The following is a 72,089-nucleotide window of genomic DNA, read 5'->3' as shown; positions in this document are numbered from 1 at the left end:
CAGAGTTTAACATTTAAAATACTGTTGGAATCCCAGGGCTTCAGGCAGAGGGTGGGGAACTGGAAACATTTTGAATTACACCAAAGTATGCATTTCTTCTTAACAAGGTCCGGCCTCAAGGGAAACAAATTAAGCAGATGTAACCAGCTGGGGTGTTAACAGAGCCTACCTGATCCAGAAAAGGGCAACATCCAACTTCAGCACCCAACTCCAGCCATCTCCAGCCTACCATGTGGGAGAAGGGAAATACCCAACTCCAGGCCACTCTACCCATCCTCTTCTGCCTAAGGGAGGATAATGGAGAAACTCTTGTGAAGTTCATAGTTCAGAGGCATAGGCTCAGTGAAAATTGAGACATAATCATAGGACTATAGCACACTTCCCCTGTCCCACACTTCACCACCACATTACTAAGGCCTATTTACAGCACTTCCTTGTTTTCTCTGTACATCATGCCCGACTATCAAGAGAAAATTAAAGAAATACCAAAACACACTAAACAAACAAAAAGCATTGTAACAGAAAAAAAGAATGCCTTTTATGGGCTTATTAGTAGACTGGACATAGGTGAGGAAAGAGTCTGTGACTTAGAGGATATATCAATAGAATTCTTGAAAACTGAAAAACAAAGAGAACAAAGACTGAAAAAACAGAACAGAATATTCAAGGACTGTGGGGCAACTACAAAGGTGTAACATACATATAATAGGAGTATCAGAGGGTAGAGAAATGAGCAGAAGAAATATTTGAATCAATAAAGACTAAGAATTTCCCTGAATTAATGTCAGACTCCAAACCACACATCCAGGAAGCTTAAAGAACAACAAGCAGAATAAATGCCAATACAAACCTAGGTATATTATTTTCAAGCTACAGAAAATGAAAGACAGAGAAAAAATTCTGGAAAAAAATCTGAAAGAAGTGAGGTGGGGGTGAAAACACCTTACCTATACTGGAACAAAGATAAGAATTACATCCAACTTCTTCTCAGAAATCATGCAAGAAAGAAAAGAGTGAAGTGATTATTTAAAGTGTTCAGAGCAAAAGCCACTAACCTGGAAATCTGTACCCTGAAAAATTATCCTCCAAAAGTGAAGGAGAAATAAAGACCTTCTCTAACAAACAAAAATTTAGGGAATTTGTTGCCAGTAGAGTTACCTTGCAAGAAATGTTAAGAAAAAATTATTTAGAGAGAAGGAAAATAATATTGGTCAGAAACACTGATCTATATAAATTAAGGGAGAGCATTGAAGGAATAAGAAAAGGTAAAATAAAAACTTTTATTTTTCTTATTCATAATTAATCTAACACACAATAATTTGTTCATATTCAAAATAATAATACCAACACTGTAGTAAATTATGTATGCTATGTACAAACCATACATTTATATATTTAGTATATATATATATATATATATATATATATATATATATATATATATATATATATATATATATATATATATATTCTTATGCATGTTTCTATGTAAGAGAAATGAATGAAAGCAATGATACAGGGATGCAAAAGAGGAATTAAGATTATTTATTATTTATTTATGTATTACTTATTATCTGTGAAGTGGTATAGTGTTATTTGAAAGTGGACTTGAATTAGCTGTAAATGTATACTGCAAACTTCAGGGCCACTACTAAAAGAATTAAAAAAAAATATTTGTTAAGAAAGGAGAGAAAATGGAATCGTATAAAACCACAAGAGATAGGAAAAAAACACATAAGGCAGAAAAAAGTGGAAAACAAAAATAGGAACAAGGAACAAAAGCAACAAATAGAAAACTGTAAGGAACATAGTAAATATTAATCCAACTATATCAATAATCATGTTGAACATCAATGGTCTAAATACACCACTTGAAAGACAGAGAGTGTTATAGCAGATAAAAAACAAGACCCAGCTATATGATGTCTACAGAAATCTGAAAGAGAAATTAAGGAAACAATCCCATTTACCGTTGCACCAAAAATAATAAAATTCCTAGGAATAAACCTACCTAGGGAGAAAAAAGACCTGTATGCAGAAAACTATATGACACTGATGAAAGAAATTAAGGATGATACCGACAGATGGAGAGATATACCATGTTCTTGGATTGGAAGAATCAATATTGTGAAAATGACTATACTACCCAAAGCAATCTACAGAGTCAATGCAATCCCTATCAAATTATCAATGGCAATTTTTACAGAATTAGGACAAAAAATCTTAAAATTTGTATGGACACAAAAAAGACCCTGAATAGCCAAAGCAGTCTTGAGGGAAAAAAAATGGAGCTGGAGGAATCAGACTCCCTGACTTCAGACTATACTACAAAGCTACAGTAATCAAAACAATACGATACTGGCACAAAAATGGAAACATAGATCAATCGAACAAGATAGAAAGGCCAGAGATAAACCCATGCACCTATGGTCAACTAATCTATGACAAAGGAGGCAAGGATATACAATGGAGAAAAGACAGTCTCTTCAATAAGTGGTACTGGGATAACTGGACAGCTACATGTAAAAGAATGAAATTAGAACACTCCATAACACCATACACAAAAATAAACTCAAAATGGATTAGAGACGTAAATGTAAGACCAGACATTATAAAACTCTTAGAGCAAAACATAGGAAGAACACTCTGACATAAATCACAGCAAGAACTTTTTTGAACCACCTCCTAGAGTAATGGAAATAAAAACAAAAATAACCAAATGGGACCTAATGTAACTTCAAAGCTTTTGCACAGCAAAGGAAACCATAAACAAGATGAAAAGACAACCCTCAGAATGGGAGAAAGTATTTGCCAACGAATCAACAGACAAAGGATTAATCTCCAAAATATATAAACAACTCATGCAGCTCAATATTAAAAAATAAATCAACCCAATCCAAAAATGGGCAGAAGACCTAAATAGACATTTCTCCAAAGAAGACATACAGATGACCAAGAAGCACATGAAAAGCTGCTCAACATCGCTAATTATTAGAGAAATGCAAATTAAAACTACAATTAGGTATCACCTCACACCAGTTAGAATGGGCATCATCAGAAAATCTACAAACAACAAATGCTGGAGAGGGTGTGGAGAAAAGGGAACCCTCTTGCACTGTTGGTGGGAATGTAAATTGATACAACCATTATGGAGAACAGTATGGAGGTTCCTTAGAAAACTAAAAATAGAATTACCATATGATCCAGCAATCCCACTGCTGGGCATATACCCAGAGAAAACCATAATTCAAAAAGACACATGCACCCCAATGTTCATTGCAGCACTATATACTATTGCCAGGTCATGGAAGCAACCTAAATGCCCATCAGCAGACAAATGGATAAAGAAGAGGTGGTACATATATACAATGGAATATTACTCAGCCATAAAAAGGAATGAAATTGGGTCATTTGTTGAGACGTGGATGGATCTAGAGACTGTCATACAGAGTGAAGTAAGTCAGAAAGAGAAAAACAAATATCATATATTATCACATATATGTGGAACCTAGAAAAATGGTACAGATGACCCGGTTTGCAGGGCAGAACTTGAGACACAGATGTAGAGAACAAACGTATGGAAACCAAGGGGGGAAAGTGACGGGGGGATGGGGGTGGGGGTGTGATGAATTGGGCGATTGGGATTGACATGTATACACTGATGTGTATAAAATGGATGACTTATAAGAACCTGCTGTGTAAAAAAAAATAAATTAAATAATTTTAAAAAAGAAACACACTTTAAATATAAAATCACATATAGATTAAAAGTAAATGGATAGAGGAAAATATACCATGCTATCCCTAATCTAAAGAAAGCAGGATTAGCTACAGTAATAACAAACAGAGCCAATGCCAAAGCAAGGAAAGTTACTAGCAATAAAGAAGGTCATTGCCTAAAAATAAAGAGGCCAATTTTCCAAGAAGAAATAACCCTTAACATATATGCATCTAACAACAAATGTCAAACTATGTGAGGTAAAAACTAATAGAATTGCAAAGAGAAATAGATAAATTCATTAGCCAAGCTGGAGACTTCAAGACCCCTCTCTTAGCAATAAACAGATTCAGTAAGGAAATAACTGAATTCAACAAAACCATTAGTCAATTGGATACAATTGACATCTAGAGACTGCTTCATCCAACAGCAGCAGAAGGATACATATTTTTCTCAACCCTGCATGCAACATTCACCAAGACAGACCATATTCTGAGCCATAAAACACACCTTAAATTTAAAAGAATGGAAACCATACAATATCTGCCTTCAGACTATACTAAAATTTTACTAGAAATCAATAACAGAAAGATAAGTGAAAAGTCCCCAAATATGTGAAAATTAAACAACATACTTCTAAATAATATATGGGTCAATGAAGAAATCTCAAGAGAAAATTTAAGATATTTTAAATAAACAAACATGAAAACAAAATTCATTAAAATGGATGAAATCCAGCTGAATGCAATAACATCATATTTGCATTGAAAGCTACATGGAAGAAAAAGTTGATATCGTAGAAAAATTATGACTGAAAATTACAGGTTTTGTTATTAATTGTTTGTTAGACTGGGCTAAATATAGTATAAATACTAAATTCACACATTTTTTACATATTAAATGTTTTCCTGGGAGATACATTTTAAAACTTCAATTCACTTCTTTTGACTACTGTTCTAAAATTGGAATTCTATTCATATGGGAAACCAATGGTCCGAACATGCAAAAAATATATATAATTGAGAACACAATAATTATTTTAAAATGAGATAGTTAAATATAACATTTTTTATGATTTTTATATTTTAGTACGATAAAAGCACAAATACTGTAAATAAATATACAAAATTGTGTCTAAAATGTGGTTGTCTTAGGGGCAATCTTGCAGCAGAAGGATCTCCATCCTAGATACTATTGGTCCATCCAGTTATTCGAACTCTTTTTTCTCCCTTACTTCACACATCACAAACTTATTCACTTATTAGTGTCAGGTTCAAAGTAGTAGTATCTCCTCTATAAAAACTGCTTAATCCCTTCAAAGAATTGCTCTTTCATCTGCAGTTACCATATTTAAAACATATAGTTTAAATATAGGACATATTATTGCATTTAACATAAAATGTCTTGCATTAAAGTGGGATATTTTAGAAAACATGTATTAATCTTTGTAATAGTAGGTCTAGCATAAAACTGTGAATTTAATAGTTACTTAAAATATATTTGGTGAATTAAATTGAATTCATTCTCTTCACTGAAAAATGTTAGGACCTAAACTTATAGTTAAATACATTTATCTTATCTAGCTTATCACATTTTTCTTAAAATGTTAGTTATTTAATGTAATTTAACCTTATTAGAAACATTAGCTAATATGATTTCTTCAAAAAGACTTCCCCCTCCTCCATAGGAAGAGTGTTGCTCTGTGCTACTGCAGGAAGACTTGAATTGCAGAACACTAGCTTGTGGAAGAGATGAAGCTGTTTAGAAAGTTTTGTGGGGATTAAGTATATACAGACTACTTAATTATGTTGGAGGGAGCTTCCTTCTTGAATTATGAGAATTTCCATAAACAGGAAAAAATTGGAACAGGGAGACATTCAAAGGTAAGATGTAGAAGTAAGATTATTTTCCTGGAGAAAATGGCCAGTTCACTGCAGCAGAGGTTATAGGATTTGAATCGAAGATGAGACGGGAAATGTTCATTGAGATCAGATTTTGATGACCATATACCTTGAGCACATACTTGGTTTTCTTGCTAACATTCCTACATAAATGCAATCAACTGATTTCTTTCATCCTTCTTATCTAGGAATTATTATTTACTTCTAAATGTTTTCAATATTTTCTGATGAAGATAGCCCGAACGTTGCTGTTCAAGTTTTCTCTTAGTTAAACTCAAATATATGTCTTCTTTTTTCCACATCTCTGATTCCTTTTGGTGTATAAATTCCTCAATATATGTCCACCTTCTGGTGTGAATAGAAATAGTAGTAACAAAATGTTTCTGGTTTTGTAAAAAACACATGAGGTACCACATAACACAAGGTAGCCACAAAACATTTTAGAAACAAACAAGCCTGGTTTACATTCTCTTTGTTTTTTGTTCAAAAGTATTATTTCAAGATTTTGTGGAAAGATTTATAGGCAAAAATCCTGCTGTTGTCAACTGCCTAAGAATGATAGTCCCTGCTTCCTTTTTATAGTTCTCTGTGCACCTCTATATAGGTAATAAGATGACAAACACTGGGGTTTAAGAAGAGGTTTAAATACGGTTACTTCTGGATCAGGCCAGATCAGGATCTGGATCAGGGACAAAATATTAAACCACCATTTGCAATACAATACTGGCAACATTTTTACATGCAAATATTAAAACAGAAAAATCTTTGCATACAGAGAGGGAGCTAGTTTACTGTCTCACTGACTTTAAAATGATATATTTTATTTGGAATGCATAGTTTGTCTTTCTTAATGCTGAACTTGGTACTACATATCTTATTTTTAACTAATACTGTCACTTTTCATTTACTGACTTATCCATTTTACCTATAATGTTTCTGTGTATCCATTCATTTGTAGCGAACCAAACCAGATCTTAAAGTTATAGGATACTTAAGTCAGGTACTTATCGTGTTCATAGTATAAGAGAGCTGAACTCAAATACTAAGGAACTAGGTTAGATGATCTTTCATTATTCAAACATCACAAATAAACTGCATATTTTTGAATCACATGAATTATGTTAAATATATGTATATAAATATGGTGCATTTGTAATAAGTCACTTAGGATACAATTAACTTTTCTTGAACACTCTGAACCCATATACTCCTTTTTCTTCTTCTTTTTCATTTTTACCATTTGGCCCAGTAATCATGCATTTGGGTATATATTTTAAAATTTCAAGAGTTGAAAAAAGCTATATGTGTTTAAATATTTATTTCAGTGTTAACATAGTGAAGAATGAGAGTCATTCCAAATATCCATCTTTAATTCAAAGATGAATTAAAGTAGGGAACAGTCCCAATTTAATTTACACTCTCAAACTACAATTACATGGGTTGGATGGCAATACAGAAATAAATCCAAACTGGGTAAAATTTTGATATAGATTCTGAATGCAATTATATGTATATATATATATATATTCTGCTGTAGAAAAATGGTTAGAATGTTAGTTTGAAAAATGGATATTCATACACAATCGTAAAGAAATATAAAGACAGAAAAAGAAAACAAAGATATACAACAGCTGTGTGTAAAATGGTAAGATGGGAGGCAATTCTATTTTTCAAAATTTCTATGACGTTGTTGAAATAACTTTATGTTAAAGTAGTTAAAATTATAGCTATTGTTACAGTTATTTATTGTTCTTCATTGGGCACTTTTTGTAGTTGATGATATTAGTCTTAAGGGTTTGGTAAATAAGATGATATACCTAGGCAAGTTGCCAAAAAAATAGAATAATTTTCAAAATATGACACACTGATTTTTTAAAATAATTTTTGATACAGTAGTAGTGTTAACATTTGGATATCATTTATGTTGTTGTTGAGTGTCATCTGTGTTGAGGTTGGTATGGAGTGTCTTCATAACTTAAAGGCAACAAACCACTTATATTTGTGATTATTAGGATTGGTTAATTGGGGACACACAAAGTGAACTGGCTGAGAAATGGGTAAGATTTCAAAAGAAATAACTCTTAATATAGGGCCAAGGGAACAACATTTCATCTTAAACAAAGCTATTTTTTGGAAAGATGCCATAGTAAGGTATTCCCACTTGCCTAGAACATACCAAATTAACACTATTTTTGAGTTGTAGTTATTAATAAAGCCATTATTCCTCTCAAAATGTGCAAATTTAAATGTTAAATTATGTGGTCAAATTATTCTGTTCAGGAGATTAAAGATAGCTTATAGATCTCACGAAGCACACTTAGATTTCATCTGTGGAATGGAACAGAAAGTGATCTTGAAAGTAACTGTGAAAAATTATGAGGAATAGAAACTTGGCAGATTGCTGTAGATGTTCTTAGGTCCATTTCAGATCCAAGTCTTGTTTACCTGAGTTCTTACAACCATCTAATGGGGGGTGATATTATGAGGACCATGCTTTTTCAGCCCTGAGCTCTCTCTCTGTCTTTGAAGTTGCTATGTTTTGCTTTGATCTTGAAATCATTTTTCACAGTGTTTTGATGATTACTAACAGTGAGAGTCACAAAGTCAGAGCATGACTTTACTTATTATTTTTTGTAAGCTTAATGGGAATGTCATAATGTCATAGCTAAATTCCTAAATTTCTCGTTGATAATATACCTGAAGTTGTTTTTTTTCAAACTCATTTTCCCATCTTACTGGAAATAACAGAAAGAGATACACACATTTGTGTGTGTGTGGGGGGGGAACCCCAAACATGCGTTGGAAGTTTTCCTTTACTCAGGTGAAGCTTGAGTTATCATAAAAACATGAGCATGCCCAGAGTGAGGCCATATACTTTGGTTATTTTAAATATATGAAGAGATTAAACTATGTTTGCTAGAGGTTTAGTTGCTGGTTCTAGAGCCAGATTACAGAAGAATCCAGAATGATTTCAAATAGAAGGCTGGGCATTTAAATTTAAGATTCAAATATCCTAGAAGATTTTTCACAAACTAACCTCTCTTAGATTGAAGTTTCTAGATGGCCTGACAAAATAGTCCATTTTTCTGTGCCCTGCTTTTATTAGGCAATTTTAAGAGCTTTCTTATATAAAAATCATGGGTCATCATCATTATCAAATGGAACATAAGTTCTTGTAAAATGTTTCATGAAAATGTTCTATGTTCTGAGAAGTAGATTAAATGGACGTAGTCACTGCCCTGTTTGTATTTTCGCTCCATGAAGCAATTATTGGCAAGCAATGGAGACCAAGCGATGACTTTTCACTGAGGGGAAAACAAGAATGTAAGCAAATGCCCACTTAATTTTGTTTTCTATGTTTCTGGAAATGCCAAAGAAGTTTCTTGAAGTTAGAAATTCTTTCAGTGGCTAAACAGTCACTTGATTGAGAAATCTGTATGGGAGAAATGAAATTTAAGGGAAGAGGCATTCTAAGCACACAAAGCAGCAGGTGCATGGATTAAACATCAAGTTAACAGCATACAATGTAGAGAAAATTTGTGAAAATCAGTGATACAGGGTGACTTTCAATAAGAAAGGCTTTTGTGACACCCAGTTCATGGTTTCCAAACAGAAATGTGAGTTAAAGATAATGGGGTGCAAAACAACTCATAGCTATTATCTGTCCCTGCTTCTGTCTAAAGCCAATTATTCCACTTGTGGCATTGATCTCATCCTCTACTACCTTCTCTGGAGTTTACTTCCCTTTTCTTCCTGTTTACTCTTGCTCCTGTGTCTTTCCATTCGTCTATAAACATTCTCAAGTCTATCCCATATGTCAACCCAATAAAACAGGATAATCTTTTTTTCACCCTGCATTCCATTTTTCTGTCACTATCTCTGTAACTCCATGACTTTCTGTTGTCAGTACTTATTGGTAGTCTGTCCAAAACTTTCAAGCTGGACTAAGTGCCCTATTTATTTGTGTTTTATTTTACTATATTTAATGGAAATGTTTGGAGTTTCAATTAGTTTCATATTAGTAAGCTTGGGAAAAGACCAGATACGGTTCTGACCACTTTCCAGTTAATTTGTTTAATTTTCATAATGATACATTGAGGAAGGTACTATTATTAGCTCCATTTTAAAGATGAGAAAAATGAGGCACAATGAGGATAAGAAACTTATATAGTCAGTATATGTAGAAAGAGAGTTCTCACTGCAGCACTCTGACATCAGGTTTCCTGCTTTTAACTGCTATGCCATGCTGCCTCTCAGATAATTCTCTATCAGGTTCCTTAGAAAGAGCCAGGCTGCAGAAACACTGGTTAAGAGCTCCATCAGTTGATGCTAGAGAATTAGACAAGGCCCAGACAGTTACTGAGTCCAAGCTCATACAGCTGGCTGCACGACAGGCCAATATATGGAGAGATGAGTTGTTGGGGCAAGGAATAGTGATTTTATTCAGAAGGCCAGCAGACCAAGAAGGTGGTGGACTAGTGTCCCAAAGAACCATCTTACCCAGGTTTAGATGCTAGTTTCTTTTATGGAATAAAGAAGGGGAAGTAAGGAGGTAAAGTAAAAAAGGTGATAAGTTGTTGCCAACATTTCCTGGTTCAGGCCAAATTTGTTAATTTCTTCTTTCCTGTAGCCATTCACCAGTGAGCCTGGTCAGGATGTTTCCTCTGAGCTTAAACAAAGGTATTTTAGCTTAACATTCAGGCATGGAAGACAGGGTCCTGGGAAATGGGCCATTATATATACTCTAAGCTACAGGTAATATCCCTTTAGTAAATAATTTGTAGCAAAAGCAATAGAATACAAAGGTTAAAGTGAAAGAAACAGATCCAATATGGAGTCAGATTTGTTCTTCTCTATTACAAGACCTTTGTGGGTTACATTGACTATTCAAAGATTTATTTTTAAGACAGTGAGAAGGATGAGCAGGCTTCAAGGTCTAATTGTCTGCATTTAGTGAATAATCAACAAAATATTTGAATGATCCACATTTTGATGCCACTCTATACAGAGGGCCAGGCACTGTATGAACATACAATGGTATCTCTCTGGATGTATGTTTCCTCCACTAAGTAAGCTCTCAGTAAATTCAAGGAAGGACAGGAAACTATGATGCTGCAGCCCTTTTTGAACAATGGAATTCACTAGCTATTCGTTTATTCATTCTTTCTTTTTTATCCTTTATCTATTGAATGTGTAATTACTAAGTACCTAATAAGAACCAGTAACATGAGATTCACCCAGATTCATATAGGAGAACATCCTGATATTCTGACATCTAATTTAAAGGAAGAAAATGACCAAGCTACACATTCCATCCATAACCTCCCATAACATACCAATACATTCCTCACCAATGACATGGAGAAACAACCCTAGCAATGTTCCCTTCTCTGGTTCTAACTCTAGTGTCCCACTCTGAAGTTCTTGGTTGTTTTTTTTTTTTTTTTATTTTGGTTTGTTTTCGGTTTTTTTTCGTTTTCCCTTTACTTGCCAATACTTCCACATTTCAATCAAGGTTCTGTGATGACTTAGTCTATTGAACTTGGATGTTGATTCCACTTCCCTTAGGATGATTTCCATTTTTCCCCAGTCTCTTGCTGAAGTCTCCTTGATGATAACTGGTATTTCCTTCTTGATTGTTCCTGTTATCTACCACCAAAGTCTGAGGTATTTTTCATGCCTTTGGAAGTATTCCATAGCTGCTACAGTATCTCAGAGAACCTAATAAAAAAAGGACAAGGGAAAACTGAGTATTTTAATTGCCCTAAGTCTTTGGTTTGCTAACCCAGTTACACAAGTGTTTATACACTACCCTTTATCTCATTGAGACTACAACCATTTAATTCTAGGAAAATGCAAAAATTATGAAAACAAATGCCTTATCTTAGTGGAAATGGTTTCAGTTTTTCACCATTAAGGACAATGATGGCTGTGGGTTTGTCATATATGCCCTTTATTATGTTGAGGAAAGTTCCCTCTATGCCTACTTTCTGCAGGGTTTTTATGATAAATGGGTGTTGAATTTTGTCGAAAGCTTTCTCTGCATCTATTGAGATGATCATATGGTTTTTCTCCTTCAACTTGTTAATATGGTGTATCACATTGATTGATTTGCGTATATTGAAGAATCCTTGCATTCCTGGAATAAACACCACTTGATCATGGTGTATGATCCTTTTAATGTGTTGTTGGATTCTGTTTGCTAGTATTTTGTTGAGGATTTTTGCATCTATGTTCATCAGTGATATTGGCCTGTAGTTTTCTTTCTTTGTGACATCCTTGCCTGGTTTTGGTATCAAGGTGATGGTGGCCTCGTAGAATGAGTTTGGGAGTGTTCCTTGCTCTGATATTGTTTGGAAGAGTTTGAGAAGGATGGATGTTAGCTCTTCTCTAAATGTTTGATAGAATTCGCCTGTGAAGCCATCTGGTCCTGGGCTTTTGTTTGTTGGAAGATTTTTAATCACAGTTTCAATTTCAGTGCTTGTGATTGGTCTGTTCATATTTTCTATTTCTTCCTGAGTCAGTCTTGGCAGGTTGTGCATTTCTAAGAATTTGTCCATTTCTTCCAGGTTGTTCAATTTATTGGCATAGAGTTGCTTGTAGTAATCTCCCATGATCTTTTGTATTTCTGCAGTGTCAGTTGTTACTTCTCCTTTTTCATTTCTAATTCTATTGATTTGAGACTTCTCCCTTCTTTTCTTGATGAGTCTGGCTAATGGTTTATCAATTTTGTTTATCTTCTCAAAGAACCAGCTTTTAGTTTGGTTGATCTTTGCTATCGTTTCCTTCATTTCTTTTTCATTTATTTCTGATCTGATCTTTATGATTTCTTTCCTTCTGCTAACTTTGGGTTTTTTTTGTTCTTCTTTCTCTAATTGCTTTAGGTGCAGGGTCAGGTTGTTTACTCGAAATGTTTCCTGTTTCTTAAGGTAGGATTGTATTGCTATAAACTTCCCCCTTAGAACTGGTTTTGCTGTGTCCCATAGGTTTTGGGTCGTCGTGTCTCCATTGTCATTTGTTTCTAGGTATTTTTTAATTTCCTCTTTGATTTCTTTAGCGATCACTAAGATCAGGAACAAGACAAGGCTGCCCACTCTCACCACTCTTATTCAACATAGTTTTGGAAGTTTTAGCCACAGCAATCAGAGAAGAAAAGGAAATAAAAGGAATCCAAATCGGAAAAGAAGAAGTAAAGCTGTCACTGTTTGCAGATGACATGATACTATACATAGAGAATCCTAAAGATGCTACCGAAAAACTACTAGAGCTAATTAATGAATTTGGTAAAGTAGCAGGATACAAAATTAATGTACAGAAATCTCTAGCATTCCTGTACACTAATGATGAAAAATCTGAAAATGAAATCGAGAAAACACTCCCATTTACCATTGCAACAAAAAGAATAAAATATCTAGGAATAAACCTTCCTAAGGAGACAAAAGACCTGTATGCAGAAAATTATAAGACACTGATGAAAGAAATTAAAGATGATACAAATAGCTGGAGAGGTATACCATGCTCCTGGATTGGAAGAAACAATATTGTGAAAATGACTCTACTACCCAAAGCAATCTACAGATTCAATGCAATCCCTATCAAACTACCACTGGCATTTTTCACAGAACTAGAACAAAAAATTTCAAAATTTGTTTGGAAAAACAAAAGACCCCGAATAGCCAAAGCAATCTTGAGAACAAAAAACGGAGCTGGAGGAATCAGGCTCCCTGACTTCAGACTATACTACAAAGCTACAGTAATCAAGACAGTGTGGTACTGGCACAAAAACTGAAAGATAGATCAGTGGATCAGGATAGAAAGCCCAGAGATAAACCCACGCACATATGGCCAACTTATCTTTGATAAAGGAGCCAGGAATGTACAGTGGAGAAAGGACAGCCTCTTCAATAAGTGGTGCTGGGAAAACTGGACAGGGACATGTAAAAGTATAAGATTAGATCATTCCCTAACACCATACACAAAAATAAGCTCAAAATGGATTAAAGACTTAAATGTAAGGCCAGAAACTATCAAACTCTTAGAGGAAAACATAGGTAGAACACTCTATGACATAAATCACAGCAAGATCCTTTTGGACCCACCTCCTAGAGGAATGGAAATAAAAAAAAGATAAACACATGGGACCTAATGAAACTTCAAAGCTTTTGCACAGCAAAGGAAACCATAAACAAGACCAAAAGACAACCCTCAGAATGGGAGAAAATATTTGCAAATGAAGCAACAGACAAAGGATTAATCTCCAAAATTTATAAACAGCTCATGCAGCTCAATAGCAAAAAAACAAACAACCCAATCCAAAAATGGGCAGAAGACTTAAATAGGCATTTCTCCAAAGAAGATATACAGACTGCCAACAAACACATGAAAGAATGCTCAACATCATTAATCATTAGAGAAATGCAAATCAAAACTACAATGAGATATCATCTCACACCAGTCCAAATGGCCATCATCAAGAAATCTAGAAACAAGAAATGCTGGAGAGGGTGTGGATAAAAGGGAACACTCTTGCACTGCTGGTGGGAATGTGAATTGGTACAGCCACTATTGAGAACAGTATGGAGGTTCCTTAAAAAACTAAAAATAGAACTACCATATGACCCAGCAATCCCACTACTGGGCATATACCCTGAGAAAACCATAATTCAAAAAGAGACATGTACCAAAATGTTCATTGCAGCTCTATTCACAATAGCCCGGAGCTGGAAACAACCTAAGTGTCCATCATCGGATGAATGGATAAAGAAGATGTGGCACATATATACAATGGAATATTACTCAGCCATAAAAAGAAACGAAACTGAGCTATTTGTAATGAGGTGGATAGACCTAGAGTCTGTCATACAGAGTGAAGTAAGTCAGAAAGAGAAAGACAAATACCATATGCTAACACATATATACGTAATTTTAAAAAAGAAATGTCATGAAGAACCTAGGGGTAAAACAGGAATAAAGACACAGACCTACTTGAGAATGGACTTGAGGATATGGGGAGTGGGAAGGTAAGCTGTGACAAAGCGAAAGAGAGGCATGGACATATATACACTACCAAACGTAAGGTAGATAGATAGTGGGAAGCGGCCGCAGAGTACAGGGAGATCAGCTCGGTGCTTTGTGACCACCTGGATGAGCGGGATGGAGAGGGTGGGAGGGAGGGAGATGCATGAGGGAAGGGATGTGGGAACAGATGTATATGTATGACTGATTTACTTTCTTATAAAGCAGAAACTAATAAAAAAAAGAAAAAAAAACAAATGCCTTATGAAATCAACATATTTTCTTTTTATTCCTATCATAAATTTCCCAAATCTGATAAAAATGGCATGTGACCCCATAAAATCTCAAACTTAATAGATGTTCATGTCTCATGATAATAGAAATATTTCCAACTTATCTAGATTACTTTCCTGTTGATAGTAACAAAAGTCATACTTTATTGGTAACAATGTTGATCACATGCAAGTGTTATATATCTAGTCCTTTGAAAGAAACAAAAAATTATCTACCTCAGTAAGGATGACTACTAATTTATTAATAAATACAATTTGCTCAACAGAGGGCCAGAAATATGTGGCCCTCTTCACTTAGTATGATGCAGTAGAAAGAACTTGAATTTTAGTGTCAAAGTGGATTAAAATCCCTGTTTCAGGGTGCATACTATTATTGTAAATAAAGTAACCCAACACTCTTGGAATTCTTTTCTGACATCTCTAAAGCAAGGATAGGATTGTCTAACTTTCAGTGTTCATGTTATCATGAAATTAGATATTTTGTTTAAAGTGCCTGATATATTACCCTGCACATAATGTGTACATAATACATGGTAATCATGAGTCACAGTTTCTTAACCACCAGTCACTGAAAAATTACATTATTTGTTCAAAAACACCATTTTCAATGAGGCATAGCTTTTCACTCAGAATTTTGATTTAGCTTCTCATTATACATAAAAGAAAATTCAAAATACTCTTCAAAACAAACATTTTATCCCAGATAAGGTCACCTTCTCAACGCATGAACAAACCTTGCTCCTCCCCTTCTCCTATTTATGATGTTAAACCTGCTGAGAATCCAATTCTCTTCTCTTTTATGCTTAAGTTCTATCATTTTTTCAAGGCTGAGCTCAAATCCTTCTTGCCTATGAATACTTTCAGTCCACTCCAGTTCACAATGATCTTGTTCTTGAACACTTTACTGATTTTTTCACTCATATTGCCACATAGCTCTACAGACACAATAGCTGTATACATTGTTTCTTAAACTGTGCGGTTGGCAATATATTCTCACAAATGGCCATGACTTGTTGATACAATTTTATTTTGAATTCTTATTTTGATGACAATAAAAAAATTCTCATTCTGAATCATCTCATTGACCACCTTCTAACCAATTATAATCTAAGGGTTCATGGCTTACACTTATGTTTGTATTTACAACTCTGTTGGGGCCAAGAGAGCACCTATACAAATGGTATTTATTATTTAACTTTCAATATATTGAGAAGCCCATCTTACTGTTTATAGTTCTAATGTAAAAATGATAACAATCATCTATGTCTACTCTTGCATTTATGTTTAATAATTTACCAGTAATGTTACTAAACTTGTTTTTTTTGTGCATGGTAACTGTAAAAATGTAATAAACAGAAACCTCAATTAAATAGACTTTAATTAAATAGACAAGGATGACCTCTCTTGACCTTTGAGGATAGAAGAGCCCAACAGGAAGAAGACTCCTCTTATACATGGCAAGAACTCAACAAATGAAAGCCATGAGCTCTTCTAACTTCCTTTTTCCCTCTATAAAAGCTATTTCTTTCCCTTGATACTTGGACATTTGCACGTGGCTCATCATGGTTACAGACTACAGATTGTAATTCTCTGCTGATCCCAAATAAACCCATCTTGATGGTGAAAGATTTGGCAGTCTGTGTTTTAGGTCAACATAACTCATAACTTGAAATCATTTTTGGAGCACAAGAGTTCAGTTTTGGAATTGTGATAGTCATTATTTGTGTTCAGCAATATTGTAATGTTGTTCTTGGATACATAATAACCCACAATTCCCAGCCCTCTTACAGTTACAGGGAGCCACATGACTAGTTGTAATCAATATTAAAGCTTAGGCAGTAAAAATCATTCTGTATATCACTCCAATTATTTCTCTACCTTGGTACCAAGCATGGAAATCCTAAATTTAAATGGTGATATCTACCCTAGTGAGTCACCTGACATATAGCATATAATAGAACTTTATTTGTTAAGCCACTGAGATTCGGGGTTTGTTGTCATTGAAGCAAATTTAACATATGAAGATTAATACAGAGCCTGGAATATAGCCATTAATACAGAATTCACATTTTATTAATTTTATTTTATAAACAAAAATGTGTCACAATAATAATGAATTTGAATTTTTGTTTTATTTGATTTGCAAAATTTGTAAAACCAAATATTGTTTTATTTTTGCAGTTCTAGAAATCTACAAGTAAAAGAATTTCATATTTATATGCTTAAGGAATTTTGTCATGATGCTAATTTAATTCTATACAAAATTTCAGAAATATTTTGATTTTTTAATGAGTCCACATATTACTGAAATTTGACAAAAACTGGTTTTAAGCATGAATTCTTTGATTTTAAGCACTTGAAATATATTCTGAACAGTGTCACTTTCTAGCTGTGTGGACTAGGATATAATTCATAACATTTTGAAGCCTCAATTTTCTTTGTTCTAAGATCAATATATGAATATCTTTCTTCTATCAGATTTATGAGCATTGAGATATTTTGAAGATTTATTAGAATGCATATGCATAGTAAACGCTCTATGAAAATCAAATAAAAATAATGTTTATTAGCTTATTTCTGTCTTATTTCCAATATGTTTTAATAAGTTTCTCAGATTTATAAGACAGAGGTTTTATTTGTTTTTTACATTTTTATTATATTTCTACTGTTCAGTACAGAGCTTATATAGATAAAGCCCTGTTATCTTTTTAAAACTGTATATTACATTAAATTGAGTTATTACTTACTTCCCTGCAAACACATGCTATAACCACTACCATTTTCACAGCAGCTGCCAAAGTGCTCTAAGGACACTTGCCCATGTTCAGGATCCCCCAGCTTTTTCTCTAGTCCATTTCCTCAAAGCTTCACTTTTGGTACCAAGACAAAAAAAATTTATAAAATCCATACTCATGTGACAGCCAGTGAATGACTTCTCTAGGTAACATAAACCATTCATTCAACACCACATAGGTGCTAGGAATAAAATGTTAAACCAAAGGAGAGAATATCCCTATCCTCATGAAGCTTATTATGGATTTGGCAGAGACAGGTAAATCAGAGACTCTCATATAAATGTGAAATTATAACTGTGATAAATGGTACTAAGGAATACTTCTAAGGAGAGGTGTATGGGACTAAATGAGCTTACATCTGGAGGAAACTCATTGTCAGAGCAGTCAATTCGGGGAGAGTTTTTCTGAGGAAGTAACCTATGGAGTAGTGAGCATGAGCTGCTAGAAGGGTAGATGGACAAAGGTAGAAGGTTTCAAGAGGAGAGGATTACGCTATCCAAAGCCCTGTGGTGGGAAGAAACATTTGAATGCAGAAATGAATGGAGACCAGTGTGTCTCAAGTGATGACAAGGGAAAGAGGAGTGTGTAGTGAGACTGAAGAAATAGGCAGTGTTCTTTCTACAGGCAACATTGCAGGGTCTTGCATTTATCCCAAGAGCATTGGGACATGATTGGAATCCTTTAAATAAGACAGAAAAAAACAGCACAACTGGATTGCTGTTGTTGTTGTTTTTAACTGAGGCTATAACAGAGAATATGGAGACTAATATGAATGCAAATACAGAGGCTACAGCCATAGTTCAGGAAAGATATGATGGTATCCTGGACTAAGGTGGTGGTGAAGGAGATGGAGAGAATAGAACATTCAAAATAGGTTTAATGGGAAAAATGACAGAACTTCGTGATGGGGAGAAAGAAGATGTCAAAGATGACACGTAGATTTCTGGTTTGCATGTGTGTTTGTGTGTGACTGAATGATTAATGGTATACTTGCCAACGTAGAGAATGCTAGAACAGAAAAGAATGAAAGGAAAGATCACAGATAAAATTTTAGACACGTTGAGTTTGAAATGCCTTTAAGATAGCCAAAGAAAAACATTATGTAGGCAAGTGGACATACACTGTGGTGTAAGAGATATATTTGTCATGATAACTAAAAGCATGGATTTGGACAAATATTGTCTGGTATGAGATTTTCCAGGAAGATTCTAGTGGACCAAAGTCTAAGATGTGAAAAACCAATATTTAACATCCAGGGAGAGGGTGTGAAACTGCAAAAATCAGTAAATAAAGCTATTGAAGTGAAAGAGGGTTTCATCAAGAAAGTAATGGTCAACAGAAGTCAGGTAAGATGAGTGATGAAAAGTAAGCATTTGGACTTACGGGCACAGATATATCTATCAGTAATCTAAGAGAAACCTTTTTATTTAAATGATGGGAAAGGAAGGCAGATTGAGGTGGGTGAAGTGGGAACAGGAAGTGAAGAAGTGAAAGGCAAGTATAAGCAATTCTTTATTGAAATTTAATGGAAAATATAATATCTAAAGGACAAACATTTGAGTATATAAAGGATCAGGATTTGAGTATCTAACCTTTAAATATAGGTTCTGAGACAGCTGTGTGTGTGTGTGTTTTCTAAAATAAAAACTGTCTATTTCTAAATTAATTGCATCTCATCTTACATAATAGGTATATTCTTCAAAAGTGAATGTGTATATAAATTTTGTTAAAATGTTTTAGATACAACAGGAAAATCAGGAATAATATTTTAATGAACCACTGATTACTTTTGAGCAATGTACCACTTACATCTATGACTGTTGGAGAACTCTGTATTTTTGCCTGTTCAGCTCCTTTAAATCAACCACACCCTTCCAAGTTCATGTACACAGGACATGTAGCCTCACTAGATGCTCATAACTTTTAGTGCTATCTCCCAAATTCCACTGTTATCTGAATTTATTTGCTATTAAATTTGAACCCAATTCTATTATTGATTAGTGTAATGTTTTCACATCCCAGATAATGTCTAATCAAATAATATTTTTAAGCTAAGAAAAAGAATACTTGGATTTTGGAAAACTCTAGAGATATAATTGAACTTCTCTGATGAACGTAGTGTAAAAGTATTAACTATTATTAATATACTTATACTTAATCTTCCTACACACATTTTCTTAATGGTTTTTAATATTGAAACAAAAGGAATCCAATTTCTCACCCTAGAAACAGGCATGTAATCATGAACTACAACAGGGAAATATGCTCAACCCTTAATAATGAAAAAGAATTTAATGGCTAAATAAATCAAACCTTACATGTAGAATTTTGAAGACAGGCCTAAAAGAAAGCCACAAATTCATGTGATTGTGGTAAAATACTACCCACCAATAGAAACTGATACATGGGTGCAAATTAGTTCTTGCTTATGAAAATCTGAAATCTGTAACTGCTACTTATCATCCTCAGGGTAACAGAATGAGTCTGCCTATATCTCACTTATTGATTGTTTTTTTGAATATTTTAAGACAGTGTTTATTTTGCCCTGTGCCTAGTATTCTCTTTCTCTCAGCTAAATACCCATGCCTTCTTTAAACAGATCTTCCAGTCTTCTACATCTCTTGAGCACTAATCTTCTGATATGTTCCAAGTTACTTTTATTCCAACTGAAATGTGATGCTCAGAATCTAAGACAGTATTCTATTAATTGATTAATAATCATTTCCATAAACATTTATTGAGCACTTTCTAGCAAATATTCAGGCACTGGGGATAATAAACAAAGTAGAGGGTAAACCTCTGCCACATCAGCTTACATATCACAGGGTATTTTTAAATTTAATTCATAAAAGGACCTCACCATCTTCAGCTCCTTTTCTCATCATTTCTCAAAGTAGTTCCTTAGACGTAGGTAGGTTTACTTGGGCTCCTTTTAATATATTTTTGCCCCATTCCCCAGTTTTCCCCTCATGTAGTAATAGAGAATGGACAAGGGAAGATGATGGTAGAGCTAGCTCTTATTTCCACTTAAGCTACTTCTGTGAGAATATAGCTCACAATTGCTTGTGGGTATAGGCTAAGTATGAGGTTGACAGTGAAGTGTTCCCACTACCCCACCCCAAGAAATTAGCAACAGGCAAGTAAGATTACGTTCTGAAAATCAAACCATGCAATCAACATATAGTATGTGGAGTGGACAAATACTCAGTCATGGAAAGACTGGGCCTGAGGTTAGCAAACTTGTTTTCTGTATGAACATATTAACAATTTAAAGAAAAACTATATCAATCAGAAGGGGCACATAAGGAGTATTGTCCATCTTAAAAGCAAAGCAAGAATCACATATTTTCCTCAAGCATTACTCTAGACAGAGAGCATCTTCTAAGGTTTCTACAAATTCTTTGTACAGATCTCTTTACAGGTTCATCATTAGGGAGAGGAATAACTCAGCTTTTAGAACTGCAAGAATTGTACATTCAAATCTCATAGCTAATTCACTTTGTAGTTCTGAGTTTGCTAAGATCCAATCTGTTAAGCTGTTCCTGATTATTTTGCAATAAATAATCATTCCTCTTTCTAATCATTAGTCAGCATCTTGAGTCCAATCAACTCTGCGAAACTAAAGAGCTCACCTCTCTGAAACTTCAAGGCCAAGGAAGAGCCAAATCAGGTCTGGAGACCTAGTAGCATCCCTTATGGTTGGCCAGTATTTCAACAGATTGCAACCCTCTACTTTACTATGTGAAAGACCCAGGTCCTCCATCTCTGTCCAGGCCCTCACCAATGACCATCGCCATCCTCACAGTTTTTGTGTCCCAGCAAAAAGAACTTTGCTCAAGAATTCTATTCAGTTCCTGCAGGTTCTTCCTTCTTGAGACAGGGTGCCTGAAGTCCCTAAATGCTCTTCAGCAGGGCTTGCCTGTCCAGAGTGCAGTAGTTTGTCCACAGACATCAAATCATCAAAAGCAATGTAAAGGGCAGTATTCTTTACTGTTCCTTTTGTTCTGTTCCTAAGCCCTCTTTCTAACTTCTACTTTGTCCTTTATTTTTTGAGTTGTCACTTCACAATTTTCCCTTCTCTTCTCCTGAGCGTCTTTCATCTAAACTCTTTAAGATTACCCCTAAAAGTAGTTCGTCCACTATGTTTCAGAAAAGAGAATTTTCTTTCAGTTGTTTTAAATATTGGACACTATACGGTAGGATGGGATGGGGAGTGGGGGGTATGACCTTTGTAGTGTAAAAGAAAGAAAAGATGTCAGACAATACACAGAAAACCATCAGATTAACACTTAGATTTAAATGAGGAACAAAAAGGTGAAACAATTGGCTCTGGATAAGTAAATTCACAAGTATACTTCTTAGTTTCTGATTAAGAAACTGACACTTGTTTACAGAGAAGTTCATTATTGAGCTAACTGTATGTTCCAGTTTACCTGAAAGATTCCCAGTGTCTGCCTCTGTCTCTCTGCCCCTTTCACTCTAATTATCAGTCCACTTTCACGCAAAAGTAGCCCATTAGGTCTATTGCATGTATCGTCATGTTCCTCACACTTGGAATTGTATGGAGTGTTTGTTTCTGGATTTACTCATTGTTGGTAATTTGTTCATGTGGTTTTTTGTTTAACCTTGTGTTTGCTTAGTATGCTGTCTGCGCCCTCTCTAAACATATCTGATTGTTGGAAGTATGGTGCTTCCCACATTTAAGAAATTTCTTCGGCTCATTCTTAATTATTTACCTTCTGTATTCACCAATGGCACTGGATAAATCTCTTGTCATTTTACACTAGTTAAAATTAAGAATAAACAGTGACACCATTCGAAGTACTATTGAACTTTGGCTCTCTTTTAGTTAAAAGATTAGTTAAAAAGAACAGGTGAACAATTCTGAATTTTAAACACAAACGCAAATCATTTTCTCTGTTGAGTAATTAATGTATAATTACATAATTGCTTTATCACATGGCTCTGATAAAATAATTATATGTGGCTTTTAAGCAAGCTTTCTGTGCTCTGAGAGGTTAACATATACGATTCATTTGTTAGGGATTTTTTTCTTAAATGGAAGATTATCTACTAGATTGGTTTTTTTGTTTGTTTGTTTGTTTTTGTTTGTTTTGTTTTTGTGGTACACGGGCCTCTCACTGTTGTGGCCTCTCCCATTGCGGAGCACAGGCTCCGGACGCGCAGGCTCAGAGGCCATGGCTTACGGGCCTAGCCGCTCCCCGGCATGTGGGATCTTCCCTGACCGGGGCACGAACCCGTGTCCCCTGCATTGGCAGGCGGACTCTCAACCACTGCGCCACCAGGGAAGCCCTCCTAGATTGTTTTTTAACACTAAGTAACTATATACTTAAATACACATTTGATAATGGGTTCATTGATTTAAAAACATGGCCCTAATTCTCCATCCTTCTCTATACCACACACTTTGCAACGTGCCTTTGAAGATTTTCCCATCAAGAGGTAGAACCCATTTTCTCATTTCTTGAAAATTGGGTTGGATTTATGACCTTTTTTATCTAATAGAATATGGCAGAAGTAGTTTGCCAGATCTAAGGTTAAGTTTCAGGAGAACTTTCATACCTGTATTTACTTTCCTGGAATTCTGCTCAGCTACCATGAGAACAAATGCAGGCTAGTCTGATGAGCTAAATCATCCTAGTCACCTCTGTGGACAGCCAGCTAAATGCCAGGCATGTGAAGGAGATCATCCTAGAAAACTGTGATTTCCAAAAATACATGAGTAAACTCAGCTAATATCAACTGAGCCTAGTTAAGATCAGTAAAACTACCTAGTTGACTCAAAAAGTACTGAGTAATAATAAATACTTAGTGTAATAAGACATTAAGTTTTGGAGTAGGTTGTTACAAAGAGATGGCTGATCCAATAGCTTTTAGATATTCTTAGTTCTATAAACAGAAAACATTTCAAAATAATATGAATGATATAATTTCTATTTACTTGCTAAACAACTCAATCTGAAAGTTCATGTGGCACTTGAATTGAATGTGTCCAAAAATAAGTTATTATGTTACTCCCAAGCCTTTTCTTTTCTCCAAATTCTATCCTATAATGTTTGATCACTCTACTTAAGCTAAGAAAATTTATTATTTCTTTCTACATTTGCTAGTTACTCCCATTCACCTATTTACTCTAGCCAATGTATTCTTTATTTAAACGTTAATCAAATATACTCCCAACTATTCATTCACACAGCTGTGGCTGTAATTCATCTCTCCTGAATTAATTGCCTTGTGTTGAGTGTCTCTCTCTACAAATCAATTCTATCAGAGTTTTTTCTTTGTTTGTTTCTATGGCACACACTTACTTGTGTGCTTTCTTTTCTTAAAAAATGTTCTGTGTAAAGTGTAATACTTTGTTTCAAAAAGTATATTCTTCCTTGTTTTCTGTGTAGTAAAAACACAAAGTTCCCCAATAAAGATAAAATAATATTCTTTGCAGTACTATTATATTTTTAGTTTCAAAAATGTTATCTGGGTAGTGAATATATGAGTCATTAAAAAATAGTATTTATTTTTTACTTTGACATATTAAAGAACTATAGCAATCACATTAACAAATTACATGGTATGAGACAAAATCAGCTTTCTTCATGATTGTTGCAGAGATTGGAGTTCATATGCCTTTGCACATCCAATATCAAATCCCATCATTCACATATCCATTCTCATCCCAGACACACCATCTGTCTTAAATTGTCTTTATACCTTTACTCAAGATACTTCTTATGCATTAAATGTCCTCATTCTCCACTAGAAAAATTCAATTTATCCTATGAAGCATAGCTTCAAGGACACCATCTCAGTCACCTTGTGTCTGATATTGTAATCAGAAGTAACCCTCCATTTATATGCTCTCATAGCACTTTTTGCTAATGTTAATATAGTTCTTAATCCATTGTACGAAGTTGTATATGGTTTGTCCTCCCTACCAGACTGTGAGCTCCTTGAAGGCAAATGATTGTATAATTTTCATATTTATATCCTTAGAATCTAATAAAGTGCCTGGCATTAGATATAAGTGACAGTCTGTCTGTATGTCAACAACATATTTGATGTAGTTTTAGAACTTTTCCACATTGATTCTTAGTACATGTCTCTACAGAGGAATTACAATAAGCAACTCATGAGCAAACTGTTGCATTTAAACTTGTTTTCATATCCACATTATATTCTACCATAAGCTCAATATTCATATAAGCATTATTATCCCTAGTTTATAAATGAAGAAACTTGGAGAAGTAAGGAAACTTGGAGTTGATGAAAGTCACAAAGGTCCTTTAATTCTACAATTCGGTATCTTTTTACTTGACTAGAATCTCTTAGATTTAAGAAAAAAAATTTATCACAATATAGCATGAGTTAAAATCCCCGAAGTATTCAACTAACTTCAGAGCTCATATATACTGAAAGGTTAAAAGTGTGCATGAATATTTTAAGGTGCAATTTTCCCAGCATAGGCTTATTAAACTGCTATGTTTTCCCACATATAAGTTTATTGTAATTCTAGTGTCTTGCTAACCTAAAAAAAATTACTGCTTGTAAAAAATTTGTGATATGAATAACTGTGACAATTGCAAATTATTTCATATTTTTCAAGACATGAAGTGACTGAAAAAACACTTGATTTGAAATATAATTCTCATAACACAATAATAAAACTTCAGCTTGAATTTGTCTGGAAGAACTTCTTCAGACATTTTATGAATGGCTATCTTTACTGCATAGCTAGCAACCTCACTTCCTAGAAAAAATTTTCTTTGTTCTCTTAAAGTTTGTCTTTCTTTGCCAAGTTAAACATTCAAATGCATAAGGCAGGGATTTGACTTCTCTGCTGATTCTGCAATATGAGTACATTCTTTGCAGACAATGAAAGTAAATAACTATAATGCTAATAACATGTACCGATGAAAGCAATAATGATATTGACTGTAAATTGACAGTAAGGAAACATTGTATTTATATGCAGAAAGCTGTCATATGTGATTTTAGAGTGAAATAGGAACTGTATTTGTTTTCAAACGATTTCTATCACCGTTTAAATTGTTTTATTTTATTGTGGTAAGACCATTGAACATGAGACTTACCTTCTTAAATGTTTCAGTGTATGAAACATTCTTGTTGACTATAAGTACAACGTTGTAAAGCAGATATTTAAAACTTACTCATCTTGCTTAAATTAAACTTTATACCCATTGATAATTAACTCCTCTCTTCTCCCTTTCACTAGGCCCTGGAAATCATCAATCTACTCTCCTGTTTCTATGATTTAGACTATTTTACATACCTCATGTAAGTGGAATTATGCAGTATTTATCTTTCTGTGACTGGCTTATTTCATTTAGCATAATGTCTTCAAGATTCATCCATGTCGTTGCGTATTGCAGAATTTCCTTCTTTTTTAAGGCTGAATATTATTCCTGTGTATATACCACATATTTGCTTATCTTTTCATCTGTCAAAAGACATTTAGGTCATTTCACATCTTGACTATACTGTAATGAATGTGAGAGTGCTAATAATCTCTTTGAAATCCTGATTTCAAATCTTTTGGATAAATATGCAGAAGTGGGATTGCTTGATAATATGGTAGTTCTATTTTTAATTTTTTGAGGAATCTCCATACTGTTTTCCATAGCAGCTTCACCATTTTGCATTTCCACCTATCACATTTAAAACTATTTGGGGGACTTCCCTGGTGGTCCAATGGTTACGACTCTGCCTTCCAGTGCAGTAGGTGAAGGTTACCTTCCAACGCAGGAGGCGCAGGTTTGATCCCTGGTTGGGGGACTAAGATCCCACATGCCACACAGGTGTGGCAAAAATCTAAACAAAAATAAATTAAATTAATAAATAAATAAAACAATTTGGCTCTAGTATGCACTTGTGTTGTTTTTCTCAAATTTTCTCCATATTTAAAATTTTTAATTCCTAACTATTCTTTTTGTATACACAGAAACTTACACCTTAATATTTTTATTTACCTTGGCAAGAACTATTTTCAAAATATCACTTGATTACATAAGAAAATATTAATTATTTTATTTTATTTTTTGTGAAAAAATGTTCTACATGAAAAACAAACTTACTTAGTTCTCATAAATTTTAACTTTGATCTGGCAGAATCATATGCTATAAAGAGCCAGCTTCACAAAAATGTTTTCCTCTCACCTTCTTATAATTACTGAAGGCAAAGGATTTTGCTGAAGATTGAACATCTTCTTAAAATACAGTGAAGATCTTGTAGAAACCCTGATAAAGCAAATTACTATACTTGTTTGAACTTTTCAAGTGATGAAGTACTTAACTATATCACCTATACATTTTTTGCCAAGTCTTATTTTTATATCTCTGTCTTTGTGATGCATTATTATAAGTTTTGCTCATAATGACTTTCAGAAAGTTAATGATATAGCTTGTTATTGAGTGTATACAAAATGCAACGATTCTCAATTTAAAAAAAAATTAAAGAAAGAGATAAAATGAAATCATGAAAGGAAAACCTTTATATAGAAGTTTGTCCATATTCCAGAGCATAAAGTCAGGTTAGTTAGATTACTTTCCCTTGCTGCCTTTGTTTCTTCACCTACTGATTGAAAGAACATGAGGGGTCATTTACTCAAGTACTATGGGACCAAACACAACATAATTGGGAGAAGAGAGTCCGATGGAACACAATGGCAGTGGGGTGGCCTGTGGAGACCTAGTTAGGTTACATGTTTCTTAACAAAATCCACTGCTATTTAGCTGCAAGTGATTGTAGAAAGGCAGGCCCAGTATCATAGATTTTCATTTTCTTTTCAAAAAATGTGCAGCAAATTCTGATTTTGGGTAAAATAGTCTAGTCTTTATTTTTTTGCTACTAAAACATGAATTCTATTGTAGCATTGTTTTATAAACAGAGAACTGTTAAATGTGTTATGACAAGAGCGATGACTCATTTGTAAATCTTATGGAAATCCATGCCAGAAAACACTTTTAAGGGATTGGGAAATGACAATGGAGGTAATGTTGTTTGATTTATATTAATTTTGAAATTTTTGTTTTTTCTCTCAATATTATAAAATAAGTATTTTCTTTTTTTTTAGTTGAAATATAGTTGATTTACAATGTTGTTTTAGTTTCTGGTGTACAGCAAAGTGATTCAATTATACATATACATATCCTATTTCATATTATTTTTCATTATACTTTATTACAAGGTACTGAATATAGTTCCCTGTGCTATACAGTAGGACTTTGTTGTTTATCAAATATATACTATTTTTAAATGTTGGCAACTCAGTTTTTTGAACACTACATACCACAACACAACATAATCACCATCCTGTTTTTGGCTTATAAGCTACCAGTTACTAACAACCTATGGGTGAAAGAATATCCAGTTATGGTACTAAGATGCCTTAATTTTAAGTGTACTGAGCATTTAACAGCTCTTTTTTGCTTCAGAATGATGCAAGGACTTCTAAGGACTTTAAGGATATCACTGTGCTAGAGACTGTGGAAAAACCAGTTAACTGGTGCCAGAAACTGGTTGATAAATAAGAGTTACATTTTTTTTAATGAGAATTCATAACTATTTGGTTGTAAACTTGATAACAAAAGTCACTTTTATTTTCATGATTTTCTTTTAATATTCTTCATGTAATTTGTGGTTTCAGGCATATATCAGTACAATTTGAAATATACTAGGTATAAGTTGAACTGGCTACATATTGTTCCATATTCCATATTTTGCTTTCATATTAAAAGCTCCTGAAAAAAAAAAGGCATTATTACTCGAGGCAATCTCTAGAATTATAACCCAGTTACAAGTGGAGAGTCCAATGCACCTGCAAATAATGATAGCTTCTACTAGAGACTTTGCCTACAACCTCTTTGTCAGAAAAAACAAAAACAAAAAATACCCCTTTGATCTAATTATCATCATTTCCATTGATTATGGTGTTTTTCAAAGAATTACACTAAAACAGAGTGTTGCTTATATGACAAGGTCAAATAATGACAAAGGCACACATACAAAAATATTTGATCTCAATGACAGACTAAACCTTCCAAATTGTTAGTCATTAAGATACCATATTGGGAAAGGTTTTATGTGGCACAGATTTAAAGCTTTAGCATGGAATTTGGATGAAAAAAATATTTTTGAATGATAAATTTACGTCAGAAAGCTGTCAATAAAATTATATTCCTGTACCTGGATAACTTTTGAGTTTTTAGAAAGATGATCATCCCTGGAGAGTGAGACCATAGGTGATCCTTTATGTCAGCCAGGGTGCCCACACCAAAAAGAAGCTGATTCATCTGATGAAATTCAAAACCGATTGAACACGTATTCAAGCCATTTCTTAGCGAGGTTTTTCTTCTGAAACCAATTTCCACTCTGAAAGCATTATTATCTTTTGTGTTAACATTCTCACAGGTTGTATGTTTACGCACAGGCAATTTATTTTCCCTTGCTCAGCACTTAATCAAAACATCAATTTGAAAACTATGATTTCGTTTTCCTTTTATTAATGGATTATTACCTTTTTCATTTTTTCCTGTTCTTTCTATTTGAAAATATATTTTATGTGGCTCTTGTATACGCTAGATAAGTTTATTTGTATCTCTTAATTTTGCTTTCAAATTGTCCAAATTTTCATCTTTGTCTCTATTTTCCTTTGTGTATTTTAAACCTTTCCACAACCACTATACTAATTTACCTAACATACTTACATACTTCTTCTTCGAAACTGCCCCTTTAAACCAAACACAGATACACACGCACAGACACACAGACACACACACACACACACAAAGATAGAGGAGGGAAGGAGGGATTCTTCTATTTTTATTTTAATCAGCAGTAACATTTTAAGTTGCTTGTATTTTGTTCTTGTCTTCAGAATGCTTCTTTAACCTAGTAGCTTCTTTTAATTTTTAGGAACAGGCTATCTTGTCTAGTCTTTGTGAGAATGCTAATCGAAAATTTAAAATTTTTATATTTTCATATAGCAAATTCTCTCTGCAATTTATACAGTTCCGTGTGTTCTGAAATATGACAGAGCTTTATAATCATGACTGCAATCATGACACAGAACAGTTTCCTCACCCCTCCAAAATCCTCTTCTGCTATCCTCCCATCCCCAACCCCTGGCAACCACGGATGTCTTCTCCATCCCTATAGTTTTGCCTCTTCCAGATTGTAATATAAATGGAATCATATAATACTTCATTCTTTGACTTTGGCCTCTTCACTTGTCAAAATACACCTAAGTTCCATCTATGTTACTGTGTGTACCCATAGTTTCTCTAAGTATGTTTATGGAAAATGTTTCCTCTTTTACCAAAAGCATGCTGGATATTTTGGAGATCCTTTGTTCTGTTGTTTTTGGCTTTTTGATGTGTGATAGTAGTTTACATAAATGTCTGGTGGTCCTTAATTGCTACTTATTTTTTTATAAATGGAGAGCCATGATGTTAATAAAAGTCGCTGGCACAAGCTTTTCTGTCTGGGGTAGGTCTTTTCTCATGACTGCCTGTCCCAGGAAGAGAGGGACTGACAGGACTGTGTGGAGCAGTGGGGACTAGTGACCACCAGGCATTTGGGGGGTGGAATGGGGAGCTGCACATATTGGGTGTAGAGATGCAGGTGGTTTTCACACGCATTCAAATGCCAAAGTAAGGACTTTTGGGAGGTACCAACACTTACACTCAAAACCTTGGTCTTCCCTGGCCGATTAGTCAGTTTCTTTATAGAGGAGGGTTTTATTTTTTTTTTTTTTATTATTTCCTTTTAGCTAGGAGCAAAGACCATGGCTGCTGTTTCTTTCCCTCTCTCTCCCTTTCTCTCTTTCTCTTTCTCTCTGATAATATGTGTGTGTGTGTGTGTGTGCGTGTGTGTGTGTGTGTTGGAAGGGGACGTGATAGGGAGATGGATGTTAGGTGGCCTAGCCCTGTGGTTATGGAGAGAAAAGGTCTGCCCATTTCAAGCTTGTTGTCTCCTCACAGCTCTGCTGGAAAAGGACATCTCCTAGTTAAGTAACAATATTGCCCTCTAGATAATGCAGCAACATGAACCAATTGGGTTTTTTTCCCCATATTCCTCATAATTTCTGAAACACTCCTGATCTGCTGCTGTCCTCAGTGCTATTGTGAATCACCTCTTCTATACATGTTTATCATTCCTTCAGTGAGCTTTGGGGAGAAAGAGGAAGCAAAATGGTATGCACTCTCAGCCATCCAGAACCAGAACCCAGATAGTACTGCCATGGTAGGAGAATGGTTGATCTTGTGTAAGAACTGTGTGATCCTGCACTGGAAGTCTTCATTACTTGCCACAGAAAGGATCATTTCCCCAGTAAATTTTTCTTTCTATTTATTATATTAATAAATTTGGGGCTAATACTTATAAAAGAGAATATATAAGAAATTCCATTTTTATTCCAGAAAAATTAATGAAACCTTCTGTCTCTCTCTAAGGCATGATTTTCAAAATTTACTTCACTGTCCTATAATGCATTTAGTATGCACCTCTACCTTAATCCTATCTCATGTTTTTTTTTTTTTTTATTTCCTCACTGGGAAGTGGATTCCTTGTGAATAGTATCGATCCACAAAATCTATATATCCACATACTTTTGTGAAAAAATTATTCATCTGGATATTGCAAGGTGATGTAGAGTTACTGAAACAGCAATAAATATGTAAAGTTTTTAGCTATCTAAAACTAAATACCTTTAGTATTTATCAACACCAAAAATAATAAAAAAGAATTGCAGTAGTAATACACATGTAAATGTTTCTGGAATGAGTGTGTTCTCATTAAATGCTTCCATTTTGTCTTTGCCTCATTCTGCATTGATTGTTCCACCTGGTGGGAGTTTTACAGAGTACAACAGTTACCTGTACACTCCTGGATCAAAGCCTGGAGAGTAACTTCTCAGTTGTGCTTCTTTTACTATTTTCTCTTCGTTACACACACACGCACACAAAGAGGTAAAAAAAATGCACAATCCTGCATGGAATATTAGAAAATTGTAAATGATGTATGAGATAAAAAAGTACCCTTGTCTGAAAGCCACCACACATAGAGTACAGATGTTCTTGAACTGCTCTTTGTAAGACTAAGCCCTGAGAACTATCCCCTCTAAATAATGGACAACCTTAACTTTTTAAAAAGGAAAGCCAAAACAAAGAGAGGGAAGAACTTTCTAGTTTCTTTAGAATTTGGCATTTGTTATCTTCTAGACAAAAATTCTATACCTCTCTCAATGGAAATATCATACAGCAGGTACACTAATCAATATTTCAAGCTAAATCTTGGATGGAGGAACCAATTTCTATTGCTTTTAATCTATTCAAGTGCTAGGACGTTTCTCTTGAGAAACATTTTAAGTTTGGTCAGACTGAGAAAATACTACACCTGCCCTACATATGGCAACAACTTTTATGTATAAACTTTTCTTCTTTGGTGTGTATATATACACAGACATATTGACTCTTCACCTATATTGCTATAATTTGCATATATTCACAAGTATAATTTACAAATGCACTATCTCTTCATATATACATATATACATATGCTAAAAAGCACTAAACAAGTTTGAAATAATTCAATGTGTAAGGGTCAGAAATAAATATGCACATTATATTTTAATTTTTAAGACAGGAATAATGTTAACAAAATAGGTTTTTATTTGATATCAGGATTCTCAATCCCTCTTCTATGAAATTCACTAGAAGGAAGAAATTGACTTTCTGGACACATTCCCATGGTATAACCTGATTTTTTTAACAATTATGGCATTGATGCTAGAGGCAAATAAGAGGCAGATAGTGTACATTTTCCTGCTAACTGTCTAGATGCTTTTCCAGTAATTAAGGGCTCATCTATGTGTCATACCACATGGTTTATCAGGCAGTGAGCTGTTGGCCAGGACTAGAGCAAATGCCAGCCTGGTCTGCTGTAAGAAATGAGAAATCACAGAGCTGTTCCAATTCAACCCCTTTTAACCTCCGCTTTCTTCCCTAAGTCTTGCCCTTGAAGGAATCTCTGACAGCTCTCAGAATTTACTGACAAGGACTTGTAAGTAGAGGATTCTCTTTTTTCCACAACCAGCAAGTTGGAGGGAGGAATTCCAGAGAATGCAATGAGTTCAGGTAAACGGTTCTTGCCTGGAACCAAAATGCATTTTCCTACAGAAACATACTGGATGATGCTTCATGATACAGGATTGACAAAACTACAAATGAAGTGTAACATTGATTAATAGTAATTTTCTGTACTTTAATGCCTAACCATCCATTATATTTTATTCTGAGGGAAAATATAAGCCAAAGTACAATCAAGTAACTTGAAAAAGTACTTGTGTAAAGCAACAAAAATTTAAAAGGGGGACATCTTCTGATGGAAGTCCCATAAGAAAATAATTATGTAATTTTATATTAACTCTTCATGTATTTTAGAAGAATATTCAAAAATTTTAAAAGATTTTGAAATACATTTCTAAAAGAAGGATGAAAGCCTTGCAGATGAATAAAAGAAGAGCACAAAGAGGCAAATAGAATTAAAATCTTGGAATTTTAATTAAAAAACACATGATCTCTGGAGTCAGACAACAACTGTTGCTAATTTGTGCTCTCTTACCTATTTGCTGAGTGAACTTAGATATTTTACTCAACTTTTCTGTTGCTTCATCTGTAAATAAAGATGATAATACCGATATCAAAAGGAAGCTATAAGATTAAGGGTGATAATATGAAATTTTAGCATGATCATTTTAAATTTGATTTCCCTACTTCTCACTTTCCCCAAGGGTTCTCTGAGAATATTTTTTTAGTTTATTTTATTTGGTGGTTTAGCCAGTTCTATGACTTTTATTCAGAGACCACTGCTGAGTTGTGGTAGTCATAAGGCATCCTTGACCTACTAGAAGCAAGACTGACCTCTGTCTTGCCCTGCTAAGCCAGTTGATTCATTTACAGAAAACTGAAAAGAAAACCATCAGAAACCTTAATTGATGGCCCAATAAAATTATTATGTATCTTTCTTAACAAATTCATTCATCTGCTATTTTGAGTGACTTACTAGTTATTTGCAGTTCATGCAGGTATTGTTTGCAAATAGGCAGTAATTCCATTTGTGTCATCACCAAGAATACAGGAGCAGGTAATTTATAGCAACCCCTCCCATTTCTGTAATATCACTATCTATAGATGGCAGATTCTCATTATTCCAGTGATTATGCTTTAAAAAGTTACTGTGAACACTGAATTAGTAAATACTGAACCATTGTTCCTAGGGGAAATATGAAATTAGTTTCCTGTAATCATCTGTTCACAACATTTTAATCACCAATCAATGCATTATCTTGTTTTATGTGTGTCTCTGTTTAAATACATTTTATTTAATATATTCGGGAATCATTAAGTTTTTTAAATTGAAGTATAGTTGACTTACAATAGTGTGTTAGTTTCAGGTGTACAGCAAAGTGATTTACTTATACATATATATGTATAAATATTTTTTATTCTATTCCATTATAGTATATTATAAGATATTGAATATAGTTCCCTGTGTTATACAGTAAATCCTTCTTGTTTATCAATTTTGTATATAGTAGTGTACATCTGTTAATCCCCTCCTTCCAATGTATCCCTCCCCCCACTTCCCCTTTGGTAATCATAAGTTTGTTTTCTATGTCTGTGAGTCTGTTTCTGTTTTGTAAATAAGTTCATTTGTATTGTATTTTAGAGTCCATATAGAAGCGATATCATGCAATATTTGTGTTTCTTTGGGATGATTCATTAACTTTGAACTCAGGAGCAACAGTACGATAACTCATGCATGAATATACCTTATCTAACACATGTATTTTCTCTGCAAAGCACATCACAGCCTTCTTGTGCTTAGGAACCCTAGACGGCACATCAGCACAATGATTGGGGCCATTGTACACAGTGAAATCACCAACAAAAGGCATAAAAAGTATGGCACTAAAAAGACCACAGAATGGACAGTTACAGTCTTAGAGCTATAATGAGAAGTCAGTGTCATCTTGTTCCTCCTCAGCTAACAGCACGTATGCCTGGGAACTCAAAATTTTGCCCCACCGTGCATGTCCTCAAAGGACTGCAAAAGCACTGTGAATATTGATTTGGGAGTTACAAATAAATTTTAGCAAGTAGGTAAATTTGCAATAAGGAATCCACAAATAGTGATTATTATTGTAATTTTTACATTGTATAATTCTTGAAAATCTACCTCTGGATTTATTTCATCTTCTCTCATATTTTTAAATTAAATATGCCATTATAAACTTTAAAATTGGTAATTTATTACAATCAAAATTTTCAAGATATATGGGATGACTCAGGGTCAACCATGCTATGAAAGTTTTGTGTTTGGATCCTCAGAAATTCTTGAAACTGATGTCAATATTATGATAATGACTTAATTTATTTCTGTCCTAGGTAAAGGAAAACCATCTGCCTTTCATAGCTCAGTAGGTAGTCCCAGAAATAGAGTTGGGAAGAGTGGTGAATATTTGAAAGAGCTTGCTGCAAAATTTTGGGAAGAAAGAAGACCATAAATACGTAAAATTGCTAGTGAAAAGTACTAAAAAACCAAGAGTAAAGATTTTAAGTTTGAAGTGATTTTAATCCACTTACCATGTGATCCTCTCTAACAGTACTTAGGTAACTCAGGTGTAAGATGAGAAGTGCTGAATGTCTATGTTGATCCAAGGGAATAGGTTACAATAAGTATAGTAGAGAAAAGGGTACAAAACAGTGGAATATGTGACAATAGAAGAGTTGCAGCATGATGTCTGTACTAGTTAGGATGTTGTTAGGGACAAAAGTGAGTTGGGTTGAGAAACCTTAAGACTTCAGTAAAATCAGAGATCTACTTAGAATATGAATTGAAAGAGATGAAGATAAATGAAGCATGCTCGGTGATTATATGTTAGAGTTTAAATTCACAGAGATATAATAGTTTGGGCTGCTGAAAAAGCCCAGGGCTTTTCATCCTCAAAGATATGAGGATGAGAGGGTTAAATTGATTGATTCCTGGTAAAGAAGTGTACAGTGTAGAGAACTGGATCATTTACATTTATTCTGATGATTGAAGTTCTTGGAGTAGAGAATCATGTGAGTTAGATGCCAATATCCATTGCGAAGAAGGAATGGGAACTCTGCAGAAGAACTGACAAGATACTGAGGTCTGATGTCATGAACCTCAGGGGAGAAGTGTTTATATGTTAGGGAAGTAGAATAACCATCTGAAATTGGAAATAAGGAATTGGGAGGATGCCAATGTCATCTCAGACTCCTGTGTTCCTAGTAGTGTAGGAGGATGAGAGAATCCTCTGTTCCTTTTAGGAGAGCTGTGGGGAGATTAGTATGCTGATTCAGGGAGCCAAAGTTAAATTATGTCAACTATGTTCAGATAAAATCATGGGCAGAGACTTAGGATTTAAGGCGCAGGGTTATAAAGAAAGATAGATTCTAAAGAACAGATTAAAAAATGGTAGAGAGTGAGGGAGTGGCAGTGTGAGGAAGAAATAGAGGGCAGGGAGGAGAAGGCTGAGCAAGAAGGAAAAGAAGAGATAGGTTGGGTGTGTATTTTCGGTTGTGTGTAAGTATAACTGGAATTAAAGGGCTTGATGGATTTAACAATTATCCTGATTCTTTGACGAAGCTGGTGTAAAACTCAGGTAGTATTAGAGACCAGAGGAGTTTAGCAATCTGTATCCTGGTTCACCAGGCTGACCTCTCTAACTTTCCCCATCCACGTGGCTGCAGTGGGACCAATTGCTGAGCATATATGCTCAATGAGAAAAAAAATCTGTGCATGTACGTTCAATGAGACAGAAATAACCCACTGATACAACCTATTCCCTGGAGATTTTTGTGCAGGTGATAAAGACTGCCAGTGTATAGCTGATGGATAAAGCTGTAAAATGCCATATTCAGGAGCTGGTATAGCCATGTTTCCTGTCATGAACACCAGAGGAGGAGAAATTTTACTTTATTTTAAAAGAGAATTAACAGTTTTGTCTCTGAAGTAGAGTGATTCCTCTTAAGGTTAAAAGAGAATATACAAGAGGATAAATATCAAAAATCTTAAGAACATGTGATTATTTTATATGCTGAATTTTAATATTAAAAAATCATTTAATTCCTTGCTGTAAAAGAAAAGGAAATGACAAATTTTACTGCTGATTTTATTGTATGATTGTATGTGTGTGCACATATACTATATGTAAATATATATATATATATAATATATGAGTACATGTATGTGTGTATACATATATAAGCATATGTATACTGTATATATATACATATATATACCTCATATATATAGCCTCACGTTATTGTTTTATTTTATCTATAAACTTATTTTAACTTTATGGTTCTGTTATGCTTTCTTCTGTTTCTGGAATTATGTTATCTTCTAAACTGTATTCTGTAGTCTTTTTTAATAATATCTTTCTCTTTTCCTCCTTTTCTCTTCTTATACCTTTTATAAGATAATATCTTTTATTTGGCTTAGTAAAATTCAATTGATTTCTCCTTGACTTGTCCCACTTTATGAGAATATTTTTTCTTTCTTCCTTTCTAATCTGTAACTTGAAATCCGTTCAAGCTTCTTGCTTGTCTATAATCTGAGGGCATGGGAAGGGATGGCATAGAAAATGGTGAACTAAGGCTATGTGTAGACTTCTACTTTGAGAATATTGACTCATATCATTTGGGGAATGTTCTAAAAGGGTGTTAACAAAATATAGAAGTGTATCCTATTTCTAAGGACAGTACCCCTGAATCTAGACCATTTCCAGCTTGGAGCCCTAGAAATGGCAGGCTCCAGCACTTTGTCCTGCATCTACTACTGAAGCACTGAGATATCAAGATACTGACATCCTTAGTGATTGGTAGGCTATTCTATTTTTAAGTGATTTTCCATTTATTTCTCCAGTACACTTCTCTTCTAGTTGATTGTGTGTGTGTATTGAGGAGGGGAGTATATTAGTGAAGACTGCGAGGACTTTTCCTATTTATCTCTTTTCCCCAGGACAGCATCTGGAGAGTGGGACAGAGAGTTAGGATCCAATTTGACCAGTAAGAGTTTTCTTTTTCTTTCCTTATCCACTATTTTAGGGAAAATAACCACACTTCAGTGATAGAAGTTTTGCTAAACTCCAGTCTTATGTGTTCATATCTGTCAGATTTGGTGACACATCTTCTGTGATCTGATTTTATTCTGTCCCCCTTTACTTACCTGGGACACTCAACACTTATTTTAAATACAGAAAAAATTGAGGTCAGAGTGCTACCTAGTCACCTAAGTTTAATCAGTTAATTAAAGGGTGTTTTTAATTTATAGGAACTGTAGAACTTTTCAATGAATACATGTCAGTGAAAACTTTTAGTGAAATACATTTAAGAAGAACATAACAGGGGTTATTTAGAAAAATATATAAGTTTACCAGTAAATATCAACTGGAAACGTATTGGGTGTTATTTTTCTATACATCTGATTTTTTAAGAAACAGACTGAATTGAATATGAATCTAGACATTAAATATCAAAATACTAAATTTATGTCAGGTGAAATGTAAAAGCTTTAAACCTAATTCTTATTTTTATACCATCACTAAATCAAATATACCCCAAAACTATGAACTTTACCTGGTTGACCAACGATACAAAATAATTACTAGTACTTTACTCAGTAATTTCTTAAGCTACGGCAATGTAAGCAACCAACCAAAAATGTTAAAGCAAATAAGACTACAACTTCTAGGGGTAACAATTGTCTAACTAAACCTCTGAAATATATATGTATGCATGTATGTATTTGGTAGAATGTACTAAATTTTTCATTATTTTATTCTCAAATATGAAATGGAGGCTCACAAAATCTAACCACAAGACCAGAGTCTGCAGTGCTTTGTTTGTCAAATGATTCAGGGTGATTCCCTCTACAGAAAAGAGCCCTAGACCCTTAGGACAGGTGTCTGGAGAAATTTTCAACAGCTGATTTAAGAAATAAAATCAAACTGCTTCTGGTAGATGTTAGATGTTTTCCTTTAAACTGTACTTATATGGAAACATTCTAAAGGTCATCTTTAGTGGAAAAATCCCTTTACCCTTAGGAGCTGTAGTCTTGTTTAAGGTCTTAGAATCTCTCTTTTTCTTTTACTTCCTCATTTTTGGGGCGGGGGGGCTCTCTCTCTCTCTCTTTACCTTAGTTTTTTTGTGTTTTTTTAAAAAAAATAGTTTAGACCATCAGACCAGTACTACTCTGCTTCCCATTTAGCTTCCAAACTGATCCTTTTATTTTTATTTTTTTATTTATTTTTTTAACTTTTTTTTTATTATTAGTTTCTGCTTTATAACAAAGTGAATCAGTCATACATATACATCTGTTCCCACATCCCTTCCCTCATGCATCTCCCTCCCTCCCACCCTCCCCATCCCACCCCTCCAGGCGGTCACAAAGCACCGAGCTGATCTCCCTGTGCTCTGCGGCTGCTTCCCACTATCTATCTACCTTACGTTTGGTAGTGTATATATGTCCATGCCGCTCTTTCGCTTTGTCACAGCTTACCCTTCCCCCTCCCCATATCCTCAAGTCCATTCTCAAGTAGGTCTGTGCCTTTATTCCCGTTTAACCCCTAGGTTCTTCATGACATTTTTTTTTAATTCCATATATATGTGTTAGCATACGGTATTTGTCTTTCTCTTTCTGACTTACTTCACTCTGTATGACAGACTCTAGGTCTATCCACCTCATTACAAATAGCTCAGTTTCGTTTATTTTTATGGCTGAGTAATATTCCATTGTATATATGTGCCACATCTTCTTTATCCATTCATCCGATGATGGACACTTAGGTTGTTTCCAGCTCCGGGCTATTGTGAATAGAGCTACAATGAACATTTTGGTATATGTCTCTTTTGGAATTATGGTTTTCTCAGGGTAAATGCCTAGTAGTGGGATTGCTGGGTCATATGGTAGTTCTATTTGTAGTTTTTTAAGGAACCTCCATACTGTTCTCCATAGTGGCTGTACCAATTCACATTCCCACCAGCAGTGCAAGAGTGTTCCCTTTTCTCCACACTCTCTCCAGCATTTATTGTTTCTAGATTTCTTGATGAACACCATACACAAAAATAAGCTCAAAATGGATTAAAGACTTAAACGTAAGGCCAGAAACTATCAAACTCTTAGAGGAAAACATAGGTAGAACACTCTATGACATAAATCACAGCAAGATCCTTTTGGTCCCACCTCCTAGAGAAATGGAAATAAAAACAAAGATAAACAAATGGGACCTAATGAAACTTCAAAGCTTTTGCACAACAAAGGAAACCATAAACAAGACCAAAAGACAACCCTCAGAATGGGAGAAAATATTTGCAAATGAAGCAACTGACAAAGGATTAATCTCCAAAATTTATAAACAGCTCATGCAGCTCAATAGCAAAAAAACAAACAACCCAATCCAAAAATGGGCAGAAGACTTAAATAGGCATTTCTCCAAAGAAGATCCTTTTATTCTTATCCCATAGGTTGGCTGCTTCCCAATTTCTTTTTGATTTTGGAAAAGTATATTTTTTCTTTCACTGCCTTGGCTCAGCTGGTCTGCTGTCTGGCAGCCTTTAGAAATGACCTCCTCCATTATTATTTTATGTGTATTGGATTGGCAACTATTGTAACTACAACTGTTGCCTACATTGCATTCCTCTTTTTCACTGACAAGAACTCCTTGCAGCATCTACAGCTGAGATATCCACCCACAGCTCACAGTATCTGTTTACTGAGTTGTAGTTTTTTCATGGGGGGAAAAATACCATTGTGATCACAATACTTTTCTATATTTCTTACATGACTGTTAATTTATTAGATGAAACACTAACGATTTTTTCAAACCATTTGCACAAATTCTAAGTCATATTGCACATCCATCTCTATCCATCAGGGCCTAAACATGCAGGTGAATACAAATGGAAGAAGTGTGCAATACAAGGACAGGGTGATCCTACTTAGAAAGTGCTGGAACAGAATCCAGACAATTAACAGAGTGGCTATACCCCGTGAAGTATCAATAGCTGTGACCAGGGCTGACGTGGTTTGCACACTGGTCTGTCCAGTCCCATTTGTGCATAGATTCAGCTATTGGGTCACCAATGTCCAGTATGAATAATGGTTGCCTGTCTACTGTCGTGGTCCCCTACCCCATACATGTAAACACACTGGCAGTCCTTAGTGGTCTGAATGGAGGACAATGCATCCACCAAAACTCAACTCATCCACCAAAACTCAACTCAACCATAACTTCCTCAGTAAGGCCTTCTCCAGTCCTCAGGCATAGATAGGTGATCCTGACCCAAGTTCCACAAAAGCTGAGATGTATGGCTGATATGACACCTATAGCATACTATTGTCATTATATTTCCACTGGTCAGTCTAATCATAAGACTGCAGTTGAAGGTAGATGGAGAAGGGAGCTATCAGAATCTCTTGTTGAGTTTTCAAACCATAATCATCTGTGCAACTGCAGCAAGAACATTTTCTTTGGTCTTTCTGAATTTTGCTTGCCAAGACCCCTTATTCAAGCCTATACACATATTTTTCTTTTAACTGAGCTTTCCATGTATATTGATTTAATAGTTTACTTTCGCTGTCATACTAAATAAACTACAGAATTGAGGGCCTGGGTTATAGGCTCTAGTGACAAAAGCAGTCTCTAATTTTTTCACATATATGAATCTTTTCTTCTCAACAAGAATTTGAGTACATTCCTGATATTGTTCAAACAAGCATACAGTATGGGCCACCACCCTTTAACTACACCCCTAAGATCTGAAATCTAGAAAAAACAAAGCTGTGGGGTGTTTTTAATTATTACTTAAAAAAATTTCTCATTTGACAGCACAACCTAACTTCACCAGGACTCATTTGCTGGCAAAACTGAACCAACACTGATAGGTGACTAATTACATTCTTCCTTCTATGATATTTGAAAGAATTCAAATACTATATGAATAAACAATAATGTGTTTAATTATGTGATTCTGTCCCAGTTCCCACTGAGATGTTATGTATCATAAAGTATATTTTCCATGTTACCTTGATAAAATCTGAAAGATTCTAAATTTCCATATACTTTTTGCCCCAACTGTTTTGTTTAAGGAATTATGAACCTGCAGATGTTAAATCAATTTTTTTGTTAAATTCATTACTTATTTCTATGTTCACCTCATAATTCAAAATTGCTTCATGAACTAACTGATGCTGTCTACACTATGCAAACACCAGTCTGAACCCCATTCCCTCATCCTTCTCCCTTCCTCATTTATTTCCTGATTTGACGGATTAGTTTGATACCATGTAACATGGAAAAGTGTCTGTTTTCACGCCTTTCTGTGGCTTTCATTTATATTTAGACTTGCGTGAGATATCTTTTTATGTACAAATTGACTGTAATTCAATTTATCTGAGAATCTGAAGTAGAAATGGGGCATTTTCATAAGCAGCTCATAGATCCTTCACAGTGGCACTGGTAAATTCGCCTAATATTGATAGTTTTATGCAAATTATCACAACCTGTCACAAATTTTTCAAGAGAAAATCTTCTAAGAATACACAATGTTTAATCTCCCTTTTAGAGACTTTCATCAAACAGGATAACTTCTAAAAGCAGTTATCTAAATTATACATGGATTGCTCAATAATGTAATATCTACATATTTGTTTCAATGCATCTTTTTTAGTGCTTTGAAAATTCTAAATAACAAAAATAAATAGGTGAAACAATTATTTCTACAACCAATATATTTAAAATTGACTTTCACACTTAAAAACTTTACATAGAATTAATGACAAATACCATGCATATTTACTGTTATGCATTAGATGGGAAATGATGTTTAAATGATACACACTTTAAAATGTTAGCTTATTTATAAGTAGGTATTGAAATTAATACAAGGAAAAAGCAACTTTAATAGACAATTGGTCAAATTTATTTTCATAATTGTTGGTGTCATTTTTATTGTTTAATTTGGGGGAGTTTGTTTTAAGGTGTTTTATTTTGGAGTACTAAGTTATCTACAAAAGAAATATATTGTTGCTAATTGTAAAATACTTTTAAAAGATAGAATGATCTATGAAGTACAAACATATAACACATAAAAATATAAGTTCAATGGCTTATTTAAAATGATTAATTAGTTTTATCTCATGACCTTTAGTAGAAAGTTAGCAGGTGAGCTCATAATATAAATTTATTTTTTTATTTATTCATCGAAAGTACTTATATATACCAGACCTTTTCTAGAAATGCAGGATACAGAATGAGTCACACAAGGTCTCTGTTATTCAAAATTAAAATCGAGCATAGTGAGATTGACATAAATTATTAAATAAAACAAAGGGTTCTAGGTAGGAAATGGTAAAGAGGTTGAATAGGAAGAAGCAGTGGACTTGAGGGGCAAAAAAAGTAGATAGTATCAAATGTAAAATAAATAGCTAGTGGAAGCAGCCGCAGAGCACAGGGAGACCAACTCAGTGCTTTGTGACCACCTAGAGGGGTGGGATAGGGAGGATGGGAGGGAGACACAAGACGGAGGAGATACTGGGCTATAAGTATATGTATAGCTGATTCACTTTGTTATAAAGCAGAAACTAACACACCACTGTAAAGCAATTATACTCCAATAAAGATGTTAAAAAAAAAGAAAAAAAGTAGATAGTACAAGAAAAGCTTTAAAGAGGCAGGTTACTGAAATGCTTGATGAAAGATATATGTGTAGAATGAGGGGTATGTATGTACTTGTTGGGTTGGTTGGTGGGGTAGGGCAGGGGGTGAGTATTTAATACAAAAGTGAGTGTGAATACTTACACTAAGGGCCATAAAACATTGAATGTAAATATGCTTTGTTATGTTGGGGAATAAAATGAGTAAGATTTGGAAGAATTTTGTGCAGTTGACAAGGCTAGGGATGTAGCTAATGGGAGTCAGGCCATGGAAGAATTTGTGACCTTGATAAGTAGTTTGGGCTTTGCCGTATGGAAACGTGGTGACATTTAAGGGATGTTAGCCCAAGGAAAATTGGAATCAGATTAATATTATAGAAAAATCTATGCATATGTATAGTATATGATAAAATTAAGTCCGTTAAGACTAGAATCAAAGAAGTTGGCCAAAAGATTCCATGTGAGACATAAAGACAGTCCAAGAAGAAGCAGTAGTAGTAGGCTGGAAGGAATGGAATTTAAAAGTCAATAGAATAAAAAGGGACACATGATTTTGGTCTCAGGCAGATCTATGCTTGAGTACTGGCTGTATTTGCTACTTACAGTATAATGTTTGAAAAATTATTTAACCAGTCTTCTCTTGAATCTCCATTTGTAAAATGAAAATAAACATAGTACATATTCATCAGGTTATTGTGATGATTAAATGAAATAATGCTTGACATATATACACTACCAAATGTAAAATAGCTAGTGGGAAGCAGCCGTATAGCACAGGGAGATCAGCTCGGTGCTTTGTGACCACCTAGAGGAGTGGGACAGGGAGGGTGGGAGAGAGACAAAGAGGGAGGGGATATGGGGATATATGTATACATATACAGAAACTAACACAACATTGTAAAGCAATTATACTCCAAAAAACCAAAAAAATGAAATAATCCTTGTAAAATACTAGGATAAACCTGATAGATTATGAGCCTCAATAAATGTTAACATTTTTTGTTATTAGGAATACTTCAAATGAACAAAAGCACAAAGCAGAAACAAACATGGCAAATAAGTATATACTTGAAAAATGTTTCAGCTGTGTAAGTGTTCAAGCATATGCAAAGTAAATTGACACCAAAGGATAATTTACACCTAGCCGATTAACCAACATTAAAAGAATGGTAATACTCAGTGTGGGCAGGTGGGTGAGACCAGCACCACTCAAACTTCAGGGGAATGGTGTGGTTGTTCTGGAGAAAACATAAATCAAAAGCCTGAAAAATGCATATCCTTTGACCCAGCAATTCCACATCTGGGATTTTATACTGTAGAATAGATAAATATAAAAATATAAATAAATAAGGATATCATTTGTGGCATTGTTTATGGTAACAAAATACTGGGAGGAACACACAACAACAAGGAAATGTTTGAATAATTTATGTTGTAATTTATAGAAAGAAATTGCATTCAGCCTTTAAAACGATGAAATAAATGAATATTTATTTCTGTGTAACTATCAACGTGGTGTTTTTTTAAAAAGCAGGTACGGCGTAAAATAATTTTTGATTGAACCCATAAATGTACAATCACATATGCTATATTGGATAGATCTCACTAAATTTATAGACTTATTAAAAGTTGTTAGAATGAGAGAATGAGGGCTACATATAGGGAAATGTGAAGGGAAAATTGATTAATGAAATTCCCTCTGGAAACTAGAGCTCTTTTCATGGTATTAGTGTTATGAAAAGGAAACACTTTTCTCACAAATTGAAATAAAGGAGGTGAGGATATATCATGTGATCCAATAATCTCCTGACTCCAGAGAAAACAACTTGAGGTTTTTCTGGTTTTCATGGGTTGTTTTTGTTGTTGGTCTTTGTTTGTTTGTTTTTTGTTTTGCTGTGCAGCCTAAACTACTTCTCTACTATTTTCCTTTCCAAGACTCTTGCTTTCTCTCTTTTTTTTCTTCCTGCCACACATACTCTGAAGGCCATAGATGTTTTATATATATATATATATATATATATATATATATATATATATATATATAATTTATAATATATAAATATATATTTTCAATTACATGTTTGAAACAAGAGGTGAGGGATGGCTTGCTTTATAACCTCAGCTCTGTTGTTGTTGTTGTTATTGAATTGTCAGTAAGATCATTTACTAAGAGGAGGGGGGCGGCAGTGTGGACGTGTTTATTTATTTTTTGTTTGTTTGTTTGTTTTGCGGTACGCGGGCCTTTCACAGTTGTGGCCTCTCCTGTTGCATAACACAGGCTCTGGACGTGCAGGCTAAGCGGCCATGGCTCACGGGCCCAGCCGCTCCGCGGCATGTGGGATCCTCCCGGACTGGGGCACGAACCCATGTTCCCTGCATAGGCAGGCGGACTCTCAACCACTGCACCACCAGGGAAGCCCTATGTGTGGACGTGTTTTATGAGCATAGCAAAGAGATGTGAAGCACACCACAGAGGACATCGATCTAACACACAGCATCTCTTTGTGGGTCTTCCCCTTTGCTGGTCCCCAGTAATACCACTCAACTCATTTAGGTAGAGTAAGCCTGACTCCTTTTAGTTTATTTCACGGGTGTTTTATAAGAGTTATGGGGAAAGGTAATCTTTTTTTTTCCTGAAGGTGTATGAGTTTAAAAAGATAGTTAATCCTGGAGCTGTTGTTACCATTTTTTTCTGTCATGGAACAAGACATTGCCTGAAAAATTAAGTCAACACAAAGGATAGAATAGAGAGAAAAGAGAGATACTCTTATGATATCTTTGAGCCCCTGTATCCTGAAATGTTTTAAGAGAATTCTGTTTCTAAACCAGTGGATCTCAAAGTGTGGTCCCCACTCCTGGGTACTTGTTAAAAAATCAAATCACACATTCCCATTTTAGACCTACTAAATCAGAAACTCTGAAATGAGACCCAGCAATTCTATTTTAACAAACCCTATAGGCAATTTTCATGAATGCTAAAGTTTCATACTGGGATAAATAGAGTAGGTTGGGTTGTGATAGCTCAATAGTATTATAGACCCAAAGAGAACTGAAGTGATTTTTTAGTAGCACCAAACTTTATGGTTCTGTGATGTCATGGGGCAAATCTCAGCTGTCCAGATGTATGAATAGAGATAGTAAATGGTGAGAGTTTTCAGGGAAGCTGTCTAAGAAAAGCAAGATCAAGGAGTGGGACCTTAGATGAAAGTTCAAGAAGGAAATGAAGTGAGAAATGAAGTGATCAGTGGCGATATAAATGTGAGACCAAGGGTCAAGATATCAGAATGATATCAATGAATATATGCTGAAAGTAAGATAATGAGAAAGAAAGAGGGTGGGAGGCTATGGTTAGACATTTTCATGCCTAAACTCAAGTTAGAGCAGTTATAAGGGGTAACAGTGTCTGGGTTGGGGTGTAGGAACAGATGGCAAGTGTTGTTGGTGTTGAGAAGATCAAACAGTTCCAGATTCCTGGGTCAAACATGTGGACATCCACAGAAGTTTAGCCAAGTGCCAAATTCCATAATGAACAAGGAATTAGAATATTAGTAAATTAGGAGAATAATGTGTTTTGAGGGTGTCATAGCTGGATGAAATTGGCCTCAGAAATGGAAGCAGTTCTGTAAGTGGGAAGTTTTGGTCAAGACATAACACAGGCAGGTATGAGAACTGTAACATGGTCCATAGAACATGGCACATGGAATTCAGCATTATAAACCTCTACCAAGGAGAACTGAGAGAAGCAACGCTCAGTGGTGGGGAATAATTCATGAAGGCACAGAGTTAGAGGCAGCATCTTGAGATGCTCACTAAGAAGTGATGCATTCATTGTTGGAGAGAGTGCTGTGATGTTCAAAATGACAGAGAAGAAGCAGAAAGAAGCAGAAGTTAGCTTCCATTGTCTCTATTTTTTTTTTAAGAAGAATATTAAGAATGGAAGCAAAGTGAAGAAGAAATAGAAGATGAAGATCATTTTATGCTCTGTTATTGTACATTAACTTTTACCTGAGTCAATCCAAGATTACAGTTGATCTATTTCTATAAATAATTTGTAGAAACTTCTCATAGGAGTTTCACGTTTTGAGTGTGAATAATGGGGCACATTTACTTGCCATTAGAAAAATTAACCTTGGTGTTGAGTGTGTAGTAAATGCAGCCTGCATTTCTATCATGTCTTCCTCTGTGGCATGCAGGGGCAGGCTGGCCTTGTACCTGGGATTGCCTTCACTGTGTACGGATAAACTGACTGTAAGTAGGGCACTAGGTTTCTAAATAGTGATGGACATCAGTATCTCACTACTAGTGTTGAGTATCTTGGTCCATGTTGTGAATGAAAACACTCATTCAAGCACAGTATACATATCAGAAATCTATGTTTGTCAATGTGTCAAACCATTCTTTGGGTTAATAGCTAACAGTCATTTCTCTAGTCCTTTCCCCCCAAAGAAAATATTCTTTAAAATATCCTGTGTCAATGACACCACCACCTCGGCAAAATGAAGTATTTTATTTTCACACATGGTTCAGACCTTCCAAGATTTCACATTCTTGAGAAAATGATAAAAATAAAAGTTGATGATAACACAAAACACAAAAACATGGCTTTCAATTTTTTTCTTCATAATGTTCTATGTGTAGTGATGTTTTAGTTTTGTTTTGGTTTATTTGTTTTGGACAGTAATAGATAGTTCCATTATTAGGCTTCATTTCTACAGACCCAGGCTGAGAGGATAAATGAAATAATAAAGTGCATTCTACACTGAAAGCCGTATTTAAGACTGACTCATTTCTGCTACATATTCATAGACATCTATTTGTCAGTAAACTACAGTGTTTTTTTCTTTTTCCCCATTCAATCAAGCACCACATGTGTAAATATAGTCCCACCACATTAAAAAGCACACATATTAAGAATGTTAAACATTCTCTGTACATCAAAAAATACTTCCAAGTGGTTCCCAGCAGAGAATGTCTATCTCCAGCTAATGAGTCTTAATGTATGATTTTCCTGTACCTTGTCTTTCTTTACACATCAATCTGTTCATGGCATCTGCCATGCAAACAGTAACAGGGAAATCACTGTGGCTGTCAAGGAAATGACACCTTTCTCCTTTACCAGAGTCTGAAACTGATACCCAGATTTTTCTGAAATTCTCCAGGCAAACTACGTCTTTCTTTTGAAACCAATACCATCTTCCCAGGCAGACATTTGTGAGCCAATTGTCACATAAAATATTTTAGCTGATTTCTGATGTTCAAGCTTGTTATATTAGGTTATCAAGCTTTCACTTAACTAGATGACTTGTACGTTTCAAATTGAAGATAGGTATTGTAGAATATAAAGGCATGTGTTAATTTTAGCCAAACTACAGAGTGGTAACAGAGGTAGCCTTGATTTATATTTTAAAATAAAGTCACTCAATATTTGTTTCAATTTAACATATGTACGTGTATGCATATATGCATGATTTCTGAATTTTTAAGATTTTTTTTCTTTCAGAGTGAATGTTGAAAGCATATAAAAATATATTATCAATGGGTATAAATGAGTAGTGGGCATTTTCATGTTTCTTGATTAAATTTTTATTCAGATTAAAATTTAACCAATATCATATAATTAAGTATAATCTCAAACACTCAGCTGCAGCAAAATTATCCCCTTTTAAACATTTCTAATTCCATAGCTAATTGTACTCAGCAGATAATTTATTCACAAGAGTACACTTTTATACCTGGTTCATCTAGTTAATTCAATTAATCTAATTTTTTCCCTAATTCATTAAGTTACTCAAATATTTATCATCTTAAAGAAAAAATATAAAAATACATATGTGTTGCATATGCATATATGTACATACATACCCTATAAAAGATGTTGTAATTTTTTTACTTAAAAACATTGATACCATCCTGTGTAAATAAATATATATGTATTGCACAAATTTTAATGTTGCTCAGGATTTCACAGTATGCACATATTATATATGCCCTGTTTGAAGGACTGTTACAAAGTTGCAGTGTTTTGTTCTTGTTAAAAGCATATTGATGAACATTTTTATTGGTATAGATTTATAAACTTCACATTTCTGCTCATTTTTATAACTCCTCCAAGGGTTATAACAGATCATTAGGAAGTTAGGAATATTTTAATGATTTTGATATATATTATTATATTCTTCTAAAAATTATAAAATGAAGCCTCCTTCAGCATGGCACGAATGTTTCCATTTCGCTATGAAAGTGTCAACATTAAATCTTTTAATTAGTTACTTCCTGATAATTGAAAATTTTTCTCACTGCTTTGTTTCTTTTTTTTTCATTTCCTCATTATACTTTATTCTAGCCAAACAAAAAAAAAAATTTAATTGCTTAGTTTTCTCTTTTTTCTTTTTTTTTTGCTTTATAACAAATTTAATCAGTTATACATATACATATGTTCCCATATCTCCTCCCTTTTGAATCTCCCTCCCATCCTACCTATCCCACCCCTCCAGTCGGTCACAAAGCACCGAGCTGATCTCCCTGTGCTATGCTGTTGCTTCCCACTAGCTATCCACCCTACGTTTGGTAGTGTATATATGTCCATGCTGCTCTTTCACGTTGTCACAGCTTACCCTTCCCCCTCCCCATATCCTCAAGTCCATTCTCTAGTAGGTCTGTGTCTTTATTCCTGTCTTACCCCTATGTTCTTCATGACATTTTTTTTTTCTTAAATTCCATATATATGTGTCAGCATACAGTATTTATCTTTCTCTTTCTGACTTACTTCACTCTGTATGACAGACTCTAGGTCCATCCACCTCATTACAAATAGCTCAATTTCATTTCTTTTTATGGCTGAGTAATATTCCATTGTATATATGTGCCACATCTTCTTTACCCATTCATCCGATGATGGACACTTAGGTTGTTTCCATCTCCGGGCTATTGTAAATAGGGCTGCTATGAACATTTTGGTACATGTCTCTTTTTGAATTATGGTTTTCTCAGGGTATATGCCCAGTAGTGGGATTGCTGGGTCATATGGTAGTTCTATTTGTAGTTTTTTAAGGAACCTCCATACCATTCTCCATAGTGGCTGTACCAATTCACATTCCCACCAGCAGTGCAAGAGTGTTCCCTTTTTTCCACACCCTCTCCAGCATTTATTGTTTCTAGATTTTTTGATGATGGCCATTCGGACTGGTGTGAGATGATATCTCACACCAGTTTTGATTTGCATTTCTCTAATGAGTAAAGATGTTGAGCACCCTTTCATGTGTTTGATGGCAGTCTGTATATCTTCTGTGGAGAAATGTCTATTTAGGTCTTCTGCCCATTTTTGGATTGGGTTGTTTGTTTTTTTGTTATTGAGCTTCATGAGCTGCTTATAAATTTTGGAGATTAATCCTTTGTCAGTTGCTTCATTTGTAAATATTTTCTCCCATTCTGAGGGTTGTCTTTTGGTCTTGTTTATGGTTTCCTTTGCTGTGCAAAAGCTTTAAGTTTCATTAGGTCCAATGTGTTTATTTTTGTCTTTATTTCCATTTCTCTAGGAGGTGGGTCAAAAAGGATCTTGCTCTGATTTATGTCATAGAGTGTTCTGCCTATGTTTTCCTCTAAGAGTTTGATAGTTTCTGGCCTTACATTTAGGTCTTTAATCCATTTTGAGCTTATTTTTGTGTATGGTGTTAGGGAGTGATCCAATCTCATACTTTTACATGTCCCTATCCACTTTTCCAAGCACCACTTATTGAAGAGACTGTCCTATCTCCACTGTACATTCCTGCCTCCTTTATCAAAGATAAGGTGACCATATGTCCATGGGTTTATCTCTGGGCTTTCTATCCTGTTCCATTGATCTATCTTTCTGTTTTTGTGCCAGTACCATAGTGTCTTGATTACTGTAGCTTTGTAGTATAGTCTGAAGTCAGGGAGCCTGATTCCTCCAGCTCCATTTTTCATTCTCAAGATTGCTTTGGCTATTCGGGGTCTTTTGTGTTTCCATACAAATTGTGAAATTTTTTGCTCTAGTTCTGTGAAAAATGCCAGTGGTAGTTTGATAGGGATTGCATTGAATCTGTAGATTGCTTTGGGTAGTAGAGTCATTTTCACAATGTTGATTCTTCCAATCCAAGAACATGGTACATCTCTCCATCTATGTGTATCATCTTTAATTTCTTCCATCAGTGTCTTATAATTTTCTGCATACAGGTCTTTTGTCTCCTTAGGTAGGTTTATTCCTAGATATTTTATTCTTTTTGTTGCAATGATAAATGGGAGTGTTTCCTTGATTTCACTTTCAGATTTTTCATCATTAGTGTATAGGAATGCCAGAGATTTCTGTGCATTAATTTTGTATCCTGCAACTTTACCAAATTCATTGATTAGCTCTAGTAGTTTTCTGGTAGCATCTTTAGGATTCTCTATGTATAGTATCATGTCATCTGCAAACAGTGACAGCTTTACTTCTTCTTTTCCAATTTGGATTCCTTTTATTTCCTTTTCTTCTCTGATTGCTGTGGCTAAAACTTCCAAAACTATGTTGAATAAGAGTGGTGAGAGTGGGCATCCTTGTCTTGTTCCTGATCTTAGTGGAAATGGTTTCAGTTTTTCACCATTGAGGACGATGCTGGCTGTGGGTTTTTCATATATGGCCTTTATTATGTTGAGGAAAGTTCCCTCTATGCCTACTTTCTGCAGGGTTTTTATCATAAATGGGTGTTGAATTTTGTCGAAAGCTTTCTCTGCATCTATTGAGATGATCATATGGTTTTTCTCCTTCAATGTGTTAATATGGTGTATCACGTTGATTGATTTGCATATATTGAAGAATCCTTGCATTCCTGGAATAAACCCCACTTGATCATGGTGTATGATCCTTTTAATGTGTTGTTGGATTCTGTTTGCTAGTATTTTGTTGAGAATTTTTGCATCAATGTTCATCAGTGATATTGGCCTGTAGTTTTCTTTCTTTGTGACATCCTTGCCTGGTTTTGGTATCAAGGTGATGGTGGCCTCGTAGAATGAGTTTGGGAGTGTTCCTTGCTCTGATATTGTTTGGAAGAGTTTGAGAAGGATGGATGTTAGCTCTTCTCTGTTTGATAGAATTCGCCTGTGAAGCCATCTGGTCCTGGGCTTTTGTTTGTTGGAAGATTTTTAATCACAGTTTCAATTTCAGTGCTTGTGATTGGTCTTTTCATATTTTCAATTTCTTCCTGATTCAATCTTGGCAGCTTGTGCATTTCTAAGAATTTGCCAATTTCTTCCAGGTTTTCTATTTTATTGGCATAGAGTTGCTTGTAGTAATCTCTCATGATCTTTTGTGTTTCTGCAGTGTCAGTTGTTACTTCTCCTTTTTCATTTCTAATTCTATTGATTTGAGTCTTCTCCCTTTTTTTCCTGATTAGTCTGGCTAATGCTTTATCAATTTTGTTTATCTTCTCAAAGAACCAGCTTTTAGTTTTATTGATCTTTCCTATCATTTCCTTCATTTCTTTTTCATTTATTTCTGATCTGATTTTTATGATTTCTTTCCTTCTGCTAACTTTGGGATGTTTTTGTTCTTCTTTCTCTAATTGCTTTAGGTGCAAGGTTAGGTTGTTTATTCGAGAAGTTTCCTGTTTCTTAAGGTGGGATTGTATTGCTATAAACTTCCCTCTTAGAACTGCTTTTGCTGCATCCCATAGGTTTTGGGTCGTCGTGTCTCCATTGTCATTTGTTTCTAGGTATTTTTTAATTTCCTCTTTGATTTCTTCAGTGATCACTTCGTTGTTAAATAGTGTATTGTTTAGCCTCCATGTGTTTGTATTTTTTACAGCTCTTTTCCTGTAATTGATATCTAGTCTCATAGCATTGTGGTCGGAAAAGATACTTGATACAATTTCAATTTTCTTAAATTTACCAAGGCTTGATTTGTGACCCAAGATATGATCTATCCTGGAGAATGTTCCATGAGCACTTGAGGAAAATGTGTATTCTGTTGTTTTTGGATGGAATGTCGTATAAATATCAATTAAGTCCATCTTGTTTAATGTATCATTTAAAGCTTCTGTTTCCTTATTTATTTTCATTTTGGATGATCTGTCCATTGGTGAAAGTGGGGTGTTAAAGTCCCCTACTATGATTGTGTTACTGTCGATTTCTCCTTTTATGGTTGTTAGTATTTGCCTTATGTATTGAGGTTCTCCTATGTTGGGTGCATAAATATTTACAATTGTTATATCTTCTTCTTGGATCGATCCCTTGATCATTATGTAGTGTCCTTCTTTGTCTCTTCTAATAGTCTTTATTTTAAAGTCTATTTTGTCTGATATGAGAATTGCTACTCCAGCTTTCTTTTGGTTTCCATTTGCATGGAATATCTTTTTCCATCCCCTTACTTTCAGTCTGTATGTGTCTCTAGGTCTGAAGTGGGTCTCTTGTAGACAGCGTATATATGGGTCTTGTTTTTGTATCCATTCAGCCAATCTGTGTCTTTTGGTGGGAGCATATAGTCCATTTACATTTAAGGTAATTATCGATATGTATGTTCCGATTCCCATTTTCTTAATTGTTTTGGGTTCGTTAATGTAGGTATATTCCTTCTGTTTTGTTTCTTGCCTAGAGAAGTTCCTTTAGCATTTGTTGTAAAGCTGGCTTGGTGGTGCTGAACTCTCTCAGCTTTTGCTTGTCAGTAAACATTTTAATTTCTCCATCAAATCTGAATGAAATCCTTGCTGGGTAGAGTAATCTTGGTTGCAGGTTTTTCTCCTTCATCACTTTCATTATGTCCTGCCACTCCCTTCTGGCTTGTAGAGTTTCTGCTGAGAGATCAGCTGTTATCCTGATGGGGGTTCCCTTGTGTGTTATTTGTTGTTTTTGCCTTGCTGCTTTTAATATGATTTCTTTGTGTTTAATTTTTGATAGTTTGATTAATATGTGTCTTGGCGTATTTCTCCTTGGATTTATTCTGTATGGGACTCTCTGTGCCTCCTGGACTTGATTAACTCTTTCCTTTCCCATATTAGGGAAGTTTTCAACTAGAATCTCTTCAAATATTTTCTCAGTCCCTTTCTTTTTCTCTTCTTCTTCTGGAACCCCTATAATTCGTATGTTGGTGCGTTTAATGTTGTCCCAGAGGTCTCTGAGACTCTCCTCTGTTCTTTTCATTCTTTTTTCTTTATTTTGCTCTGCAGCAGTTAGTTCCACTACTTTATCTTCCACCTCACTTATCCGTTCTTCTGCCTCAGTTATTCTGCTATTGATCCCATCTAGAGTATTTTTCATTTCATTTATTGTGTTTTTAATCGATGCTTGATTCATCTTTAGTTCTTCTAAGTCCTTGTTAACTGTTTCTTGCATTTTGTCTATTCTATTTCCAAGATTATGGATCTTGGAAATAGAATCTTGGATCAGCTTTACTATCATTATCCTGAATTCTTTTTCAGGTAGACTGCCTATTACCTCTTCATTTGTTAGGTCTGGTGGGTTTTTATCTTGGTCCTCTCCTGCTGTGTGTTTTTCTGTCTTCTCATTTTGCTTATGTTACTGTGTTTGGGGTCTCCTTTTTGCAGGCTGCAGGTTCGTAGTTCCCGTTGTTTTTGGTGTCTGTCCCCAGTGGCTAAGGTTGGTTTAGTGGGTTGTGTAGGCTTCCTGGTGGAGGGGACTAGTGCCTGTGTTCTGGTGGATGAGGCTGGATCTTGTCTATCTGGTGGGCAGGTCCACGTCTGGTGGTGTGTTTTGGGGTGTCTGCGGACTTTTTATGTGTTTAGGCCACCTCTCTGCTAATGGGTGGCGTTGTGTTCCTGTCTTGCTAGTTGTTTGGCATAGGGTGTCCAGCACTGTAGCTTGCTGGTCGTTGAGTGAAGCTGGGTGCTGGTGTTGAGATGGAGATCTCTGGAAGATTTTCGCCGTTTGATATTATGTGGAGCTGGGAGGTCTGTTGTGGACCAGTGTCCTGAAGTTGGCTCTCCCACCTCAGAGGCACAGCACTGACTCCTGGCTCCTCAATTTGGGATGATTTGTTGTCTATTCATGTATTCCACAGATGCAGGGTACATCAAGTTGATTGTGGAGCTTTAATCCGCTGCTTCTGAGGCTGCTGGGAGAGGTTTCCCTTTCTCTTCTGTGTTCTCACAGCTCCTGGGTCTCAGCTTTGGATTTGGCCCCGCCTCTGCGTGTAGGTCGCCGGAGGGCGTCTGTTCTTCGCTCAGACAGGACAGGGTTAAAGGAACAGCCCCTTCGGGGACTCTGGCTCATTCAGCCCGGGCGGGAGGGAGGGGCACAGAGTGCGGGGCGAGCCTGCAGCGGCAGAGGTCGGCGTGACGTTGCACCAGCCCGAGGCGCGCTGTGCGTTCTCCCAGGGAAGCCGCCCCTGGATCCCGGGACCCCGGCAGTGGCGGGCTGCACAGGCTCCCGGAAGGGCGGTGTGGACAGTGACCTGCGCTCGCACACAGGCTTCTTGGCGGCGGCAGCAGCAACCCCAGCGTCCTACGCCCGTCACTGGGCTCCGCGCTTTCAGTCGCGACTCGCGCCCGTCTGTGGAGTCCCTTTAAGCAGCGTTCTTAATCCCCTCTCCTCGCGCACCAGGAAACCAAGAGGTAGGAAAAAGTCTCTTGCCTCTTCGGCAGCTCCAGAGTTTTCCCGGACTCCCTCCCGGCTAGCTGTGGCACATTAGCCCCCTTCGGGCTGAGTTCTCGCCGCCAGCCCCAGTCCTCTCCCTGCGCTCTGACCGAAGCCTGAGCCTCAGCTTCCAGCGCCGCCTGCCCCGCCGGGCGAGCAGACAAGCCTCTCGGGCTGGTGAGTGCCGCTCGGCCCCGATCCTCTGTGTGGGGATCTCTCCGCTTTGCCCTACCCAGGTATGTGGGGAGTTTCTTGCCTTTTGGGAGGTCTGGGGTCTTCTGCCAGCGTTCAGTAGGTGTTCTGTAGGAGTTGTTCCACGTGTAGCTGTATTTCTGGTGTATCCGTGGGGAGGAAGGTGATCTCCGCCTGCTTAGTTTTTTCTTATTTGGTTAATTTTTTCCCCCATCATGCTCCTACAGTTCATGCTGGAAACAGTGGCTCCTCAGCAGTTTTCTTCTTCCACATTATCTGGATGCTTGGATCACTCAGAGCTCTTCTCTCCATACACAGTCACGTGATCTTCAACAAGGGTGTAGATTGACTTAAACTACCATGATTGAACCTTTCTTCTTCTCCAGATCTCTGTTATAATCCTTTTTGTCTGCTCACTGATTCTGCCTGTAGGAGCAGAGTAGATGTCTATTGGAGTCAATCTCCCATGGATGCAAATTGCCTTTAATTTCCTCTTTTTTTTTTCTTTTCCTTTGTGCTTAGTCTAGTTTCCTGTGCTCACAGAGTGCTGCCTGCCGAAGCCTCTCGCCCGGCACTTCAGACCGACGTTCCTCTAATTGTTTCTTGATAACTACAAAGGTTTAATGTTTTCCCACAAGTTTCTAGAACATTCTAACTATTCTTCTGTGATTTATGTCCTTTCCCATTATTCCATTAGAGTGTTGTTATTTTCCTCATTCATTTGCAGTAACAGTGCACTCTTTTAAGATATAAATTCTTTATGCATTATATAAATTATCTGGGTTTTCCAGATTTCCATTTGCATTTTAGTAAGGCTTATAGTCATTTTTTTACTTGCAATGTTTGTCAATCATTTATATCAAATTATTCTTTATGGACTCTGTTACTCTTTATGGTTTGTTATCACTCAGAAAATCTCTCCCTGTTCCATTATTATACAAGTGTTCAAATCTATATTTTTCTAGCAATTTTATAGTTTTATTTTGTATGCCTGATTTTTAATAAATATAATTTAATAATGACTCTTCCAATGACTTATATGAAATATCATCTTTATCATATGCTATAGTTTTATAAATTGGGCAATATAAATCTCTGAGTTATATTTGTGGGGCTATTTATCTATTCCTATTCTAGCAACATATTCTTTTATTTCATACATTTAAATCTTTTTTTAGGGAAAATTATATTTTCCCAATATTATCCCAACTCTACTACTCTTTGTTTTAAAGAATTCTATAACTATTTTAACATGTTTGTTGTTTCAGGTCAATTTTAAAATGATTTGGTTAAGTTGTTACAAAAATTTTAAAAAAAGTTTTCATTAGTTTTTTACCTGAATGTCACTGAAACTTTTAACCAGCTCTTATTATCCATTCTCCTTTTCTTTCTTTTGCACTAGAAACCCAAAATGTTAGCTGGATATAGGTTGCCTACCATTACAACTTACCATGGCTATGTAATTAAACTAGTGTCTGGGTGCGTGAGTCCAAGTGACAAGTACAGCCTCTGAGTCATTTCCTTAAAAACTGTTGCCCTACAACATTCAACTTGGAATTGATCCCGACAACATTCAATTTGGAATTGATCGGTGAGAGAAAAAACAAACTTCTTTTTTATTTAAGACTGCGTATGACAGGATACTTTTTATAGCACTTTAGCCCGAAACCTAACAAATAGAATTGTCTTCTGTGATGCTGGAATACTGACAAAAACCTAGAATATGAAGGATTGCCTTAGCGATAGTTTAATAACTAGAAAGAACACAGGTATAATTATAGTCCTGCAATCTAGTCACCAACTTTAAAGCACTCGGCAGAACACTTTCTGTGATAACCTGGATGTCAGACTCATGAGAGCTGGTTGAAAAAATGTAGAATGTTTGCAATGGCTATTCCTTGTTGCTTTTAGCAATAGAGAGTGAAAGAGACATTTAGCCAACAATTGGCCGGTTTGCAAGCAAAGATAGAACCAAAAAAAAAAAACATAAAACAAAAAAAAACAAGCTTTGGTTAACAGGAGTTCTGACAGCCAGTGGCCTGAAATTTAAACTGAATGAATGTCCAGAAGTTTGAGGCCTTAATGAATTTGAAGTTCCAACTGCTTCTATATGGAAGCAACAAGAAGTAAATTTATTGCCCAAAAGCAGACTGAAAGCAAAAGTCAGATTAAGGGTGTTGCTGTCCCACATGAGCTCATGGTTACAAATCCCTCAAGGGAATTCCCATTGTAAGACAGAGAGATGACTGATAAGTTCAGAAGCCATCTAATATAAGAAGAAATTCTACAAGTTTAGGAACTGTAAACAGAGGAGATCTATGTGAATGGTTATTTCACATAAAACTGACTGGAAGCAAGTAGACCAGAGACTATTAAATTTTGGAGGAAATTGAATTGTCAAATAAATTACAAACCTGAGCACAGAAGCCTATGATTGTTCTGGCTCCAAAGCAACCCTGAGGTCATCAAACCTCCATATCTGCAACACCCACTGAAACAGTGGCTACAAGGCATAATAGGTGAGGGAGAACTTGCAAAGGATCACATAGGGGATGAGAAGGACTGTGAAAAAGGAAGTCCCTTCTATAGAGAAGAATCAGGGTTGACAAGAGAAAATATACCAAGGAAATTGCTCTCTCTGAAGCAAGGAATCTTCTTTCAAGCAGGGTTTGATATTGGTAACAAACAACTGAATGTTTCCAAACCTCCTTTTTTCCAAATAATAGTTTATTCACTTAAGCGTTCTTCTTCCTAATCTTCTGTGAATATTGGTGTTTTTATCTTTGACATTATTAGTTCTCCAAGACTTAGAACTCATTCTTGGAATTAATACAAATAACAGATTTGTATTAATTAAATTTGAGCTAGATGCAGCAAGTGGGCGGGAACTTGAAAGCATGCATGTGTATGTGTGTTTAGTGTTTGTGGGACAGAGGAGCCTAGACAGGGACTAAAAAGCATTTCTCAGCTTCTATTCTCCTATTCTTTCTTTTAATAAGCATAACCATTTTAAAATTTGGCTCCAAATTTTTGACACTCTTCCACTGAAAAGTGGGTTCTATGTCTTCTCCTCTTGATTCTGGTGGCCTTTTTCTGTGTTCATCAGTAGAGTACAATAAAGATGACACTAGGTGATTTCTTAAGTCCTCTTAAGGCAATTAATTTTCTCCCTCCTTCACTGGGAGTATTCTTCCTAAGGACCACTGACTTGGCATGTAAGCAGTCCAACTGCCCAGAGGCTGCCATCCTTGGAGAAAGTCCCAGCTAGTACATCAAGACCACATGGAAAAGTTCTCAGTTAACAAGAGAGGAAAATGTTCAACCAGCCACCAGCAACTCCATCACTCCACAACTCTACTCTTACTCTTGATACCTTCACATTATAACTGCAGGAGAGATATTGAGCCAAAACTGCCCAGTTGAACTCTTCCAAAGTTCCTGAGCCACCAAAAGTTTGAGAAATAATAATATGATTGTTGTTGTTTTGAGTCACTAAGTTTCAAGTTGATTTGTTACTAGGCATGTAGAGATTCCACCCTGCTTTGGAATAGCTACAGACTTCACTTCCTAGTCTACATGGCAGCCAGACATGGCAACATGACTAGACTGTTGCAAACGAGATGTGCGCAAACTCTCCTTAAAGATAGATGCCCTAGCATCTCTATTTCCTCCTTCTAGCCTAGTGGGAAATAGGAAAAAATAGGGGAGAAAATAGGAAAAAAAACTAGAAAAAAATAGGAAAAAACTAGAGTAAATTTGGATGCTAAGGATATTAAGGATGACAGACCAATCCTGACACCCTCAGGCCTTTCACTTCTGGACTGTTAGATTAAGAAGAAATAAATTCCTTTCCTACTCAAGTCACTATATTTTGATGTTTGTTAAAGCACTTTAGCTTATATTACAATAAATGCAATGATATGCAATAAAGGTGGACATCTTTTCAATATTGAAAAGTCATTAATACATATTTTCTCAGAAATATGTATATCAACCTCCATTTATTCAATTTGCCTTTTCTTTCTCCAGGGAAGTTTTATACTTTGTTTGTTTTTTATATAGTTATTATGCATATTTTGATACATTTATCTAGGCTGTTTTATATTTTTGGTGGTATTATGAGGAAGATCCTTTTACATTTTTCATCATATTTTCTAACTAGTTATTGGTATGATATAAGAACACAAAGATTTTCAGATATTGATATTTAATCAAACAGCTCTATTATTCAATCCCAAATGTTCAATTGTTTCTCTTTGCTTTAATCAGCATGATGAGATATTGCTCACTCTTGCTCTCTGGCTCACCTTGTTACTGAAATGCATGATTGTATCAGATAAACCTTTTTTATTGTGGTAAAAAATACATAATATATAATCTACCCCCTTAATAAATGTTTAAGTATATGGTGCAGTATTGTTAGTTATATGCATGTTGTTATACAGAAGATATCTAGACTTTTCATCTTGCATAGCTGAAACTCTATACCCTTTGAACAACAGGCACCATCCTACTTTCTGCTTCCATGAGTTTGACTATTTTAGATATCTCATATAAGTGGAATCATGCAGTATTTTGTCCTTCTGTGACTAGCTTATTTTACTTAGCACAATGAGTTTACATTTCATTCATATTGCAGCATGTGTCAGAACCTCATTCCTTTTTGAGGCTGAATATTTCATCATATATACTACATTTTATTTTTATTCATACCCTGATGAACATTTAGATTATTTCTACCTCTTAATTATTGTGAATAGTGCTGCAATAAACATGGACATGCAAAGACCTCCTTAAGATACTGTTTTCAATTATTTTGGATAAATACTCAGAAGTGAAATTGCTGGATCATAGTTAGTTTTATTTTTATTTTTTTCGAGGAAGCTCCATTCTGTATCCCTGACTTCAAAATATATCACAAAGCTATAGTAATCAAAATAGTATGGTACCAGCATAAAGACAGAAAAATAGACCAATGTAAGAAAATAGAGAACCCAGAAATAAACTCATGCATATATAGTCAAGTGATCTTTCACGAGGGTGTTGACTATAGATGGGAAAGGATAGTCTCTGTAAAAAATAATGTTGGGAAAACTGGATATCCACATCCAAAAGAATAAAATTCCATCCTTATCTTAAATCATACACAAAAAATTGACTCAATGGATTGAAGACTTAAACATAAGACTTAAAACTATAACATTTCTAGAAGAAACCTGTGATTGTTAATTTTATGTACCAACTTGACTAGCTAAGGGATGTTCACATAACTGGTAAAACATTATTTCTGGGAATGTCTTTGAGGGTGTGCCTGGAATAGATTAACATTTGAATCAGTAGACTGAGGAAAGAAGATCACGCTCACCAATGCAAGTGGGCATCACTCAATCTGTTGAGGGTCTGAATAGAAAAAAAAAAGCAGAGGAAGAGCAAATTCGCTCTCTCTACTTAAGCTGAGACATCCATCTTTTCCTACCTTTGGACATTGGCACTCCTGGTTACCAGGTTTTTGAAGTCAAACTGGCTTCCCTGGTTCTGCAGTTTGCAGATGGCAGATTTCGGGATTTCCCAACGTTTATAATCCACGAGCCAATTCCTATGATAAATCTCCTGTTATATCTATTTATCTATCCATCCATTCATCTTATTTGTTCTGTTTCTAATACAAAAGTATAGGGAAAAAACTTCATAACATTCGTTTTGGCAATGATTTGTTTATTATGACACCGAAAACACAGGTAACAAGAGCAAAGATAGACAAGTAGGGCAACATCAAACTAAGACATTTCTTTACAGCAAAGAAAAGAGTCAACAAGTATAAAGGCAACCTATGGGATGGGAGAAAATACTTGCAAATCATATATCTGATAGGAGGTTAATTTCCAAAATATATAAGGAACTGCTATAACTCAATAGCATAAAATCAACTAGCCTGAATAAAAAATGAACAAAGGACTTAAATAGACATTTCTCCAAAGAAGTTATACAAAAGGTCAACAGGCATATGAAGAAATACTCAGCATCACTAATCATCAGGGAACTGCAAATCACATCAAACTTGTTAGGAAGGTCATTATCAAAAAAGAAAAAAAATAACAAGTGTTTTATTAAAACATGTGAAGAAATTGGAAGACTGTGCACTGTTGGTGGGAATAGAAAATGGCATACCTGCTATGAATAAACCTTTCCTTGATTGTGATGTTGACATTGTGTCTCAGGTGGGGACATTTCTGTGATGGTGGGGAGAGTAGATGGAATGTGAAATAGAGCATTATCTTTTATCAAGTTTGGTTTAAAGATAACTAAACCAGATTGGCTTAAGAAAAGAAGTTTCCAGAGATGTTTTCATGACCCATGGTTTGAATTAAGGTTGGAACCCAAGATTTGGTTAAGGATAAAATATTACATAGTCATTATTCCTTCTCTGTTTCACAGTGGGGATTTTGTGAAGAGAGGCTACAGATGATAATCACACCCAAATATCAACTCTCCTTTCCATGGTTCACTTAGGATTTTCATACATGCTTAGATCTGATTGACTAATATTTCACTCTGATAGTTTTGCATCTTCATTCATGTGATACTTGTCCCTAGCAATTCCTGGCATTTCTGATCTCATGTTTGTTAGCTTTTGTTGAAAGTTAGGGCAATTTGACAAAGGCAATTTTTTTAAATGTCAGTATATTCTGAGTGACAAAAAATGTTTGATGCTGAAAGGTTTGAATGAATACATATATGGGATTTTCTGCACCAAGTACAACTCTGAATAATTTTGACATGCTTCTTAATGTCTTTAGGTAAAGAGGTTACTTTAGATTTTATGTATCCTAAATCATTTGTCATATATGTTTTTTCTCAAAAAGTCCATTTCTTTGATTTTTTTCTGCAAAATTAAAATAAATGCATTTATTCAGAGAAAAAATCAACACAAATAACAAATCCTTTAGAAAATGACATATTAAAAGTGGGTATGGCCAAATCTGTAGAAAAAATATTTAACTTATATATATATATATATATATATATATATATATGTAAATTCTAACAATTATACACTTAATACTGTTGTTTTTAGGAAAATTTGGGGCTTACTTATTTTCTACATGCCACTATCTCTGAGTTTCTCAATATCTGTATCCTTTTGTTGTCAATAGGATCAAATTTGTTGTCACCTCAATTTGTTTCCATAAGGTGTTTTAAAACATATTATAAGTGAGCTAGTCTTTTGTGCTGCCTTGTATAATATCCCTGCATAGTGAATGGTCAAATACTTGGTCTCATAGTTTAAAAAAATAAGCATTGACCCTGAGACTATTAAGATGAGAGAGTACAGAGTGGCCACACATTCTTATGTATGTACATTTTTATGTATGTTTAAAGTCATCTGACTACTGCATTTTATTCTCCTCTCAAATTTGAATTCTTCATGTTCCTCTGGATATCATCCATGCTTATGGCTGTAAATCATTAATCTTGTCCTTATAAGTTCTCTACATCTTGAACCATTGCTAAGAGACAATGTTATGGAGAGGACTTTTGATGTAATCCTCGGTATTCCCCCCTCACAACTTCAAACTATAAGAGATTATATTTCTTACAAAATTAAATGAATTTATTTCAGGAATACAAGAAATACCAGGGTAATAATTACAAGGAAAATATACCTAAATAAAATTAGACAACTTCTCCCTGTTTTTTTTTTTTTCTTCAAACAATTCTAATACAATAAAAATTCAGTCTTGTTGATTCTTTTAGAGGTTGCTTTTTTTCAGTAAAACATTGATTAACTAATATGAGACATTTAATTAACATTCATTTTTCTGCAATCTGCTTCTAAAAATTAGCACCATATTATCTGAAAACAAACTGAAATTGAGGACTAAGTAGGGGAAGAAAACTTTCTGGAGTATATTCCACGGTAAATATAGACTCATCCTGACAGTTTAGTTTTCTATAAATGAAATCTAGGCTACCTTGCTTTGCTCATTTGAGAGCACAATTTGAATCAAAAGCCTTCTGTAGCAAAGGAAAGCAGCCCTGAATAAATGCATCATTTGCTCTTGTTGATTTATTTATTTTTTTTACTTTAAACAATATTGAAGAGAAGTTTACTTTAGTCTCCTAGATTTGTTCTCATGGAGATGTTTGCTTTACATATGCAAAAGCATCTCCCTATAGCATTAATATGGCATATTCATCTTCAAAGACACTATGCTTTTTTATGCACTGTAACAGCCAAGTCTGAAAAGTCTGAAATGAAAGCTTTCAAGTTTGTTGACTCTTAAACTATTTTGATTTTATTTTTCCAAGCTGCCATAAATATCCTTTTTCTGTTTCGACATTGGGGGAAAAAAAGCAAATTTTGTCAGCATAAGTCACCCAAGGAACAACATCAGTGGTTGTCTCACTCAAGAGTTTTCTAGCACCCTAGATATTCAGAATAACTGAACTTCCTGGACCCCTACTAAGTTCTCTATCTGACTGCCTCTGTGCTGTAAATTTATCCTGAAAACTATGATTTTCTCCTCAATTGCTGCAGCTTCCTAGATAAAATGAGAACTCTTCCACAGATTTTCCTGTCAACTTCAACCTGGAGGTAGGATTTAGGAAGTTTGCAATGATTTCCTCACTGTCTTCAGAGTACCCTTCCTCAAACTCAGCATTAAAAAAGAGCACACAGAAATGCTGGTAATAAGACTTTGCTGTAACAGGTTCCAAAAGGTTGTCTTTAGGCACTTTCATTTTGAGAAGTCCTGATAAGTTGGTTCAGCAAGGACTCACAGTAGTTTCCCGTTAAGTACCCTTCAAGAGTGCCGTCTAGCAATGTGGCAGTTATGTTCTCCCAGACTCATTAGTTTATACTCTCACTCATCTGCAGATTTAAGTTTGAGTTTCTCAGGATGAAAAATAGCTTCTACATTCTACTTGAAAAAAGCCAACATCTCTTTGAACTGATACTTCAAAGGGTCTTGGCAAATGGGTGCCACCATCTACCCTCAACCCGTGCTCAATGTAGATGCTCAAAAACAAATCCACTTCGATCAAATACCCACTTACTGATTAAAATGAAGTTTGCTTTGGTTAGAGTGTTGAGAACTTTATAAAGAAAGGTAAAAGCAGAGCAGAGAAAGGAAAAGAGGAGTAGGTGATCAACCTCTCCAGTTCCTGGACATGGTACTTCCAGTGCTAAAATGGGGAAAGTCCTAGGCAAACCAAATGAGCTGTTTACCCTAAGTCTGTTATTTTATGTTGTGTTATTATTATTATTATTATTATTTTTTTGGTACGCGAGCCTCTCACTGTTGTGGCCTCTCCCATTGTGGAGCACAGGCTCCGGATGCGCAGGCTCAGCGGCCATGGCTCACGGGCCCAGCCGCTCCACAGCATGTGGGATCTTCCCAGACCGGGGCACGAACCTGTGTCCCCTGCATCGGCAGGCGGACTCCCAACCACTGCGCCACCAGGGAAGCCCATGTTATGTTATTTTTAAATTTAATTTAATTCAATTTTGTTTTATTTTAATTTATTTTACTTTATTTGATTTTGTTTTATTTTCTTTTAGTCCAGCCTTATTGATGTACGATTAACAAAAATTATATGTATTTAAAATACACGACGTGGTGACGTTTTGATATACTTCTATATTGTGAAATGATTACTACAATCAAGCTAATTAACGTATCCATCACATCACTTAGTTACCAGTTTTTGGTATTGTATACTTGAAATTGTTTACCCTAATTCTTAAGTGCCCTCAAAATTAAGTCTACCACTACTATTTAGAGTTCACTTTTAGGGAAAATTGGCATTTGCCCTTTCAGCAAATAAACTACCTAGACAGGAATAAAATAATATTTCCATCCACCAATCCGCTGATTAACAAGCATTGTCACAACCTATGTTTTTTTTTTAATTTAAATGTTCTCAAAAAGAATTTTTCAAATGAAATTATTGCTAAGCAAGTAAAAGGCATTCTAGTCTACACTGGTTTAAATTCTAAGTCTGTTCCACATGCCAATGCATACTCATACTTCAGAATCCACACTAAGAAAGTACTAGTCATCCTGTCTTCACTATCATGTTCCCAACTCCATGGTTCAGAAGATATGGCTTTTTTTGAATGTCACTTCAAGAGGAAAAAAAACTGGATATTTTATAGGCTATCAGTTTTGACAGTGAAAAAAAAAGACTTAACCTTCCCTCTTGCTATTGCCTCAAGGTATAGTTGTAGAAAATAAACAAAAATTGTTTCCAAGGTAAAACTTAGGTAATAAAAAACAAAACAACATCTGTGTCAAAGGAAACTCTAAAAAAGTTAAGTCTGCATAGTTTGACCTGAAAACCACCACAGCTTGTTTGAATTACATGGCCACCTGTCACAACTGTGCTCCAGATACTTCTAAAACAGTAGGAATTTGTCACATAAATGGAATGTGCAAGATTTAAATTATTGGAGACCAGGAGGCCACCCCAATGAATGTGAAAGTTTTCAAAACAGAAATGACAGGACTCAGTGTCTCCTAAAGCCTTGTAATACTCCCTGTTGACAGCTGCCCAGAATTCCTATAGAGAGACTGAGGATTAAAATAACAGTATCATCACTGGATTTCTAACAAAGTTAACTTGTACCAATTAATAAGATTAAATTCTTGAATACCCACCTTGCGGATACATAAAACGTTTGCAATGATACATACAGATTACTGAGTCAGTTTCTAGTGTGGGCATAGTAGGCAATCAACTGGATGGTACCACTGGAGGCATTGCCTGAGATATTTCTCTTAAATACATTAGATGTCTTATCATAACCCCCAGGGAGGGCTGAAATTCCACAACAGTGAACCCATCCCTTGAGGGCTGCTTCCTCCTATGTTTCTCTTTCAAAATACCTTAGAAAGATGACAATCAAATTCATTGATACTCAGAGTCAATTGGTCTAAGAAATTGCTTACTTTTTTGTTCTCTATCCTCTTTACTGTCTTCTCAAATACCTCACAGTTCTGGGGATGATAATACTAATACCTAAGGAGTAGGGCATGAGCCAGAAGAAGGAATTATATAATCAGTAACTCCATCTGAGAAATCTTTTACATGCTCCATCCCTAACATGACTGCCCTCCAAACATGCACTCCAAGCCCCTCACCCAGTCTCAGCAGCGGATCCCTCCCAAACAGGACACCACTTACTCTACAGTGTTCTGTATGTTGAACTTCTCAACTTGTCTTAAATAACACCTAATTCACATTTTGTCTTGGACCAGGTTTTCACTTCCTGAAATACCTTTTTTCATTTATTTTACTCCCAAATCCAATTCTTTTCTTTTTTTTAATGAAAAGTTAATTTTTTTATATTTTACTTTTTTATTTCTTAATTTTTATTTTATATTGGGGTATATTTGATTCATAATGTTGCGTTAGTTTCAGGTGTACTGCAAAGGGGTTCAATTACATACATACATATATATATATATATATATATATATATATATATATATATATATATATATATTCTTTTTCAGATTCTTTTCCCATATAGGTTATTACAAAATATTGAGTAGAGTTCTCTGTGCTATACAGTAGGTCCTTGTTGATTATCTATTTTACATATAGTAGTGTATCTACGTTAATCCCAAACTCCTAATTTATCCCTCTCCACTACCCTTCTCCTTTGGTAACCATAAGTTTGTTTTTGATGTCTGTGAGTGTGTTTCTGTTTGGGTAAATAAGTTAATTTGTATCATCTTTTAGAGTCCACATATAAGTGATATCATGTATTTGTCTTTCTCTGTCTGACTTACTTCATTTAGTCTGATAATCTCTATGTCCATTCATGCTGCTTCAAATGGCATTATTTCATTCTTTTGCATATCTTCTTTATCCATTCCTCTGTAAATAGACATTTAGTTTGCTTCCATGTCTTGGCTATTGTAAATAGTGCTGCAATGAACATTTGTGTGCATGTATCTTTTCGAATTATGGTTTTCTTTAAAGACTAAGCTCATTATCGCCTGTGGTGAATTCTTTTCCAGTGTTTTCTTAGCTCTTTCATGATATTTATTGTTTTTTTTCTGATTTTTTTTTTTTTTGCGGTATGCGGGCTTCTCACTGTTGTGGCCTCTCCCGTTGCGGAGCACAGGCTCCGGATGCGCAGGCTCAGTGGCCATGGCTCACGGCCCCAGCCACTCCGCGGCATGTGGGATCTTCCCTGACCAGGGCATGAACCCGTGTCCCCTGCATCGGCAGGCGGACTCTCAACCACAGCGCCACCAGGGAAGCCCTTTTCTGATTATTAAATGTAATAAATGATTGACACAGAATATTAAGAAAAACTAATAAAATACACTTAACTTTATTATGTACATACTCTGTGTATACACAAATAATCTGAAGTCTTCTGTAAATTTACCACACAAGAAAAATCACTGTTTACATTTAGTTTATATCTCCCTAACATGTATATAATTTTTTTCTTTTATGCTCTTTGGCAGACAGTGTTCAGGCTGATTGCAGCCCTATTGTCAATGCTCATCTAATTCATCTGTGCTTTGAGATGCTTTGTGACACACGGAAGTTAGAGCTAGAAAGATCCTTGGGAATCAGAATCTAACTACTTATTTTACAGATGAGTGAAATGAGGACTAGAGATATTTATTGCCTCACCCTAGATCATTGTTTGTAAGGAGCAGAGTCAGAACTTGATTCAGATAAGGTCAGCACATTCAGTTACACAGATTGTGCCATATGCAGAGGAGCCTATACATTTACCAAACTGTGCACCAAGGCTCAGTCCTGCATCTTCTGGAGAAAGGCTCACAAAAGCAGGATCCACTTATCATGTACTTGCAGGACTTCTAATGTCAAATGTAGCAGGAGGTGGTGAGGAAGATGGGAATAAGAGAGTGTTTCTAATTCAACTGAAGGCACTGTGGAGGCAAGAAGTGGGACTGAATCCAGGCTCATTATTTCCCAAACTGATGCTTTCTTTAGGACTTTTTGTTTCCCACTGCATCTTTCTTCCTAATATGACATATTTTTAAAAATCATTCCCAGTTAGATATTACTCTGTAATTTTATACTATTTTTCATATATATATATTATTGAATATATATATATATATATATATATATATATATATATATATATATATATATATATATAATATATAATCTATACATAAGAAATTCCCCCAAATCCCATGATTATTAATTTGTGTAGTCTGAAAAGAAGGTGTAAGCAATAAACAATGGCTTGGATTGATTATTGGAGGGCACACTTGAAAAGATAGTATGTCAATAATGATTTATTAAAATTATTGGCTATGACAATGATCTTCATCTCATCTCCTGAACATCCAGCAAATTGCCTCACACTCTGCAAATATTTGTTTAAATTAACTCCTATAACACATAAGAGGAAATGTCAGTGTTTGAGATAGCATAAAAGCAACAGTATAATTCATTCTACCTTGTATTAAGAATAAGTTTGATCAGCCAAATTCAAATATGAGTAAGGGAAACATTTATATAAATAAGAGAAAACAATAGCGTGAGGGTCAAAAGCAAAGATCTTGCTATTTCCAAACTATCCAAGTCTGGACTCTGCTATTGATATTTACTAATTGTGTGATTCTCAGAAAATTCATCTGTAAAATGGAAATGATAATACTACCTCTTAGAGATCTTCTAAAAGTTAAAAAGAAAGATAATGCATCCTGTGACATATAGCAAACACTCAATAATTGTTAGCTATATTATTGAAGTTCTGTACTCATAATTTAGATGTTTTTATTTGCTTTATAAAATATCACCCTTTACTGATAAATGGGAGACTGGTTTAAGGTGACTCTCATAAATATCTAAGGAGAAATTATATCTCCCAAAACCTTATTCCAAGAGGTTTTCCTGAAGGTTTCCATTGATATAGGTAACTGATATAATGTTTGATTATTTTGATAGTTGTGACCTAGAAATTTGATTCAGAAAATAAGAGAAATAGATGTTTGTCTTACAAATTAAAACTAGGTTATCTAATTTGACATAAAGTGTTAAAATATAAATACCATCATGAAAATGTTTCAATAACTTTCTGCATCTCAAAATGGAATCAGTTACTCACAAAAGCAGTACAGCCTGTTGAAACTGCATTACTGTAGTTTCTGTAGAAAGCAAAAAAATGTAATAATTCACCAGAGATTTCATTTGAGTTTTGGGGAGCTTCAGCAAACCACCTCAATGAGCTTAATTACTTTGTGAATGAGCACAAGGATTAATAAGAATATCAGTGAATGGTAACAACACCATTATTGATATAACATATTTAGAGGAGGAAACTCAGCATCCTCCCTCCTCCCCAAACCTAAACCTTGGAGAATGGATGATCCCAAAACACGCTGAGTAAAGAACAGGATTTTGGGGCTGATGAACAAATCAGCAAATTCTTACTCCTTCTCTTTCGAGGAGATGTAAGTTGGAAAGTTAGAGAGTAAAATCAGAAGTATTCCATTTACTGGGTTAATAAAAATACGTGCATTCGTGGCCTGGATTTTACTGTAGCTTTTAAAAAGGGAGAAAACTCTTTATGTCATATTACAGAGTGATTCTTGCTAAGTGAAGTAAGGAGCAGAACAGTGTCATGAAATGATACCTTTTGGGTAAAATAGGAGGGATAAAATAATAGAAGCATATTTGCTTAGATAAGCATAAAATATCTCCAGAGGAATATATAAGAAATTGCTAATATTACTGGTTTCCATGGACAGGGCATGAGTGCTTGGGGAACATGTATGGCAAGGAGGCTTCACTGAATATCTTTCAATTTTTGAACAATGTGACAGCCCTGCTTATTTAAAAATAAATACAATTAAAAAGCTACTTTTATACTTTTTCTCAAACACCATCTTTTTTTCTGACACAGCTCTTGCCTCTTCTCTGTTTTCTTCTAAATGTCTTAGTAAATAGCATAACGTCTCATAGGATTTCTACATCATTACTTTACAAAATAGTAACCAACTTCTAGTAAGAACGTCACTGAGGCCTCTGGAAACTATATATAATTCAAGTATTAAAGTTGCACCAACATTTCATATCAAACTCCTGATATTTACCTATATTTTTCAGACTGATGTTTTATGAAACTTCCTCCTTTTCTGAAGAAACAGAGCCAGGGTCTTCCTAGACCTTGAACTGTGATTTATTTTCTTTGTCCTAGTCTGACTCACTTCTGCATCTTGGAGACTTGCTAACTCTATGCCCTTGAGGATGAGAACAAATAAATCCTTGCAGGTTCCTGGAATATAAATTACAGGGAAGTGAACAAGATAAGTATGGTATAGAAAATTGACTTCCTTTTCCCTAAGGTAAGGTTTCAGAAGTCTTTCCTTTGTTTTTTTCTAATCTGTGGCTCAAAGAATTGAGGAATTGAGGCAATTTTTCAACTAGTGTATTATTTGTTCACTTCATAACATTTTAGATAATTATTTTAAACTCTTTTCACCGAGGTTCTGTTTAGAAAAGGAGAGAATAAATTCATTCCCTAGGGCATCTGTGATTGTGGAGAAAATTCATTCTTTGTTATCCAAAAAGCAAAAATCACACTATATATATATATATATATATATATATATATATATATATATATATATATATATATATATGCAATATATATATATATGCAATATATATATATATGCAATATATATATACATATATATAATATATATGTAATTTAACTTGAACATGTATGGAAATTTAGCAATCTACATCACAAGAATATGTACCAGCCTTGTCTGATGGCTACCCTTTGCCTATGGC

Source organism: Mesoplodon bidens (assembly GCF_964165515.1).
Source record: "Mesoplodon bidens genome assembly, chromosome: 17".
NCBI lineage: Eukaryota > Metazoa > Chordata > Mammalia > Artiodactyla > Ziphiidae > Mesoplodon > Mesoplodon bidens.
Note: the sequence above shows the minus strand (reverse complement) of the source record.